Source organism: Bos indicus, chromosome 14 (genome assembly GCF_029378745.1).
Source record: "Bos indicus isolate NIAB-ARS_2022 breed Sahiwal x Tharparkar chromosome 14, NIAB-ARS_B.indTharparkar_mat_pri_1.0, whole genome shotgun sequence".
NCBI classification, from domain to species: Eukaryota; Metazoa; Chordata; class Mammalia; order Artiodactyla; family Bovidae; genus Bos; species Bos indicus.
In genome coordinates this window covers 16,645,640-16,717,728 of record NC_091773.1, presented here as the reverse complement: position 1 = coordinate 16,717,728, position 72,089 = coordinate 16,645,640, and the positions used below count along the sequence as shown (strand labels likewise).

Genomic DNA, 72,089 nt, shown 5'->3' with positions numbered 1-72,089 from the left:
ATATCATTGGTTTTCACAAGCACTGAGTTATAAATACTTGGCTAATGAATCTATTTTTTTTAACTTTTAAAAAATGTCAACTAATTTTAGACTTAAAGAAAAGTTAACAAAAATAGTACAGAGAATTCATATATGTGCTTCACTGCTGCTGCTGCTGCTGCTGCTAAGTCGCTTCAGTCGTGTCCGACTCTGTGCAACCCCAGAGACGGCAGCCCACCAGGCTCCCCCGTCCCTCGGATTCTCCAGGCAAGAACACTGGAGTGGGTTGCCATTTCCTTCTCCAATGCATGGAAAGTGAAAAGTGAAAGCGAAGTCGCTCAGTCGTGTCCGACTCTTCACGACCCCATGTACTGCAGCCCACCAGGCTCCTTCGCCCATGGGATTGTCCAGGCAAGAGTACTGGAGTGGGGTGCCATTGCCTTCTCCACGTGCTTCACTAGCTTTTCCTAATTTTAACTTCTTTTAAAATTGTTTCCTTTATTTTTGGCTGTACTGGGTCTTCATTGCGGTGCGAGCTTTTCTCTAGTTGTGGTGAGCGGGGGCTACTCTTTGTTGTGGGGTGCAGGCTTCTCATTGTTGTGGCTTCTCTTTGTTGCGGAGCACGGACTCTAGGACGTTCGGGCTTCCTAGCTGCGGCACGTGGGCTCTCAGTAGTTATGGCTCCCAGGTTCTAGGGCATAGGCTCAATAGTGGTGGTGCAAGGGCTTAGCTGCTCTGTGACATGTGGGATCTTTGGGTCAGGGATATCAAACCTGTGTGTCCCGCATTGGCAGGTGGGTTCTTTACCACTCAGCCACCAGAGAAGCCCCTAATGTTAACATATTAATTAACCACAGTCAGATGATGAAAACCAAGAAATTAAGATCGATTCAATACTATTAAGTAAACTATATATCTTACTTGAAATTGCTTGTTTTCCTGTTTAAGTTTCCACTTTCCTATTGCAATGCAGGGACTTTATGGGAAGATTAGCTTAGTCTTCTCTAACTTAGATTTTTTAAAAATTGTGTTTCATGATCTCAACACTTTTGAAGAGAATTCATCAGTTACATTGTGGAATGTCCTTTAGTTTGGGGTTGTCCGTGTTTTCTTTGATTAAATTTAGGTAATGCATTTTAGCAAGGATACCTCAGAAGTAAAGCCATGTCTTTCTCCATGTACCATTTCAGGAGGTACACAATGCCAATGTATTGTTAACCTTGACCTCTTGGTTAAGTTTCTTGAATTTAAGTTACTGTTTTTCCTCTTGCAGCTAACAAGTATCTTGGGGAGATACTTTGAGACCATGAATATATCCTATTTGTCATACTTTTGCACACTAGTTTTAGCATCTATGCAGGATTTTTGCCAGAAATAATTATTAATGTGGTGTTTGCTTACGGGAGATTTCCTATTTCCTCCATGCCTGTATTTGTTAATTGGAATTCCTCTGTAAGGAAAAGTTGTTCCTTTTCTTCCACTTATTTATATTAGAATGAGCTAATACATATTTATTTTATTCTGGGGGTTATAATCTAATACTATCATTATTATGCTCACATAGTTCCAGCTTTCCCATGAAGAGCTTAATTAGGTTGGCTTCTGTATTCTTGCAACATGCTCCATCCTTCGTTATTATTGGCACTGCCTTCTTTTTCTAGGCTCATCCCACATTTCCTTGCCCCAACCCCTCTTTTATCTCCCCCAAAGAACTAGTTCCTTTTATTAGAGAATGGATTTAGAAACTATGATCTTGGTGGTGGGTGTGCTCATTGCTGCTGGGGTATCATTGCTTCTAGGTCCTCTCAGTGAATAGAGCTAGGAAATATGTTCATGTTTACTAACACACACACATCAATTTTTATTTCAATGAATCTGTATAGATTTCTTTTTGGGTTGAGCTGCTTGGCTTGTGGTGTTTTAGTTCCCTGCATAGATGGAACCCATGCCCCCAGAAGTACGGAATTCTAAGCACTGGACATAAGAGAATTCCCTATATACATATTAAAAGCCATAATGAATACATTCACTCTAAAGAAACTGCAGGAGTATCTACAAGGCCGGCTTCTATTTGTCTGCCCCAAATAAGGAGAATATTACAATATTGCAGAGTCAGTGGTACTGTTTACTTTCAATTTTATGTTATGATTCACATAGCTGAGGTTATTAGAAAAGGGACCTAACCTCATATAATTCTGAGAACAGAAAAAAAAAAATCATAGAGGCATCCAATTCATGTTTCCTAAACTGGTATTCCATGGAATACTGTTTTGGGAAGTGTTAATAGGCTTATCATGATGAAAGGGCTCTGTGGTCCAATAAATTTGGGAAGCGTGTCATGGTAGATCTCCCACACTTATGTAACACTGCCCAGGGATTATTAAAGGAGCTTAAAAAAATATGTTTTCCAGAAAAATTATATGATATAAACAAAATATTTGTCAGACCACTTTATGGAAGCAGAAGATATAAAAGAAGAAGAAAACATGTCAAATTTAATGTGATTTTTGTTGTATAAATTTATTTGGGACTAAATGTTGGTCTGCACAATAACATGAAATATTTAAAGTTGTGTGACCACATTCCTTGTTAAGAAAAGCTGCTATAAGGTATGTCTTCAAATAGCTTTTAAAATCTATGGGGAAAATTGCATTTGCTTTTCAATGGGGAAAAATATTTTTTAGAAAAAATATATTCTCTATTTCTGCCATTGAAATACAGCTCAGCAGAACTTATGGAAAAACTAACAGCAAAGATGAAACATCCCGTTTCAAAGTAGTCATTTTGTGGATGAAGGTAGAAACCTACAATCTTTCCCCCACCACAGCATTTCATATTTAAACCTTCTATTTTTAACCTGATGGTGGGATTCATGGCTAATGCTTATGAGATCTGTGTCTAGACAGTTGAGAAAAACAGGAAATGAGTTACATTGTTGTAGCTTAAGAGAATTTAACCTTTTGTCTTCTAGCTCCAAGCTCTGCCTGCTTTAGAAAAACATTCCTTCTCTCTTGAGGATTTCAGGGCATTTAAGGAACTATAATAATCCAAGACCTCTTCAGGGAGCAGAGATAGCTATTTTGGTGGAAAAGGAAATGAGAACATGGGTTTACTGGGCTTGGCCCATAAAATGAACACAGCCATTTGGAGGAACGTGTTTGCTCTCTGCTTCTGAATTCTGTGTGTTCACAGCTGTCTCGGATGGTGTGCTTCTGAAGGGTAGGAGCTCAGCCTGGCTAACTCCCTCTGTGATGGGTGCATCCTGTGATGCTATAGGACATACACTGCCCCCCAGAAGGACAAGTTAAGAAGCAGCAGCAGATGGTATCTATGCAATGCTTTCTATGTGCCATGCACATCACATACATGATCTCACTTAATCCTCTCAATGACCCTAATAAAATATGGTTACTACTATTACCCCCACTTTACCCATGAAAAAATGGAAGCACAGAGAAGTTAAGGAACTTTGTAAGAGTAGCAGAAGGCTTTCCTGGTGGCTCAGGGGTAAAGAGTCTGCCTGCAGATGCAGGAGACGCAGGTTTGATCCCTGGGTTGGGAAGATTCCCTGGAGTAGGAAACAGCAACCCACTCCAGTATTCTTGCCTGAGAAATCCCATAGACAGAGGAGCCTGGCAGGCTACAGTCCATGGGATCACAAAGAGTCAGACACGACTTGGCGACTAACCAACAAGAGAAGCAGGACTGGCATTTGAACCCAAATAAATATGACTCCAGAACCTATGTTCTTGGTATTCTATACTGTTTAGGGCTGTTTTGACAATTAAATGAGATGATGTACATAAATTTGTCATGGTTTCTGGCCTCTCAGTTTAGTTCAGTTCAGTCTCTCATTCGTGTCCGACTCTTTGCGACCCCATGAATCGCAGCACGCCAGGCCTCCCTGTCCATCACTAACTCCCTGAGTCTACCCAAACTCACGTCCATTGAGTCGGTGATGCCATTCAGCCATCTCATCCTCTGTTGTCGCCTTCTCCTCCTGCCCCCAATCCTTCCCAGCATCAGGGTCTTTTCCAATGAGTCAATTCTTTGCATCAGGTGGCCAAAGTATTGGAGTTTGAGTTTCAGTTTCAGCATCAGTCCTTCCAGTGAACACCCAGGACTGATCTCCTTTAGAATGGACTGGTTGGATCTCTCAAGAGTCTTCTCCAACACCACAGTTCAAAAGCATCAATTCTTCGGCACTCGGCTTTCTTCACAGTCCAACTCATGACCACTGGAAAAACCATGGCCTTGACTAGACAGACCTTTGTTGGCAAAGTAATGTTTCTGCTTTTCAATATGCTATCTAGGTTGGTCATAACTTTCCTTCTAAGGAGTAAGCGTCTTTTAATTTCATGGCTGCAATCACCATCTGCAGTGATTTTGGAGTCCCCCAAAATAAAGTCTGACACTGTTTCCATTGTTTCCCTATCTATTTCCCATGAAGTGATGGGACCATATACCATGATCTTAGTTTTCTGAATGTTGAGTTTTAAGCCAACTTTTTCACTCTGCTCTTTCACTTTCATCAAGAGGCTTTTTAGTTCCTCTTCACTTTCTGTGATAAGGGTGGTGTCATCTGCATATCTGAGGTTATTGATATTTCTCCCGGCAATCTTGATTCCAGCTTGTGCTTCTTCCAGCCCATCATTTCTCATGATGTATTCTGCATATAAGTTAAATAAGCAGGGTGACAATATACAGCCTTGACGTACTCCTTTTCTTATTTGGAACCAGTCTGTTGTTCCATGTCCAGTTCTAACTGTTGCTTCCTGACCTGCATATAGGTTTCTCAAGAGGCAGGTCAGGTGGTCTGGTATTGCCATCTCTTTCAGAATTTTCCACAGTTTATTGTGATCCACACAGTCAAAGGCTTTGGCATCGTCAATAAAGCAGAAATAGATATTTTTCTGGAACTCTCTTGCTTTTTCAATGATCCAGCGGATGTTGGCAATTTGATCTCTGGTTCCTCTGCCTTTTCTAAAACCAGCTTGAACATCTGGAAGTTCACGGTTCACATATTGCTCAAGCCTGACTTGGAGAATTTTGAGCATTACTTTACTAGCGTGTGAGATGAATGCAATTGTGTGGTAGTTTGAGCATTCTTTGACATTGCCTTTCTTTGGGATTGGAATGAAAACTGACCTTTTCCAGTCCTGTGGCCACTGCTGAGTTTTCCAAATTTGCTGGCATATTGAGTGCAGCACTTTAACAGCATCATCTTTCAGGATTTGAAATAGCTCAACTGGAATTCCATCACCTCCACTAGCTTTGTTCATAGTGTTGCTTTCTAAGTCCCCCTTGACTTCACATTCCAGGATGTCTGGCTCTAGGTCAGTGATCACACCATCATGATTATCTGGGTCGTGAAGATCTTTTTTGTACAGTTCTTCTGTGTATTCTTGCCACCTCATCTTAATATCTTCTGCTTCTGTTAGGTCCATACCATTTCTGTCCTTTAATATGCATCAAAACTAATTCCTGCTATTATTTATTTGTGTAAGTAAAATAACGCTACTTTTCGTTACAAGTGGATGATGACACCTCTGCTCCTTGTAAGATACACAGTGTGTAGTGCTTGTAAGTAGCTGTTGAACTGAGTGTATTGAATAGTAATGGTAAGGATTTGTATTTACTGTATTACCTGCAACATTATCGTAGGGCTGGAGATACAATGATGCCAACAGCTGGTCAGGTTTGAGCCTTTGAAAACAAGTAAAGGAAACTGGTTCACACAGCAATAAAATCTACAATTTTGACTTTATTAGCCATTGTTTATAAGAGTCTAACAAATGGCTGCATACCACATACAACAAATACGACATAGACTGAACAACTATCACTTTCACTTTGTCACACTCAAAAGTGGCAGGGATACACTATTAGGTAAGACAGAATCCTTGTGCTCATGGATTTACAATCTAGCAGAGAATACATTAAAAAACAAGCAAGTGGAATCATTACAAATTGTAATAGGCACCACCAAGGAAATAGTGGAAGGGTTGCAATATAGAATAATGGGTTGGGATGGGGAAGGAAGCTCAGCTCTTACTTTGCATGGGAAGGAAAGGAAGACTTCTTTGACCAGGTGACATTTAAGCCCTGATGATAGGAAAGAGCCTGGAAAGAAGAAATAATACAAAGGTTTTGGTGAGTGGGTGGGGAAAGAACTTGACAAGTTCAAGGGTTTGAAAGAGAGTGTGTGTGGCTAAGATGAGGCCGGAAAGATGGTCAGGACAGGTTATGGAGGGCCTTACCAGCCCTTGGTAAGAAATTCAGTTTTATTCTAAGTGTAATAGGAACCCACCAAAGGGTCCTAAATAGACAAGTGACATTATCCGATTTGCTGCTGTGTGGAGAATGAAGTAGACAGAATGGGAATGCTGTTGAGGGGCCTTCCCTGGTAGTCTAGTGGCTAAGATTCAGCACCCCCAATACAGAGGGCCCAGGTTCGAACCCTGGTTAGGAAACTGAGAGGGTAACAGGTAGGAAGGCCAGGAGTCTCCAAACAGAGGAAATAGGCTGCAAGTGTCAGACATTTTTTCTCTCTCTCTTAAGTGGCAGGAGGAAACAAACCAGTGATATTTTTTTTCCCCCTGCTCTATACAAATTTAAAAGGAGCCATTAGGCGGAACCAACTTGACAAACCATTATGTTATACTCAGACATTGTTCCCCTAATCTATGTAAATGAAACTATTTGTATGGTTATCTGCCCTTCTACAAGATTCAAGTCAATCATTTTTTGGCCCAGGATGACTCATCTGGTGCCAAGATTATCCCAAAATACATCTTATGGATGAGGGGCCTGGTGCCATTCTGAGTTTTAAGACATTCCTTTCTTTCATTAACGGACTGCTAATGACTATATAACATCCAGCTAAAAAACCAGCAGGGGGGTACTCTTTCTGCCCCCTTCTGACGCCTATGTCAGAAGCTTTCTCTATCTCCTTTATACTTTAATAAAACTTTATTACACAAAAGCTCTGAGCGATCAAGCCTTGTCTCTGGCCCTGGCTTGAATTCTTCTCCTCTGGAGGCCAAGAATCCCCATGTCTTTTCATGGCTCAGCAACAACCTTTCGAATCTAGATCTCACAGACCATAACTAGAAGATTCCATGTGCCACAACAAGACCCAGCACAGCCAAACAAATAAATAAATAAAAATAAATATGAAGGAAAGAATGTTGTTGGGATTGTCTGTACAAAAGATAGTGGTGACTGGGACCAAGCATTCCCTAGGAGGGAGGGTGGATAGTCAGAGACAGAAAAAGAGATGTGATGGTGGAAGCAGCGGTCAGAGTGATGTGGGGCCAACAGCCTAGGAAAGCAAGCAGCCTCTAGAAACTGGAAAAGGCAAAGACATGGATTCTCCCCGAGAACCTTCAGAAGGAACCAGTGCTGGCAACCCATTCTAGACTTCTGACCTACAGAACTGCAAAATGAGAAATTTGTGTTGCTTTTCACCTTTAGGATTGTGGTCCCTAATTACAGCAGGGAGGTGCTGGCAGGAATAAGTAATCTGCCTTCCACCCTGCCTCACCCTCCAGAGCTCTTTGTCTTCCTTCCGTTGGCTGGATCTAACCAGAAGCCACAGGTGAGAAACCCACAGATGCAGTTCACACAGGCCAGCCTTTTAGGTGACAAAGAGGATGGAGGGGAGAGGAGAGTGAAACTGGAGCAGCAGAGAGAAAATGTCCAGCGCAGCACAGGCTGCCAAGCTGAGCGGTTTGCTCTTCATCTGGAACCTATAATAAAGCAGGACGTTTGGCGTGCTGCCTTGGCTTATCTCGGCCCTTTCTTTAGTGAGTTCTCTCTAGCACAGCCTTCGAAAACATCTTTGGTTTTGCCTCACACCTTTATAGTACAGATAAAGGATGTCAATGCACCTGTTTCTAATATCTAATTCACCCGTGAGAGGGATGCAGCAAGTTTCCAAAGCAATTGAGATGAATTAAAGTTAATCCACCGTTTACTGTAAATATAAGAAGAAACAGCTGCTTGACATCGCAGTGTTGTGAGTGAATTTACCCCAGTCTTCTTCCTGTTTTCCCCTAAAATGGAAGTCTCAAAGCACCTATCCTCGGACCAACTTCATCAGCATTTCCAGGGTGTTTTAAGCTTTTACAGACTTGGGGATTCTCATTTAGTTGGTCAGAGTGAGGACTGAAAATCCGTCTTCTTTTAAAAATAAGCTCCCAGAAGGAGAAGGGATGCATGTATATGTATGGCTGAGTCCCTTTGCTATCCACCTGAAACTATCACAACATTGTTAATTGGCTACGCTTCAGTAGAAAATAAAACGTTACAAAAATAAAAATATGTCCCAAGAGATTATAAGGAACAACAAGTGCCTTAGAGATTTTTTTCTTTTTTGGACAAACTGACTATAGATTCACTAGCTCCATATGATGTGAAAGCAGACTTTTTGTTAGTCTTAAAACTGCCTCCTCCAGAAGCTTACCCACTTCCACTTCAGGTCAGCTGGATTGTGCTCGGAATTAAATTTACCAAACACAGTTGGGTATGAACAGAAAAATCTATTTCGTTAGTTAATTATACTGCATACATGTAATAAACTACTATGATTTGGCAGCCACTGAACTATGCATGGTGGATACAGAAATGAATGAATAATAATACAGATTTTCAAAGATTTAGCTTATTGGGAGGGACAGCTCTGCCAACAAATAATTACAATACAGTGAGATCGGGGCGGTGATGGGACCATGGACATAGTGCCTTAGGAATTGGGAGGAGATGCTCAAAGAAGTCTTTATAGAAGAGGTCATATTGGCGCTGGGTCTTGTAGGGAGAGTTGGAGTTTACGGAACAGGGAAGGGCATTCCAGACAGTGGGAAGAATTCACAACAGAGGCATGAAAGAGATGGCTAGTTTAGGGAGCTGCCTGTAATTTTGAGGACCTGGGGCAACCAGTCCATTCTGAAGGAGATCAGCCCTGGGATTTCTTTGGAAGGAATGATGCTGAAGCTGAAACTCCAGTACTTTGACCACCTGACGTGAAGAGTTGACTCATTGGAAAAGACTCTGATGCTGGGAGGGATTGGGAGCAGGAGGAGAAGGGGACAACAGAGGATGAGATGGCTGGATGGCATCACTGACTCGATGGACGTGAGTCTGAGTGAACTCCGGGAGTTGGTGATGGACAGGGAGGCCTGGCGTGCTGTGATTCATGGGGTCGCAAAGAGTCAGACACGACTGAGCGACTGAACTGAACTGAACTGGGGCAGAAGGTATGTATGTCTCTGAATGTGGCTTTTGGGGATGCATGGATTACACCATCACCAGCCCTGCTGCCATGACACTGAGCTTGAGTGTTAGATTAGTGTTAATGGGAAGCTTCAGAATAATTTGAAAAATTATTATAAAAATGACAAAAGTAACTCTTGCCATACTTTGGAACAAGCAAGAATAATTTTACAGTTAAAGAGTGAAAGTTCTCTTTCACTACTCTCTTCTGGGTCCATCCGATTCAGTCCCCACTGCCCCCCGCCCACCCTGAGGTAGCCATTGTAATAGCTTGGGGCATCCTCATTGATGTATTATACATTTTATTATGTATGCTTTCAAATATACTCCTATGGACTGAATTGTGTTCCCTCCTAAAATTCACATGTTGAAGCTGTAATTCCCAACGTGACTGTATTTGGAGATAGGGTCTTTAGAAGGAAATTAAGATTAAAAGAGGTCAGCTGTCCATCATGTGAGGCAACAGCAAGAAAATGGATGTCTGCAGGTCTAAGAGAGTTCTTATCAGAAACTGGACCCTGCTCGCCCTTGATCTGGGACCCTCCAGCCTCTGGAACTGTGAAAAAATAAATTTTTGTTGTTAAAGGCCCCAGTCTATTTTATTTTTTTGTGGCAGCCTGAGACTAAGACACCTTCCCAAAATTAGAAAAAATAGCAAAAAGAATCTTCATTGACATATTATCCAGATTCAACGATTATCTATTGAATGATCATAAACAGGGAAGTGGTGGGAGTAAATAATGTGTTCTAGAAAGACTTCTCAGGCAGCAAAGTGGGTATGTTGGAGGGGTTCAGGCTAGAGATGGGGAGACAGGTTAAGCATCTCTTGTAAACTTCCAGGCAAGCGATGCTGAGGGCTCTAGTTGGGGGAAGGCACTAGAAGAGGAGAGGAGGGGCTGACCAGGGAGGAATTTAACAGTGGAATTGATGGGCTACATGTGTTTCAATCATGTCTGTGTTTCATTATATCTAAGATGCCATGGATTGTTAAGATGCAGCCTGAATTCAAAGACATAAAAAATGGAAAGAATGTTAATTTTAGGATTGATGAAAGGCCCTAGAATTGATAGCTGGGACCACCAAACCCCCCCATGGGAACAGCAGACATGAGCCCATAATTTAGAGTGTAAAAGAGAAGCAAGGTTTTGATATCTGGAATCCTGATGCATAGCATGGGTTAATGAACTTCTTTTAAAAAATTACTTCTTAAGTTGAACTCTTCTTTTTTACTGTTCTTGATTAAAGAACATGTTGGAGGGGTGGGTTTTGTGGCTGGGAACTTTATAGGAGCCTCTCCATTTTAATAAAATGCTATCCAGATGAGATGATGTCATTTACAACTTCACAATCATGCTCAGTTTGGGGGAGGCCAAATTCTGTCTATTTAATAAAAAAGGGATGTTTTGAATGGGGGTGCTAGGGGATTTGGCCTGTTGATTCCTTTTCATGGTGCTTTCTTGGGCTTTCAGACAAGTTTGGACTCCACAGGCAGATGGAGCTCTTATCCATGTTTTCTCTCCCCAGTGACAGGCCTACAAGCCTGTCATTACCCAGTACTGGCATCTCTTGTCTTGGAGCTGGGATGGTTACATAAACACTGGGAGCAACATAGCTCGTCCAGGCTACACTTCAAGGACCTGAATTCCCCTTTGGATGGAACGGCACTCAAGTCGAAGCAGGCCGAGGGGCAGGACGCCGCTTCGCCAAGCAGAGCCAGAGGTGGGATTGATGGCAGGGGCACCAGGAGGGACCCCGGCCACACCACCCAGTGAATTCATGTCTGCACATCCAGGACTCCACCATGATGTCTGCCTTTTCACATTTAAAATTGGATCGAAAAATGTGTGCGAGTGTTTTCAAAGAGTCCAGAGCCAGACTTCTTTTTTTGTTGCAAGTTATTTTAGGACTTATATTTTATCGGTTTCTGTTTTGGAAAAAAAGAGCTTTCGCCTCTGCGTTCCCGGAAGTGCCCAGCGAAGTGAGTGTGCACTCTGGATTTAGACAGCCCAGGTTTGAATGCCAGTTCCACTGTGTGTCCCTGGCCAAGCTGCTCATCCTCCTGTACTTCAGTTCTGTCTATAAAGGGGGGCTAATAAGTAGTGCCTATTCCATAGAATTGTTGAGATAATCAACCATTTCACATGCTTAGAACAGTGCCTTGCTAATTCAATATACAAGTAGCAAAAATAACCACGGCTAGAAATATTGAATACTAGCAAAAGTGTTCAGCTTACTCTGTGCCAGGTACTTTTCTACATAAAACAGCTCTCTTTATCCAACCAGCAATCCTATAAGTAGATGCTGTTATTATTCCTGTTTTATAGATGAGGAAACTGAAACATAGAAAAGTCTATTGGGTATAAATATTCTTGTGTCTCTGCTGAACCTCATATAAACCTGGTTGTAGAGTATTAAAATTATCGGTTTATATACCTGGCTCTCTTCCATAAATATGTGAGCTCCTCAAATATGATAACTCTAGCTGTCTTTATTTTCCCCCCTGGGCGAGGGTCTCATTAGTTATCCACTTTATACATAGTAAGTGTGTATATGTCAATCCCAATCTCCCAATTTATCATAGATCTAGTACCAGACGCACAGTAATAATGTTAAATAAATTGGAAGGAGCTTAGTGGGAAGTGTCAGTTTGGGGCATCAAAATGAAAATACATATTGTTTCAGTATTGGCTCCCCACCGTTGTTATATGGGTCTTTCCGAAGCTCCGTGGGAACAGCTTCCTTGATGACCTTCGGGCCAAATTATGCAGTTTTTCATTTCCCGCTGGTTATTGGCAGTTTCACTCCAGAACTGGGCTTCAGCCTGGTTTATTTTATAACGTCTCTCTCCGATTCCGGCTGTAGCTCTCCTCCCCTCCTGGCCAGTGCAGTGGTGACTGCAGTCCCTGCTGGTTTCCCTGTGGCTGTCTCTCCTCCTGGAGCTTAGGTGTGGGTGGGCTGTAGGAGGGTGGCATCAGGGTGACATTTGCCTTACTTGGCAGTCCAGCGTGAGGTTTCCGTCCTCTCTGCACAGGCTTTTGCTGTCTCTCCAGCTGCTTGGTAGTCGGTTCTCTCTCGGGGCGGGGGGCGGGGGCCGGTGCTCAAGGCTGGGTCTTCCATGGTGTGTGAGGGCCGGTCCTTTGCAGGCCCTTTGGGAATCTCTCCCTCCCCAACACACTCCCCAGCTCGGAGACCTGCCTCCAGTTGCAACCTCTTCCCCTGACCCTACTTTAGTTCCTGCCTCTTCCATGGCTGCTGGGGTCACTGACCTGGGGGACACCCCTTTTAAAATGTGTTTTTTTTTTTATTGTGGTAGAAGTCGCATAATATAAAACATACTATTTTGACCATGTTTAACTGTACAGTTCAGTGGCACTCAGGACATTCACATTGTGCGACTCTCACCATTATACATCTCTGGAGTTTTTCACCTTCCTAAACTGAAACTCTGTCCCCATTCAACTCTAAGTCCCCATTCCTCTTTCCCACCCTCCACCCCTCAGCCCCTGGCATCTACCAATGTGTTTTCTGACTGTGAATTTTTTTTTGGCAAAGAGGATGGGATCTGACTCTATGAATTTGACTATTCTTTGTCATTGTTGTTCCATCGCTAAGATGTGTCTGACTCTTTGGGACCCCATGGACTGCAGAATGCCAGGCCTCCCTGTCCCTCATTATTCTAGGTCCCTCATATAAATGGAATCAAACACTGTGTGTTTGTACCTACTATATACTGGAATGCTTTTTTAAGGTTAACTTAAAACCTAGACAGCATATTAAAAAGCAGAGACATTACTTTGCCAACAAAGGTCCGTCTAGTCAAGGCTATGGTTTTTCCAGTGGTCGTGTATGGATGTGAGAGTTGGACTGTGAAGAAAGCTGAGCGCCATAGAATTGATGCTTTTGAACTGTGGTATTGGAGAAGACTCCTAAGAGCCCCTTGGACTGCAAGGAGATCCAACCAGTCCATTCTAAAGAAGATCAGTCCTGGGTGTTCTTTGGAAGGAATGATGCTAAAGCTGAAACTCCAGTAATTTGGCCTCATGCGAAGAGTTGACTCTTTGGAAAAGACTCTGATGCTGGGAGGCATTGGGGGCAGGAGGAGAAGGGGAAGACAGAGGATGAGATGGCTGGATGGCATCTTTGACTCGATGGATATGAGTTTGAGTGAACTCCGGGAGTTGTGATGGACAGGGAGGCCTGGCGTGCTGCGATTCTTGGGGTTGCAAAGAGTTGGACACGACTGAGTGACTGAACTGAACTGAACTGAATATATAGGGGAATCCTCTTTTAATGAGGTGCAGAGAAGATGGCTCAAGCCCAGTCACCTTCTTAGTGTCCACTCCACCCTGGGGAAATGTGCACGCCCGTGTGTGCCTCTAGGGGCGTAGCCAGATGCCTTGCTACCCCTCTCTCTCCCAAGCCAGTGTCCTCTCCAAGTCTCTCCTCCCCTACCCCAGTTAACAGTTACAAGTAGGGAATGAAATGCTGGTCTTCTAGATCATTGGAACTCCTGGACTTTATGAATGAATTCTCCTGGAGTCCCGGTGGGGGAGTCGGGGAGGATATAGGCTCTTCCTGTGAACACTGTTCTCCAAGTCTCTTCACTCTTCCTGTTACACTGACTCAGAGGGTGGAGGGAATTCAGTTGATTCTGACCTCTCCATAAGCCCTTCGGGGTGGTGGCTGGCTCCAGCTGTTGAATTTACAAGGTCAGAATACTCAGTGCCATTTGTCCTTTGCACTGAGTTTTATCTCAAGTCCTGGGACGTCATTGCAGCTTTGTTGTTCACAATAGGCAAGACAGGGAAGCAAACTAAGTGTCCATTGGCAGACGAATGGATAAAGAATATGTGATATATAAATATTTGCATATATATGTTATATTATATATAATATATAAGCTGAAGCTCCAATACTTTGGCCACCTGATGCAAAGAGCTGACTCATGGGAAAATACCCTGATGGCGGGAAAGACTGAAGGCAGGAGGAGAAGGGGATGACAGAGGATGAGATGGTTGGATGGCATCACCAATTCAATGGACACAAGTTTGAGCAAGCTCTGGGAGATGGTGAAGGACAGGGAAGCCTGGCGTGCTGCAGTCCATGGGGTCACAAAGTTGGATACAACACAGAGACTCAAAAACAAAATAATATAGATAAATATATACATTATATAAAAATACATTTTAATATCCCATATTAAAAATATGTAATGGAATATTATTCAGCCATGAAAGCAAAAATAAAATCTTGCCATCGGTGACAACATGCATGGACCATGAGCACATTAACATTATGCTAAGTAAAATAAGTAGACAGAGAAAGACAAATGCTACATAATCTCACTGATATTGGAATCTAAAACAGCCAAACTCACAGAAATAGACAGGAGCTGGGAGCTGGAAGAAATGGAGAACTCTTGGGTAAATGATATAGACCTTCAGTTGTAAGATGAATAAATTCTGGGGTATAGCCTGAGTTAACAATGTATTAGATACTTGAAAGTTGCTCAGAGAGTAAATCTTAAATGTTTTTACCACAGACATCTAAAATGGTAATCACATCAGGTGATGAAGGTGTTCAGTTCAGTTCACTCAGTTGTGTCCGACTCTTTGCGACCCCGTGGACCACAGCATGCCATGCTTCCCTGTCCATCACCAGCTCCCAGAACTTACTCAAACTCATGCCCATTGAGTGACTGATGCCATCCAACCATCTCATCCTCTGTCATCCCCTTCTCCTCCTGCCTTCAATCTTTCCCAGCTCCAGGGTCTTTTCTAATGAGTCAGTTCTTCGCATCAGGTGGCCAAAGTATTGGAGCTTCAGTTTCAGCATCAGTCCTTTCAATGAATATTCAGGACTGATTTCCTTTAGGACTGACTGGTTGGATCTCCTTGCAGTCTAAGGGACTCTCAAAAGTTTTCTCCAGTACCACAGTTCAAAAGCATCAATTCTTCAGCACTCGGCTTTATTTATAGTCCAACTCTCACATCCATATGTGACTACTGGAAAAACCATAGCTTTGACTAGACAGAACTTTGTTGATGGAATAATGTTTCTGCTTTTTAATATGCTGTCTAGGTCATAGCTTTTCTTCCAAAGAGCAAGCATCTTTTAATTTCATGGCTGCAGTCACCATCTGCAGTAATTTTGGAGCCCCAAAAATAAAGTCTGTCACTGTTTCCACTGTTTCCCCATCTATTTGCCATGAAATGATGGGACCGGATGCCATGATCTTAGTTTTCTGAATGTTGAGATTTAACTTTTTCATGAGGATGTTTAAGCCAACTTTTTTTGATGAGGGTATTAACTAACCTAATTGTGGTATCATGTAACAATATATTGGGTTGGCCAAAAAATTTGTTAATATTTTTCCATAAGGTGTTACAAAAAATCATAACATCCCATGTACCAAATCATTATGTTGTATACTTTAACCTTATGTGACACTGTTTTGCTGTTTAGTCACTAAGTTGTGTCTGACTCTTTGTGACCTGTCAGCATAGATTGTAGCCTGTCAGCCTCCTTGGTCCATGGGATTTCCCAGGCAAGAATACTGGAGTTGGACACGACTAAACAACAACAAAAACCACACAAAGGAATGAAATATTGCCATTTGCAACAACATGAGTGGGCCTAGAGATGATCACGCTAAGTGATGTATGTCAGACAGAGAATGACAAATATCATATGATATCACTTACTAACAATACAACTGAATTTACTTGTAAAACAGAAACACAGACATAGAAAATAAGCTTATGGTTATCAAAGGGGAAGCAAGGGGGAAGGATAAATTAGGAGCATGTGATTAACAGATACACATCCCTATATATAAAATAGATAACAATAAAGATTTACTGTATAGCACAGGGAACTATATATTCAATATGTTTTAATTATCTATAATGGAAAAGAATCTGAAAAATAACACATAAATATTTATATATAACTGAATCCCTTTGCTGTACACCAGAAACTAGCGTAATATCGTAATCAGTTATAGTTTGAAAATCACTTTCATGTCAAAGCACTTCAGAGCTGTGAAATGCCTGACTAGAAAGAGGGGCAGATGCTGACCGGGAGAGGGGCGGAGGGAGCTGTGTTCACACATAGGAGGGGGACGGACACAGGGCTGTACTCTCTGTATAATCTTTTCTCGTCTACTGGGGCAAGGCTGTGAGCACAAGCCAAGAAGTTTTTCAGTTACTTGTTGGCAAGTCTCCCTCTGAAAGACCATTTGGATGTCAAAGCTAATGAAAGTTTAGCCGAGGGACCCTGGGCACCTGGTGCAGGAAATATTTCACAAAGACTCTTCACATGGTATAGTACTAGGCACTATGTGGCAAAAGGAGCTGCAGAGTCATAAAAGGACAGCAGGTTTAGGGTCAGATTTGAGCTTAGAACCTATCTCTGTGGTTTAGGAACTGTGTGACCAAAGTGTGTGATAGTAAATGTTTAAAAGAATCAGCTCTCCAAATAAGAAAAAAAAGTTCTGATTTGTAGTTCTTGCTGATTTCTGAGATGGAAATATTCCCACTATGGTTGATGGTAAGTTACTAACATGTACTGAATGTGGAGTTGAAAAAAGGTGAATGCATTCAGCTCAGCTCTCATGAGCCGTTTCCAGCCTATGTGATTTTGGACACATCATCTAGTTTCTATGAGCCTCCCCGGTTTCCACACTTGTGAAGTGAGGATAATATTCAATACTAGTATCTCCCTAACAGGGCTGCTATGACAGTTCAAAAGAATAATACATTTGAAAGCATTTGGCCAAGAGTAGGATTCAGTTTATTACTGATGCTGCATCTTGGCTTTCTCATTTCTTATTACCTAGGAGTTTATAAAATTTGAAAGGATTTTCATCCAATAAAAATTCTAACTGGTGGAGGGTGTGTAAATGTCTGTTGTGGAAGCTGGAGAGGGGATGGAGAGACCATTGAAGAAGCAAGAAATAAAAAGACAAAATAAACTAGTTTCATCTGAACTAATAAATGATTTCCTAAAATCACAAAAGGTTATATGAAATAGAAGGGACCTAGAAACAGCTAAACCAACCCACCTTCCTTCCTATTACAGATGAGGAAACTGAGTCAGAGAGAGAAAGCCACTTCTCTGGTTTAGCTTTCTAGGTTTAGCCCAGCTGTGATGGAGCCCCGAATAGAAGCCGGCTCTGCTGACTGGCTATTCGGGACTCATTTGTGAGTCCACCTCTTCTCAGCTTGTGCTTGTTGGCATGAGCAAAGAGTGATGGAAATCTCAGGCTTCCTTTCATACTATTCAGGAAAAGTGATTTGACTCAATTATCAGAACAGTTCTTTAAACCAGTAGTCTCCAAAGTGAGATGCTGGAAGAAAAAAAGCCAACAACTACTATTGATTTTTCTATTAAAGAGACGTCAAGCAATTATCTTCTGCCAGGGAATAATCTTGTGTTGTTTCATCAAAGGAATTACTCAGACAGGTGTGGGCAGGATTAAGGGAACACAGAAGATGCTGAGGCCCCCAGAGATGAGCAACAATGACAATTACTTCTCCCAGGTTTGGAGAGAAGCCTAGGGATGGCTGGAACTGTGAGGAGGAGGGATACAGTTTCCGCCAGGGACCAGCCAGGAGAGAGCAGGCAGGAAGGACACTGAACTCTTTCTCTGCTCTGGTCTCTGCCAGCACCTCCTATTGGGCAAACCCAACCAGATGCCAACTGGCAAGAGAGTCTGGGGGATGTAGGGCCCTTTGTGGTCAGTCTCCTAGGGCACTGAGCTGGGCAGAGAAGCAGAGAATGTATCTTCAGGGTCAAGCAGAGAACAACTAGCACAGAAGCCTTAAAGATGTTTAATGCCTGGGTTGACAGTGGTCTTTCCATCCGTATCAGACATCATTCAGTACCCAAGGCACTTTGGTCCCAATGAGGAGTGGAGGGCACTGGAACCCAAAGTTGATCAGTGTACTGACCGACTAAATGGATTTGTGGATTACAGTATCTAGTTTGAAATAAGAAAAATCTCACAAAATGGACAAATGCTTTAAGAAGTTTCCTAGTTTCTTGCAAAGAAACATCAGAGTGAAGATACTGTTGCAGATGCCAAGGAACAAGAGACTGTGAGCACTGACATTGCTCTTCACTGGCTACATTAGCTCAATGATAAGCTAATGAAATTGAATTGAATATTGGCCCAAAAGTTCATAATGGTCACAGCTATTTGAAATATGGATTTATGTCCATTATTACTAATAATGAATCTCCTTCTGTGTGTGCACTATGCTTTGAAATATTAATTAAAGATAATAGTGCCTGCCAATACTTCATAAATATATAAATACACGTATTTTGGTTTATGCTTAAAAAATATTTACTGATGGGATGGTTGGAGACCACTGGTTTTAAATAATAAACAAAGGCTAGAATTGCGGGGGTCATTGATTTAGTCATTGTGCTTCTCTTTAGAGACAGTGAAGGTGACGTGGTTTTCCTGCCTAGAAGACATAATGCAAAAAAACAAAATAAAAGGGAGAGTGGGCTTGTGAATAATAATAACAAATGTTTATAAGTAAGCTTCTGTGTTAAGCTCTGCTCTAACCACACAAAATCCATGTAAAATGCATCAACTCAATTACTCCTTACAGCAACTCCATGATGTGGGTACTGTCATCATTCCCATTTTACAGATAAGGGGACTAGGCAGGTCAAGGTTTTAGTACAGTGTTCGGTACAGCCAGGAAGAGGTAGCGTGGGGTTCGAACCCAGGAAGTTGACTTCACATTCTTTGCTCTTGATCTCTAGGCCTTGCTGCCTCTTTGAAGGAAGTAGGGGCTCCATGGAGTAATTTTGAAATTAAGGAAAAAAATTGCAAAGTAAAATCAAAACAGTTGAATACAAGTTTTAAAAGTACAGACAGGAGAGTCACTCAAATGCTCTTTTGTGGGTTAAGAGTGACTATTTCCTTGTGCTCTTTGGCATCTGCCAAATATGATTTTCAGGATGTGGTAGCTGGCTAACTGCCTCTGGTACCCACTAGATTCCACTCTCCTCTGGATTTTCCCTCTTGCCCTCTGAAGTCTTCCTCTAGACTTGCCTTGCCCTTGTTCTCTTTCTAGGAGCTTGTATTTTTTAGGGTTCTTGAGAGGAATAGAACCAATAGGAGGTATTGGTCTCTCTCTCTCCATCTCTCTCTATAGATAGTAGCCCCTCTCCCAGATATATTAATAGATACGTAAAATATTTTGTTCTTTAAAATCTATCTATACAGATTTACTTATTCATTTAAAACTTATGTGACCATTGTTTTTCGGTTTTCTTCAAACCAGTCAATCCTAAAGGAAATCAGTCCTGAATAATCATTCAGTTCAGTTCAGTTCAGTCACTCAGTCATATCTGACTCTTTGCAACCCCATGGACTGCAGCACGCCAGGCCTCCCTGTCCATTGCCAACTTCCAGAGTTTACTCAAACTCATGTCCATTGAGTCAGTGATGCCATCCAACCATCTCATCCCCTGTCATCCCCTTCTCCTCCTGCCTTCAATCTTTCCCAGCATTAGGGTCTTTTCAAATAAGTCAGTTCTTCACATCAGGTGGCCAAAGTATTGGAGTTTCAGCTTCAGCATCAGACCTTACAATGAATATTCAGGACTGGTTTGCTTTAGGATGGACTGGTTGGATCTCCTTGTAGTCCAAGGGACTCTCAAGAGTCTTCTCCAACACCACAGTTCAAAAGCATCAATTCTTTGGTGCTCAGCTTTCTTTACAGTCCAATTCTCACATCCATACATGACTACTGGAAAAACCGTAGCTTTGACTAGATGGACCTTTGTTGACAAAGTAATGTCTCTGCTTTTTAATATGCTGTCTAGGTTGGTCATAGCTTTTCTTCTAAGGAGCAAGTGTCTTTTTAATTTCATGGCTGCAGTCACCATCTGCAGTGATTTTGGAGCCCAAAAAATAAAGTCTGTCACTGTTTCCACTGTTTCCCCATCTATTTGCCATGAAGTGATGGAACCAGATACCATGATCTTAGTTTTCTGAATGTTGAGTTTTAAGCTAACTTTTTCACTCATTGGAAGGACTGATGCTGAAACTGAAGCTCATTGGAAAAGACCCTGATGCTGGGAAAGACTGAAGGCAGGAGGAGAAGGGAATGACAGAGGATGAGATGGTCAGATGGCATCTCTGACTCGATGGACATGAGGAGCAAGCTCTGGCAGTGGGTGATGGACAGGGAAACCTGGTGTGCTGCAGTCCATGGGTCACCAAGAGTCAGACACGACTGAATGACTGAACTGAATATTTATTTAAAATTTTATTTATTTATTTGGCTGCACCAGGCCTCAGTTGTGGTACATGGGCTCTTCAGTTGTGGTGTACAGACTCTTAGTTGTAGCATCTAGTTCCCTGACCACGGATGGAACCTGGGCCCCTGCATTGGGAACTCAGAGTCTCAGCCATTGGACCACCAGGGAAGTCCCTGAGCTCACAGTTCTGATGGGCTGCTCCAGTGCCCAGGACGCTGTTGCTTCATAAACATGGCTTATTGGAGAGAAGTTGAAATGCTGGGTCTCTGTGATGCTTCTTGGGCAGAAGCATGATTGGCATCAGCCTCAATGAAGCCCATGTAGAGCGGGAAGGAGGCAGCTTCACACCTGCACCCAACAGGTGGAGCCATCCGGTCCAGCTTTGCAGGTTCATGTATCAGGGTGGCCAGAGTGACTGGGTGCTGACTTAGGCTGTGCCTTTAATGGCAGACAGCTTCCCCACTCAGCGGGGGACGGGGGACATGGAGCAGAAGGATGAGTGGGAATTTATCTGAAGGGGCAGAGCTAGAGTGTCTGCTAGGTTCTCTGTCTTAGCTTCCTGTGTGGCTGTAACAAGTTACCACAAACTCAGTGGCTTAAGACAACACAAATTCATTAGAAGGCCAGAAGGCTGACACAGGTCTCTCTGGGCCAAGGTCAAGGTGTCAGCAGGGCGAGGTTCCCTTCTATAGGTTCCAGGAAGTGAAGTCGCTCAGTTGTGTCCAACTCTTTGCGAGTCCATGGACTGTAGCCCAGCAGGCTTCTCTGTCCATGGGATTTTCCAGGCAAGAGTACTGGACTGGGTTGCCATTTCCTTCTCCAGGAGATCTTCCCGACCCAAGGATTGGACTCAGGTCTCCCATATTGTAGGCAGACGCTTTACCAACTGAGCCACTAGGGAGGTCTGTAGGCTCCAGGGGTGGATGTTTAATCCTTGCCTTTTCCAGTAGACTTTGATCTCGTTCCTTGGCTCTGGGGGACCATTATTCCGCCCACCATAGTAGCCTTATGCTTTCCATTTTAAAATAAGCTATTAGTGTAAGATATGATTTTTAATGGAAAGGTATGATAATTTCACTAATTTTAAGAATGCTGAAGTTTTTCTTTGAGAGAATTCGAGATATATTTATGTTTAACTTACTAAATTTATAAGTTATTAATTAACTTGGGAATGTTTTGCTTATTAGGATTGAACCTTCTGTGAGCAGGTATTTGAAGTGCTTACTTTTAAAAAAAAAGCAAATGCATTAGAGTTGTAATTGCAGTTTTAAAACATTTAAAAGAATTTTTATCGTCAAAGGGACTTGTTTAGTCTGTTCAATGTTTGAGTTTCTCAAAGAATAATAAAAGGCCCTCTTATTTCATATGAAAATTTACTGGACTTATATTTACTTGAATTTAAACTTTAATGAACACTAGGTCTCCACATTTGTTACTTTTTCAACTACCATTAATTTGTAACCAAGATGCTATAAATAGGTCTATGCAAATAAACTCAGGCTGATACTTATTCTAGTCCAGGGTAAGTCTGCGGTCCTAAGTGAGACTTTCAGAAACATTTTGTGAATGTATGTGTGGATTTATTCATTCATTTGGCCCAGGCAGTATCCTAGGTACAAGTAAGATTACAGTATAACAGAAAATATAGTATTAGTCACTGAGTCCTGTCAGACTCTTTGTGACCCCATGGACTGTGGCCCTCCAGGCTCCTCTGTCCATGGACTTCTCCAGGCAAGAATACTGGAGTGGATTGCCATTCCCTTCTCCAGGGGATCTTTCTGACCCAGAGGTCAAACCCGTGTCTCCTGCACTTCAGGAAGATTCTTTACCATCTGAACCACCAGGAAAGCCAAAAAAGTGATACCAGAAGATGAGATTTACTCAGTTGGAGAAAGCTGCAGCTAGGAAATGGCCCTAAGGAGCAATGGATAATTATCAGACAGAGGGGCTGGGAAGAGCACTGTAGGAAGGTAGAATGGCCTAAAAGAAGACTGCATAGCATGCGTAGGGAATGGTGAGATTTTGTGATCCTGTTGGGAGTTTTTAAAAAATTCTAATTATTCTCAGGTGCCTTTTATGTCAATTTCTGATGGAGAGTCAGTGTCAAGATCAGGGCATGCTCTAGAGTAAATGTGTCGAGTAAATCAGTCACCCCCGAGTTAGTCACCAGAGCAATCACACATAAGTAACGGGGAACACAGTGCAATTCCTAACCTGATTCTCTCGTTGCTCAGGAAATCATAACTGCTAACATTTATTGAGCTCATATTATGTGCCCAGCTCCAGGCACTTTATAAGTATTAGCTCACTTAACCCTCATAGCCATAAGAAATAGGTTTATTATCAACACAGTTGAGGAAATTGACACAGAGAAGGGTTACGTGACAAAAGCCACACTGCATGTGAGTGCCAGGTCCATGATATAAACCTTGCAGAGGCTGTTTCCCCTTTCTGGGATGCTCGTGCCACCATCTTCTGAAGCCAGCTCTCCTCATCTTTCAACATCACTTCCTCAGATGGCCCATTTCCGCCCCACACCTTGTTATTCTGCACCTTAGTCCCTTCCTTTTTTCCCTTCATAGCACTTATTACAAATTAAATTTGTCCCCTACTTATTTTTTTGTCCCCTACTTGGACAGCAAGGAGATCAAACCAGTCAATCCTAAAGGAAATCAACCCTGAATATTCATTGGAAGGACTGATGCTGAAGCTGAAGCGCCAATACTTTGGCCACCTGATGTGAAGAACTGACTCACTAGAAAAGACCCTGACACTGGGAAAGATTGAGGGCAGGAGGAGAAGGGGATGACAGAAGATGAGATGGTTGGATGGCATCACCAACTCAATGGACATGAGTTTGAGCAAACTCAAGGAGATGGTGAGGGACAGGGTAGCCTGGTGCACTATGGTCCATGGGGTTACATGGAGTTGGATGTGACTGAGTGACTGAACAACAACTTGTTTTTTTCTTTCCCACTAGAATCTAAATTCCATTAAGATATAGACTCCATCTGTCTTGTTCACCATCTTATGCCCAGTACCTTGCACAGAGTCTATCATGCTCAATAGATGTCTGTTGATGAGTAAATTAATACTGACTTTAAAGTTCATTATTCCCTAAGCATTCTATTTTATGAATAGTAAGTAGGAATATCCCATTTAAGCATAATACTGTATTTATGATTCAGGTTGGTACTCAGCAGCAAGCTTAGCTTTCTGTGTATTCCTAGAAAATTTTACAACAATGTTAAGTTTCTGAGAGAAGGAATATAAGCCTCACTTAGCAAAAGGTAAACATACTCAGTTTGATAAAAAACCAACTTGAATTGACATGCACCAAAAATGCACCAGTGTGTGTTGTTGGAAAAACATTTATTGCAATTCAGTGTCAAAAAATTTTACAAAAATATGCCACCGTCTGGTACAAACAACTATAAAAAAATCAGTTCGTCATGCAAGAAGAGAGTGCAAATAATTTATACAGAAGGACTCAGTTCACACAATATTAAATAAACATCTCTGCATGTAATTGGTCTAACCTTATACTTTTAGTTAAAATGTTCAATCCCCTATAGCATTTTTCATTAAAAAAGTACTTGAAAGCTTCTAAGCTTAGGATATGGACTTTCACATACACCTCCTCTAGCCAGGATGATTGGCAGTATCGGCAGAATAAAGATGGTGCCAAGTGTTCTCAAGTGCAGAGCACAGCTTGGCGCCTTCTGTTTAACAGCCTTGTATATCGTTAATTAAATAAACATTTCTATACTCAAAGACAGAAAAAGTCATGTTCAAACTCCGGAAGTAATGTTGCAGCAGATGGAGTTTCAAGCCGTTCAGAGTTTTGAAGCAGCCATCCATTTTTGGCCAAATGGAGCAGGGCCTGAATTTTGAGAGATCTCTCAGAAAACTTTGTTTGCTGAGTTCAAGGATACTTTGAAAAACGTCTAGCAACAAAGTCATGAATATCCTGGTCCCTTGCTCCTTGCCGCCTCATGGACTAATCCCCCTTTGCTTGTGAGGTTTAGCAGAAAGTGACCTTCCATTGGTAGAAACTCATTGGGTCTCACAGCAGGTACCAGAGGACCAGGAGATGGAAGGGATGGGGCAAATGTACCTCTTAGTCTAAGGAGAGAGGAAACACCTGCTTGGTTACCATCAGAATCTCAGTTTCTAGAAAGCAATCCAAGTGCTCAGTGGTCATCTGTCTCAGGGGCCACCTTTACAATTAAAACCTGAGTACCTAGAGAAAAATGAATTTGTCAACATAGGCTGCTAACTTTATGGCAAGCAGGTTGTACTCACTAGTATGCCGTACCCACAGCAGAGTCAGAGTTCTATAAAAACGTGAAGAGGTTCCTTAACTTCTCCAGGAAGAATCAGGGGCTTCAAATGTTTTTTTAAAAGTTAGCAGCCAGACGCCTAGCCCTGGACCACCAATGTGAAAGTCTTGAGCGGAATCAGCTCTGGTGTCACGTGTGTCCAGCCACAACAAAAGGTGCTGGGGTAGGGGGCACAAAGTCAAGGCTCACAAAGTCCCAAGTTTACACTCAGGACCACTGCTGAGTACCAGCGGGGTTGAGGCATGCCTCCCAAATATTCTGGACCCACTACCTCATCTGGAAAGGCAGAAGGAATGCCAGACTCCATCATCACTAACCTTCCTCCCAGCACTCAAGTCTAGGAGAGGAGTTTCCTTCCTCTGGAAAACCACGAGACGACTCCTTAACAAAACAGAGAAGAAAGCGTCTACAGAAAACGTGGAGTTGAAAGGAATTACGATCTTGTTTGTTGAAGACATCAAGGGCCCAAGCTATATCAAAGAGCCCCATCTCTGCATTTGCCTAGAGGTTCGGGTGTTTCTGAGGTCTGTTTAAACACTAATAGGATTTTAGGCCAGCATCCAGTCAGAGGGATGGTTCACAGACTCTGAGAGTTGGAAACAGATTAAAACAAAAAAACACAAAAAACAACAGATGTCAACATGGAAAATGATGATAGAGTTTAGTTTAAAAAATTCACACATAAAATTACAGTTAAAAAAATTCACACATAAAATAGTGTTTGCATAGCAGGATGTAATTGCCCTACAGCCTGGCAGAAATATATAAACTCAGGTGCATATTTTATGATAAACATTGTATTGAACACTAAGCATGATATACTGTTGAAATGACTGAACTTCTTGCAAATCACACACTTGTTTAGACAAATCAGATTCCAAGCCCTTTCTCTTCTCCCACATAAAAACAATGGAAACAAGGAGCCTCTGTTAATTGCAAGCCCCCAAACAGTTTTTGAAGAGAGAACTGCAATAAGGTAATCACACTTGTCACCTTCTTTCATCATTGCCAAGTAAAGCCCGTTTTTGCATTGACAGTTTTGCAGTGTAAATCCAGCCCATCTAAAATATCTCCTCTGATCTACTTCAACATAAAATGGATCATGGCTAAACAGAGCTCATCTCACAACTGACCCTTTTCATCTCAAAACTGGAGATGTTTTCACAGTAGTTTCTGCCGCCATCCTCCCACGTGACTGGTCCATCTGCTCAAAGTAACAGTGTTGAGTCATAATGTGATCTACTTTAAAATGTCTGGATCTTGCTATAAATTGAGTCCTACGTAAGCATCACATATTCTCCTTTCCTCAAACGCTGTGCCTTCTTCTCAAGAAACTCTAGGATTGTTGATCAGAAATGTTTGCATTGAAACAAATCATTACACTCGCATGCATCAACTTCTACTGTCCTGGACAAAAACTCTTTCCTTCTCTGGAGGTCCAGATTACTCTCATATGTGACATCAGTTTTGAATCCTCTTTTCCAGAGTTGCGGTGGGATAGGTAGGTACAGCAAAGACAGTAGAGCATTCTATCTTTTCTAGCACTTTCCACTGTCATGTCCCTTCTGGCTTTTTAGGCCAGCAGTTCTGAGACAGAGATTCTTTGTTTTTTGTTTTTTAGGTCAGGTTGTCCTGGGAGGGTTTGCCAAAAGAAATTCTATAGACAATCAGTGCCCAGGGAACAAGCATTTTCTTTTAAATGTTTTGGTTTTACTTATATGAGCAGCTCTGGCCACACTTCAGAGGTACTCTATGTCACCAGCAGAGATGCTCATACTGCTGTGCTCTTTGTCCACCCACCGCCCCCACCCTTGCACAAACCACAGCATCAAAGACACCCCACTTCTGTTCCTTCCCCTCTCCCTCGCCACCTGCCATTTCCTTCCTTATAATCCTCTTCCAAAGAAAGGGAATCACAAGTATTGGTTTCTTTTTTCTTTTTCCTTAAAAATTTTCCTTGACTCTGTCCACACCACCTCCAGTGATGTCAAAGGAGATGGGGAGAGTTGGGAGTCATGATCTGGGTAAACATTTCAGAAAACTGTAAGCCTGTCCCTTGTGGTAGGGTCGTTTTGCGTAGGTGTTCTTGCTGCCTGGGGCCTGTGGTGTGGTCTTGAGCACCTCGGACAGTCCAAGCGACACTGGTTCCCCAGTTTTGTGCTGACAGTCAAAGCAGGCGACATTTCTGGAACTGTCAACCTGAAGGTGCTGAGGAGTCTCGGTTTACACAGCACGAAGGCGCTGAGAACAAGTTGGGGGGAAGATGTGAAAGGCCATGAACGCCCCAAATTGCCAGAGTCAAAGGTTCCAGAGCCCTCACCGCAACAACAATCTCAGCTCCACTCACATCTTTAAGGAGGCTGAGACCTTGGAGAGAACCTGCCTGAATTAGGGCAGAATGAGCCTTTGATTCCATAGTCTGGACCTGCATTCTCCATGTGATCTTGACTGGGGTGGGTGGGATCCTGTGAGGTGTCACAATGGTTTGTGACCCTCCAAAGCTCAACCTTAACTAACATGATCTTATTCTTTAATATTTACTTTCCCTCAAAATTAAAATACAATTTACCTTTTTCCTCTTAGGGGGGGATGATGATGGAAAAAAGATATTGAGAAACCCATAGGCACAGACCTTGTACAGTGAGAAACATCAACTAGTGGTCAAGCTCTTCTCCAGATACTGGTACTTGGGTTGTGCTTTGAGAGAAGGGCACGAAGGGGCCCCTCATCAGTAGCTGGTCCCTTGGCTTGTTTCTGTACGTTCTTAACCATCTATCCCCATTTCAGGTCACCCCCAATTCAATCCCTAAAAATACACTGTTGCTCAACATACATGTGGACCAAGTTCCTATTTCTGCTTCACTCATTGGCCAAGATCATGGAGGGTGCCCACTTTACGTACAAAAAAAAAGGAAAGTAAATACAATTGCAAAAATATATACACTGTTGTAGAAAAGCAAAGTTCTATAAAAGGTAAAAAACAAAAACATTCCCCACTACCCCCCAGGAATATTGACTCCTTAAGTCCTGAGATTTCCTTCTTCCACATATAACTACCTGTTGGTATTTGTCTAGCAGGTTCCCCTGGGGTTGAACTCAAAGTACCTCCATCCACTCCCTGTCTGGCTAGAACACCAGGCTTTATCAACCTCGTAAGAAGCCCTAGCTCAGGTTGACTAAATTTCGGTGCTGGATGTAAAGAAAACTCATCACCCATCAAGAAGAACAGCAGCTGATATGTAAAACCTGTTCTACAAGTCTTTATCAGGCCTCTGGCTCCAAACAGTCCCCAGAGACAGGCTTATCCATCAAGATACCCTAGGAAGCCCAGACAAGCCAAGAGGTTAAACAGGAATAAGAAAATCTTCATGGCTATTGGGTGACTCGTTCCATTTTTCCTGCAGCAGGATTTCCTCTGGGACTGCTTTTAATTGGCCTTATGTTGCACGAAATAAGCTACAACGTGAAAGGGAAAAAGGCATACGTGCTTTGGGGTTTCTTCTCAAAGAGAAGAAACCCCAAAGAGTGCCCCATTCGTCTAAAAGGGAAGCCTGAAGCATGAGGAAGGATGCCTCCAATCTCTCTTCCTGTTTCACTTTTGATGAAGACACAAAACAGACAGAGGCCGTCTACTGGACCATGCGGTTTGTCAGAGCGAGCGTTGCAGCTTTCCGAGGTAGACTATTGTGCGGTGTCTTCGGAAGATAAGGCCCTATCTACACCCATGTGGGTTTAAGATGAGTGGTGCTTCCATTGCCTTTGCCAAACAAACCCCAAATCAAAACCCAAAGCCCAGGGGTTTCTCACATGTAGTTTTTCTTCTTATTTTTTTTTTTCTCCCCAACAAATTTTCACATTGTAAACAAAGAGCATTCTATTTTGTATTCGAGTTTTGCCCTCTCTTCCACAACTCTAGGGAACTATCAAGGAGTTGCAGTGAACTTCAAGAGAATTCCATTTTCACCGATGAAATAGAATTCCTGCCTTATAGTCTTGCTGGCAAATTGTTAGGAAAAAAAGTTTATTTACAGGATTTCTGTTTTCCATACCAATTCTAATGAGAAGTCCATATGCTTAAACTTCCAGCCAGCAGCTGTATGTCTCCCCTCCAGTGTCCCTTATCTCAGAAGTTTTGAGCCAATGTTTAACATGTACACTATTTACAAATGAAGTGTCCAAACTCTGGATTCCCAACCATCCAACCATCAGGGGAACCCTTCTGAAGTGCTGTCATGTGCTGGGATTCAGAACTTGAACAAGTTGATAAAGTCCTGGGGTGAAAGTGAAATGGAACAGCTCTCTGGGTTATTGGCTGTGCACGGGTGATCGGTGCCCTGGAAAGGAACATCATGGTTAGGTGGGCATTCTCCCCAGCATCCCATTGGCTTGTGGTACCCTGAGGAATTGCTGCTGCTGCTGTTCAGTCACTCAGTCGTGTCTGACTCTTTCGAGACCCCATGGACTATAGCCCATCAGGCTTCTTTGTCCATGGGATCCTCCAGGCAAGAATACAGGAGTGGGTTGCCATTTCCTTCTCCAGGGGATCTTTCTGACCCAGGGATCGAACTCATGTCTCCTGCATTGGCAGGTGGGTTCTCTACCACTGAGCCCCCAGGGAAGTCCTATCCTAAGGCATTGCCCAACCTCAAAACAACATTCCTCTCTCAAGAACACCCTGTGTTACGCAAAACTAAAGAGTGCTGTATGTGTGTGTGTGTATGTGTGTGTGTGTGTGTACCTGTGCACAGAGAGATGGGGGAGTTTGGGGGTACTGCAGAGAAAGTTGACACAATGGGGTAAAGGAAATGAAAGTCTTTGAAAGTTTCTCTCCCCAGGGCCTGCATCAGTCTTACCTTCACCTTCACCTGGGGGCTACAATAGTGGAAGAGCAGGAAAGCATTTGGCAACATGGTGCGGGTGTCATTGGCTCTTAGGGGCTGGGCTTGGGGGGGGCGTGGCCACCACCTCTGAGACACATACCTTCCAGGAAAGAATGTGGCAGTGTCTGCAGAGCTGAAGGGTGTCTCCATACTGCTCTTTCCGTGGGTAGCATCGTGCAAGTTTAAAATACATCTTCTTCCAATCCAGCTGTCCTTTGTCGGACAAGATTAATCGCTTGCGGATCTAAGTATCAAACACATAAAAGTTGTTCTGAAAAGTTCTGCTCCTGCCCCCTTTCCCCACCTTTTTCATCTATACCCTGATGATAGCCAGGGAAAGAGTAGCAGAGAGATAAAAATGTCGCTTCTGATCGCTACCCAGTGAAAGAAACAATAGCTTTTAACTAGTCTTTAAAAGAAACAGGTGGCTGGTGACATCTTCTGGTGTTGAAAGTTTAGGTGATCTCCATAAACAACTTCAATCTTTTCTCTGCTACAGACTTGAGTGATTATTTCCAGGGAGATGTGGTGACTGTTTGGCACAGTGGCTCTATTTTATATCTAAATATTAGTGGCTTCGTGAACAGACCCTGTTGAACTCACACTTCTATATAAAGAAGTTGGGGGAAAAAAAAAATCTGAGGCAGTGTATGGAGGGGAAAAAGGCCTAGAACTGGTGTCCGAAGACCCAAATTCAAATCCAAGGCCATTTTCCTCACCTGGAGAGCACGCCACTAATTTGGATATGTCATTTAGCCACTTGTGGCTTCAGTCCCTCCGTCTGTTTAAAGTGGGCATAATATGCTCAGTCACTTAGTCGTATCCGACTCGCTGCAACCCCATGGACTTGCAGCCCGCCAGGCTCCTGTCTGTGGGATTTCCCAGAGAATACTGGAGTGGGGTTGCCATTTCCAACTCCAGGGCTGCCTTTCCCTGGCTTATCAGCATAACATGAAATAACATCAGGAAAATCCTTTAGCTGTAAAATGTCATAAAAATGTAAGTTATTTTGTTATAGAAAAGAAGGGCTATTGCCAATTTATGAATTGTTTTCAGAGCAAGCTATAAAATGGGAACGGGCTAAAAATATAAGTTTTTTTTTTTCCTTTTTGAATTACATAAAAGAAATCTCACAAGTATTATTTAGAAACTCCTCGGACTGCTTTCTAGTCAAACTAGGGAGCACCCCAGGGTGGGTTTGAGAAAGATGCCAAGGAAGCTTGGCAGGGTGGCAGGCAGAGTGGGAGAGAAGGAAGGAACGACCGCTGGGCCATACCAACCTGCCGCTCGGAGAAGTGGTACTGGCAGAGCTTCTTCCATAAGAGCCGGTCCTCGCTGAGCACGTGCAGGTCGGGGGCCACCTGGCCCAGGCTGACCAGGTCTCGCCCGTCGCTCAGCCTTTGCATGATATTCAGTTGTAAGCACAAAGGCAGGTCTGTGAAGGTGAGGCCCTTGAAGGCAGGCTGCAAGGAGAAGGACGGTGTTAAGTTACAGGGCGGAGAGCAGCCAGGCACCAGGCGACACCCTCCAAGGATGCAGCTGTCCCCTTGCCCTCCAGCCTCAAGCTGGTTTATTGATCAGAGCAGCCATTCTCCCTGCCCTGAGTACAAGACAGGACCCATGACCGAGATGCACAAAGAACAGCCTGGAGCAGCTCCGGCCAATGGTGCCAGAGAAATTTTCCTAAGTTGCACAAAACTTTATGCTTAAAAAAAAGTAGTTGACATACACTATCCTGTTAGTTTCAGGTGAACTACAGAGTGATTTGATATTTACATATGTTATGAAATGACCATCTAGTAAGTCTAGTAACTGTGTGTCCCCATATAAAGCTATTACAACATGATTGACCATATTCCTTATACTACAGCCCCAGTGGCTCATTTGTTTTATAACTGGAGGCTTGTACCTCTTAATTTCCTTCACTGATTTACACTTTTACTGTGAAGTGCTAAGTTGCTTCAGTTGCTTTGCAACTCTAAGGACTATAGCTCACCAGGCTCTTCTGTCCATGAGATTCTCAAGGCAAGAATACTGGAGTGGGTTGCCATACCCTTCTCCAGGGATGCAATCTGAATCTCTAATATCTCCTGCATTGGCAGCTGGGTTCATTACCACTAGCACTGCCTGGAAAGATTCTCCTAATAGCAAGAGTTGGATTGCTGTGCTTTTCTCAATTACAATAGTCCTGAAGGACTCACTACCCTGGCAGGGCACCCCCAGCCTCAGATCTCATGGCCTGCCTCCTTGTGACCACCGATCCTCCAAAACAGGCTTTCTCACTGGCCCCCAAACACTGCACACAAGGCTGTCGCTCTGTCCAGGCCTCTGCTCGTCTATAAGTGACTCTTCTCAGATCAAGTTCAAATTTGTGCATGCCAAGTCCCTTCAGTCGTGTCCAATTCTTTGCGACCCTATAGACTGTAGCCCACTAGGCTCCTCTGTCCATGGGGATTCTCTGGGCAAGAATACTGAAGTAGGTTGCCATGCTCTCCTCCTCCAGGGGACCTTCCCAACCCAGGGATCAAACCTGTGTCTCTTAAGTCTACCTGCATTGGCAGTTTTTTTTTTTTTTTAACCAGTAGCCCACCTGGGAAGCCCCTGTTCAAACTCACCTCCTCTGAAAACTGCTTTTGTGTCTCCCTCAAGTCTTAGGCACTGCATCTTCCTAGAATTCCTATGATCTCTTTCAGACACCACCGTCTTTTTTGGCTGCACCAAGGGGCATGCATGATCTTAGTTTCCTGACCAGGGATGGAACCCAAGCCCCCTACACTGGGAATGTGGAGTCTTAACCACTGGAACACCAAGGAAATCCCATCTTTCAGACCCCGTCTCCAAAAAAAAGCTTAATGGAAAATTCCTGCTAGGATATAAGCTCCACAGAGGCAGAAATTTTTGTGTTCTTTCATTGCTATGTCTAGAAGAGTCTAGAAGTGTGTTAGCATATAGTAGGCACTCAATAAATATTTGTGGAATGATGAAAATAAAATAATTAAACAGGTAAAAACAACCACAAGAGAAAGACTCTGTACTTGTGTGTGTGTGTGTGTGTGTGTGTGTGTGTGTGTGTGTGTGTGTGTATACATGTATGCACACTTTCGGAAGGGCTGGTCAAGAATCTTTCAGCCTAAAGATCCATCTGTTCAGGCATCTCTATTGAACCTTAGGCTCCATGGAACATTTTGAAAACTACTTATCTGTGGAGAACACACTGGCAATTAATTGTGAGCTTCTCCAGAAGCTTCTTCTATTATATCCTTGCATTTATATTTAAGTCCTTTATTGTTTAAATTTGGATGAGCTTATGTTAGCCTATCCAGACCTAGATCCTTGAAGCCAAGGTCTAAGCTTGTAACGCCTGCAGACTAGTCTAGCATAAAAACCCTCTTCTGGCGCTAGAGTTGCTGCAGGGTGAGAGACCCAGAAACATAAGCAAATCATTGGAGAACAAAGGTTAAATGCCACCAAGGAGACAAGCACCAAGTGCTATGGGAACTATCTGTACAGAAGATGCTCAGTAGTACTTGTTGCTATTTCTTGAACAGCAACTAGCTTCTGCCATCTGGATAAGAAGTCAGCACAAATCGCTCGAGACCAAGACTGTGGTTCTGTGTCCTTCCCATGCTAGTCCTGGGTGAGCTCTTGAACTTGAAATAGTGACATTTTTAGCTCAGTGTTCTATCACCTCTGGAGGTCACAAGAGGGGAAAAACACACACACACTCACAAACAGGATGAAGAAACCTTTCCTTAGCTCAGGGGAAAATATCCTGGGAATGGGTATTGAGTTCTCTCCTTGAAATTTTAGCTAACTAAACTCTGTACGAGGCATGTCAAGGCTGGAACACATAGGATTCCAAGGGGACACACAGTGTCAGCGATCCCCGCCTCTTCACCCTGCCGTGTCTTTGCAAAGCAGGACAGGCATGTAGAGGGAAGGTGGGCAGTCACAGGGTGCCTTGGGATGCTGGATGATGGAGAAGAACAGGAGGTGGCGTGGGAGGACCATGGGATGGAGCAGCAGCAGATCGAGATCCCGTGGGAAATCTGGGTCTCAATTTCTGTACGTCTGGTAAAGAAACTGCCTGCAATGCAGGAGACACAGGTTCAATCCCTGGGTGGGGAAGATCCCCTGGAGAAGGGAATAGCAACCCACTCCATGGCCTGGAGAATTCCATGGACGGAGGAGCCTGGCAGGCTATATAGTCCACGGGGTTGCAAAGGGTTGGACACGACTGAGCGACTAACACTTCCTTTCATACTTCCTTCGTGTCCAAAATGAGCAGGCTTAGAAGTCTCTGAGGATCCCCTCCAGCTCCAACCATCTCAGACTTGGAGTAGCATCAGCCTCCTAACCCATCAGAAGTGTCTCTGACTTGACAATTTATACTGTTCAGGCTGCTGGGCTGAACTTTCAACTGTTTGCAGAATTCAGGACTTTGCTGGACTGCAGAAGGTCCTAGACCCATTTGTCATTTATCATCTGTGGCTGATCATATGAGCCAATAAAACTGCCATGAGATGTTCTTTTTGTTTCCAGCACTTCAAAGCATCTACTTTTTTGGTTAAAACTCCCAGGCCAATTATTACATGAACTCCTATTAAAGTCCACTTGGCAAATTCACTCTCAAATTTTCAAACCTGAACTTTTCCAAAATCCTTGCCCAGACCCCATGCTGAGCCTTTACTCCTGATAAATGATTAACTGCTTGTGTACCTTCTTCTATTTGAATATAAACATATTAAAGAAAAAGAAGTCACTCTTGCTCCCCCTATCAAGTATTTGGCTAAAAATCCTTTTATATTCACCCTGCCTTCCCTGCCCCACTACGCTTCCAAACTCTGTCTTGCTCACAGCGCACTGTGATTCTGTGATTCCCCCCTGCGCCCCCCGGCCCCAAGCCAGTTCTCTTCGTTTTTCTCCCTTTTATTATTTATTATATTAATTATTTTGCCAATAAAAATTGGCTCCATAGAATGAGATAGGAAATTCTGAAAGAAAACAAGATTATGTGCTGGGGAGATACTGATAGAACTTTGGCAAACAGAAAACAATGACTGTAAATGTCACCTTAACATTTTCATGTAATAACATACTTCTCTTTGGTCCAAACTGTTAAAAAGTTTTAAAATACAGTCCACACTGAAGTAATTAAGTCCCTTGGGCTTCCCTGGTGGCTCAGATGGTAAAGATTCTGCCTGCAACACAGGAGACCTGGGTTTGATCCCTGAGTCAGGAAAAGCCTCTGGAGAAGGGAATGGCAACCCACTCCAATATTCTTGCCTGGGAACTACATGAACAGAGGAGCCTGGTGGGTTACAGTCCTTGGGGCCACAGAGTCGGACACAACTGAGCAACTAAATTTTTTTCTGCCCACCCTCACTTTCTCTCTCTCTCTCTCTGTCCATTTTTCTTTCCTCTGAAGACGTGGGCATTTCTGTGAAAAGCACTTCAGAGCTCCGTGGGTTCCCAGCACTGCTATCAAAATAATGTAGCTCAGAGCCATGGAGGGTTAGGAAGGAGGGCCTGAGGGAGCAGAGACTGATGGGTATCTTAAGCTTCTGCAGACAGGCCTGGGTTCAGCCCACATCTTATTGGTGGGGAGGCCCCGGCCAGATTATTCTTAACCGCTCAGTCTGATTTTTCTCATGAGACCATGTCTGGAAGTACTGAGCACAGCGGCCAGTTAATATTAATTTTATAATCACCCCTCCTTACAATTAGGCTTCCCTGGTGGCTCAGACGGTAAAGCGTCTGCCTGCGATGCAGGAGACCCGGGTTCGATTCCTGGGTTGGGAAGATCCCCTGGAGAAGGAAATGGCAATCTACTCCAGCACTCTTGCCTGGAAAATCCCATGGATGGAGGAGCCTGATAGGCTACAGTCCATGGGGTTGCAAAGAGTTGGACACGACTGAGCGACTTCACTTTCACTTTGCTTACAATTAGTCACTAGATGAGTTAATTAATACATTAGAGGACTTTGAAGAGTGCCACAGAGTGAGCCCCTCATAACAATAATAATAGCTGACGCATTTACAATACTACATGTCAGGCTCTGCTCTAAGTGCTTTCTATGTATTAACTTATTAAATCTCATACCAGGACTATGAGATAGGCATGATTGCTCCTATTTCCCAAATGAGAAAAGTGAGGCACAGAGATGTTGAATATCTTTCCTCAGATCTTGCAGTTGGTAAATTTTCATCCTCATCTGTATACAGGGCAGTATTTCGTGACTGTATTCCTCTGAACACTGAGCAAGTTCTTTAGGTAGGTGTAGGGAGGACAGTTGCCTTCAGTCACTCATTCATTCAACTAATGTCTACTGACTGCCATCTGCTTTGGTCCAGGGACAGGAAACAGAGCAGGGAACTAGAGGTACTGTCCTTTCTTTGTGGAGTTTATAAGCCAGTGGATGAATATATGTATCAGATAATTTCAGTTCATCATAGCGGCTCTGAGGACAGTAAGATGACAGAGGCTTCAAAAGACTGGATGGTCAGAAGAAGCAGCTATCTTCAAAGCCCCAAGGTAGGACCAAGCTGAGAATAGCTTGGCCTGGCTGGGGTGCCATGAGCAGAGGGGAGACTGAGATGAATTTCAGGGTCTGATCCATCCTGTGTGAGATTTCATCGGATTTAAAAGGTTTGCAAAAAGCTGAATCACTGAATACATAGTTGGAAGAAAGCTGGATTGAAAAAATTTTGGAAACCACTGATGCTAAAAAGCTTTGCCATTTTAGGAATAAGAAGCTCAGGGTTCTGACCTCAGCTCTGGCCTGACTGCTGTGTTACTTGGGAAAATCACTGGGCTTCTCTGATCCCTCCTCGCCCCTCACTCCATGAAGGGTGAAGCAACTACAATGGGTACCTCCCATGAGAGTCTGTAGATAAACTAAGGAGGGCTTTAGGGAGAGCAGACACATGAAAGTGGGCAGATGTGGCCAAAGGAGGGGGCAGCTCCTGTGAGGGAAAGAGAGAACAGAGGCAAGTTCTGGGCAAGCGGGACCGTCTAAACGGGTGTTCCAAGTTATTGGAGGGAAGATGCCCTTGAGATTAATGGGATTTGCTCATTTATATAATTGACTAGGTATCACTGGTATCTATGTAGTGTGTGTGTGTACGTGTGTAGTGTAGCCTATGTAATTCTAAGGAAGTCATAGAACTCTGAGGTTTCTAATTATTCCCTCTGTTTCTGAGTTAAAAAAAAAACCCAAGACACAGAGAGGTTATTAACTATAAAGTCAAGGACACTGAATTTTGCAAGCTTCATACAGTGAAACACTTAAAAGAGGTCAAAGAAGTTTTTTTTTTTTTTATGTTTCATTCTCAAGAGACGAGGCAGAACCTAACTTATCAGGCTGGATCCCAGAACCACTTAAAACAGCCGTGGTGAGTGATTAGATAAGTCAGCCAAGTGCTACGTGAGCGGCCTAAGTGTGTCTGTCCATTAGGGAGCCTTGAGAGATTACACCAACATCTTTCTCACATTTTTCGTGTGTCTTGGTCCTTCTGCTCACTCTCAAGAGGACAAGAGTAAGGGGGCCAGCTTATGTTTTACAAGACAGAAGAAACTACTGGTAGTAATTTAGCTGGAAATGTGGGGGGTTTGGTTGATTTGTGTGCCTTGAGTGAGACTTGCCCATCTCTTTCCCCACCTGTATGTTTACAGTCTTTACTCAAAGGCTTCCTTTCCTTCCAGTTAATAACTGGAACTAGAGTTTTAAAAGGCTGGTACCATCAGTTCTCCAAGCCACCGCCGTCATAGCTTCTTTGTATTCCAGGCAGCATCTTAAAGCTATAAACGAACTTGTACTTTAAGAGGAAACGGGCAGAAATCTCCAGATCCCACTGAAGATTTCAGTGGTATAGCCAACATCTGATCCAAAGGTCAAGTTTCCAGTTTTTCCCACCTTTCCATTGGTTGTCATCCTCCATGGGCTTTGATCCTGCTCTGCCAAGTTCTTCCCACCCTCCCTTTATCAGAAAGTCCCCAGCCCACCCTCAGCACCCAAGATACAGTACCTGAGCAGAGCCATCTAGGCTCTTCCATCACCAGAGCGGGTTTAAAGTCCTGGTGAGGCTGCCCAGCATCTCGACAGAGGAACTGACTGCAGAGGGGCCTTTCCTGCTGGGAGGAAGCTGGGGGGTCCCTGCTTACCCTGGTGATTTGGATGTTATTCAGCTGCTGCTGCCAGTGCAGGATCGTCTCCATCCGATACACCCACATGTTGATGTTCCCCACCAGCACAGACTTGCCGACTCTTTGGACCAGGGTACATAAGGATGTGTAGAGGGTCTGCAGGAGCTCCCTTATTAGTCTAATGTTTTGCTGGTCTTCAAGGACTTGAGTGTGGGGAGAAAAACAGTAGGAAGAGTTTATAAGACTAGAACACGCCATAATTTTACAAGTGGTCCTTTCTTCTGCTCTATTGTGCTCGTGTTACCGGGTACACCCCCAGGGGATATGGTCTTCTTTCTCACTGGTGTTTATTCTACACTTGCCTAAGCTTCTGCACTCGAGGGTATGGGGTAGAGTTTCCATTATCTAGGTCCCTCTTTGTTCTCTTCTCTCCATTTTCCACAAAGACTGTTTCTCTTTTCACTGGTCCCGCCAGCACCATGGGCTCACCTGATCTGAAAGCAGTGTCTCTTGCCCAGCAGTGATGTGTCTTTCAGATGATCAGTGGTAGAAGCATGGGTCTAGGGGTCAGGAACTTGGATTCCCATCCAGTCTGGCTGCCTCTTTGTGTGATTGTGGATAAACCACTCTTTCTCTCATGTATACAATGAGTCAGTTGAGCCAGAGACGTCCAGTTTTTTCTAGCTCAGAGAGTCTGTGAATCTATCCTGCCTTGCACCCTGCTCACTTTTCTAGGAATGTGGAATCTAGAGGTTTGGTAGCCAAGGTTGGGATGTGTGCCTCCACTGAGAAGCCTGAGAGGCAGAGAGCAGGACAAATGGATGATTCCAATACGACAGGATGGTCATCGTCCCATCCTTTGTCATGCGCACGAATGGCCCTCCTTTCTCAACTGGAATCTGGCACCCATGAAATGCATCTGGAGTCATTCATTTCCATCCACTCACATTCCCTTAAATCCAGTGACATGTCCACTGCATTGGAAAATCCATCTGCCCAGCCCCAGACCTATAAAAGGGGGTGAGAGAGTGGGAAAGAGCTCACCTTTCAGTACCACTTTTTCCAAAATGTTCATGAAGTTCTTCTGGGCAATGCCACTCAGGGATGTGAGCTGTGACTTTGCTATCAGTTCCAACAGCTGTGGATAAAAATAGAAGTTGCCAGGCTTAGACTACAGAGATATTTTTCTCCTCTAATCTTCACTTTTGAGTCACGTGACACATAGATATGGATTGACGGGGAGAGATAAATGGCAGACAGGGCCACAATGCAATAAAAAGCAGATGCTCTGAGTGAAAGACAAATGGGGGTAATCTAAAACCTCGGCATCAGGTTGAATATTTAATTGCTTTTTTTCTTTTAAATATAAAGAGCTTGGCATCAGTCAGAGCTAATTCATTCTACTTGTCCTACTTCAACAAGTGAAGCTGAGGTTTTCCAAGGGGAACAAAACCTCCCATGACCCGTGATGTTGGAGTTCTATATAATCACTCCCAGAGGGAGTTCTACCTGGACTTGAACTTCTCCCCACGGGCTGGGACTGCTCTCAAGGCACCAAAAAGCTCAAGTTCAGCAGTGATGTGCACTTTTCAAGGAAGTGGCAATTCTTATCCAGATATCTCCTGCTTATGCAGTGCTCAATAAACATGTCCATTAATTAGAATCTTTCATCACGCTTAACTCTCTGTAGAAAGATGCCAATGCATGACTGAATCCCTTTGCTGTCCCCCTGAAACTATCACAATATTGTTAACTGGCTATGTGTGTGCATGTGTGCTAAGTTGCTTCAGTCGTGTCTGACTCTTTGGTGACTCTATGGACTGTAGCCCACCAGGCTCCTCTGTTGACGGGATGCTCCAGGCAGGAATACTGGAGTGGGTTGTCATGCCCTTTTCCAGGGGATCTTCCTGACCTAGGGATTAAACACACATCTCCTGTGGCTCTTGCATTGCAAGCAGATTCTTTACCACTGAGCTACTGGAGAAGCCCCCTAATTGGCTATACTCCAATATAAAATGAAAAAAACAATATATGATATAGTAAAATTCTAATAAAAACTTGTAGAGTGAAAAAAAGAAAGAAGCTAATAACAGGAAAAGAGACCTTCAGGAATATATAGTGTATACATATCTTTCTACCTAGAGGTTAGGATCCTTGTAGTTCTTAAAATTATGTGCAAGTCTTGTTTTGACTACTTATTAGCTCTGTGACTCTGGGAAACTTCCTGAATTTCTTAGTGCCCCAAGTTTCTTCATCTGTACTTGTAATACTAGAGTCTTCAAGATTGTTGAGTGTTAAATGAGGAAACACACATAAAGCCATTAGCAGAGCACTTGGCATAAATTAGGTAGAAAATAGAGGTTGGTTGGTTTATTGTGGGAGTATGGTCCATTCCCCCCACCCATGTTATCACTAAACAAAAAGAAATAAAGATAATAATTTAAGTTGGTGCACCCTTAGCATAATCATTCTTTTTCCCTCAAAAGTAAAATTCTTACAGATATGGCAAGATTTTTCTTTTTTAATCAAAAATGTTGTCATTGAAAAAAATGAAAATTTAGACTGAAATGGGGTCTTAGTGATCATACAGTTCAACCCAGTTAACAAATGAGCAAAATGAGGCCCAAGAGACTAAACTTCACCAACTACACCACAAAGAGTGAAAGGGATCAGCAGGATCTTCTTAACACACTTCATGCTTTCACAGTTATTGAACAAAAGAGGTTGATATAAACGGAAAGTAATTAACTGCACCCAGAACCCCACCAGGCAAAGGAAAACTGACTAGTCTCATAGCCAGTCAATTAGATGTAGAGAACCAAGATTCCCCTTTATGTTAAAGCTTGAGTCTCTGCTCCTAGGAAACTTTCCAAAGAAGCTTCATCTCCTGGGCCAGGCCCCAGCCCAACTTCACTTCAGGTCAGTAATCACCAAATATGACACTGTACTGGGTACTGGAATCCAGGCTGAGGGAACTAGCAAAGTGACATTTAAAAACCTGGGCTGTAGAGAAGAATTGAAACTTTTGGATCAAAGCCCCAGGCAATTCAAAGAACCTCTGTTTCCAAGGCATTTGTTTAAAAAGTTTTGTCCCCATGAAGCTCCTTAGGAGCCTGTTGAACCACGCACAGACTTTTAATTTCCTGAAAATAATTTTGCTCGAAGTTAAAAATATGCTCGGGCCACCTGATGCTAAGAGCCAACTCATTGGAAAAGACCCTGATCATGGGAAAGACTGAAGGCAAAAGGAGAGGAGGGCGGCAGAGGATGAGATGGTTGGATGGCATCACTGACTCAACAGACATGAACTTGGGTGAACTCCAGGAGGTGGTGAGGGAGGCCTGGTGTGCTGTAGTCCACGGGGTCATAAAGAGTCAGACACGACTTGGTGACTGAACAACAACAACCACAAGACCCCCAATCCTTCCCTGCCTGGCTTAGGTATATCTCACACATGCTGGGAGAGATGCCGTCTTTGGGCTGGGGAGGATGGTGAAGAAAGGATGGTTTGCTAAGATCAGTACTGGGGATTCAAGGTTGGATGTCAGGAACTGACCAAATGCCCATGAGGAGAGGAAAGAAGTCAACACATCAGCAGAGGCCATGTCCCCAGGGGGGTGACCAGACTGGATGTCCTCTGCATGTCCAGCTCAGCTCTGTCACCAGCCAACACGTGACAGTCGAGAGAGGGGTGAAAAATGGCACAAAGGACTGGCCAAACTTTTCGTTTATCTCCCTGACCAACAACAAGATCCAGAAGGCCAAGACCACAGCCTATTAATACCCTGAGCCTCACATGACCAGCACAAAGCAAGATGAAAGAAAACAACAGTCTTGAGGTGGCTCTGGGAAGGGCAGTCGGCTGTGAGCCATGACTCATCACGGGGTAGGAGGTGGGGTAGGCAGAACTCTGCCTGAAATCCTTCCAAAAGCCCCATTCCATGTGACTGCCATCTCACGAGGGCGTCAGCTTCAATCTTGTCTAAAATTGCACCAATCCCAAGAACACAAAAATTCTCAAGGCTATGACTGTGCATTTGAGGGGAAACAAGAAAAACCCTTTAGCCTGACTGAGATGATCTTTGACTAAGGAAGAGCAGCAAGATAGAGTAGCAAAAACCAGTCAATTGGCAGAAGAATAACATGTCAACCACCCTCTGTTTATTCCTGTGTCAAAAGAAAGTCCTTCCTTTCACCGCCAGGCAGCCTCGGGGTCACGAGAGAACCCTGGAACAGGAGGAGACCGGACGCTCTAGCTGGGTGACCTTTGCAGCTGTCAATCACTTAGCAAGTGTTTTCTGCGTGTCAATTCTGTTCTAATGTTGTGGTAGGTGACATGGATTAAGACACACGATCCCTAGACTCAGGGGGGTTACCGTCTAGTCTGTGATGTAAGTCATTTTACTTTCCAGAACCTCAGTTTCTTCATTTCTGAAGTGGACATTAAAAAAAAAAGACTACCTGGGACTTCCCTGGTGGCCCAGCGGTTAAGAATCTGCCTGCCAATGCAGGGGACACGGGTTCGATCCCTGGTTCAGGAAGATCCCACATGCCTCAGAGCAACTAAACCCATGTGCCACAACTACTGAAGCCCGGGAGCCTAGAGCCTGTGCTCTGCAACAAGGGAAGCTACTGCAGTGAGAAGCCTGCAGACTGCAACTAGAGAGCAGCCCCACTTTCCGCAACTAGAGAAAGCGTGTATGCAGCAACAAAGACCCAGTGCAACCAAAAGTAAATAAACAACTTAAAAAAAAAGACTACCTACTTCACGGGCTGTAATGAGAATTACGTGAGATCAGTATATAGAAACCAAATACAGGGCATCATTACAATAAGGTATTATTTCTTTCCCTTCCAAATCCCAATCTTTTAGTGAAGTTTTAAGTTGATATCAAGGGTTATCATTTCCATAAAGCTTTTTCTATAAAGGGCTAGATAGTAAATATTTTTGCCTTTGAGAGCCATAAAGTCTCTATTGCAACTACTTAACTCAGCAATGGTAGTACAAAAGCAGCCCAGGACAGTATGTATATGAACAGGTGTGTCTGTGTTCCAATAAAACTTTATTTATAAAAACAGACATGGGGGGCAGATTCAGCTCTTGGGCTACAGTCTATCAATTTCTGATAGAGTATAGAATTTGATATATATATTTATCACAGAGTTCAAGAGTGAGGGCTCTAGAGCCAAACTGCCGGCCTCCATTTCCCTAGCTTTAAAATGTACACGGTAACAGTACCTGCTTTAGAATTGTTGTGAAGATTAAATGCATCCATAAAGCACTTAGAACAGTGCCTGATACCAAAAATATACTCAATAAATTACTATCATTTGTTTCTTATCATAGCACAGAGAATATTACTAGGTAAAATTATTGCCAGGGAAGGCGTAGTGAATTAGTAGGGTAAAGTACAGCTGGTTTAAAGACCTTTAGAATTGTTGTATTTCAACTTTATATATTGTCAACCAAATGCTTAAATTCTTTCAAATTCTCATATTCCTTTCTGTCACTTTTATTATAGTTCTGATACATTTAATAGCTTCTTGTCTGATGATAAAAGTTAACGTTGATACATTCTATGACTCACCTAGGTGCATCTACCATGAAGTCTCATTTTGTAAACACTAACAGGTGGTTGCCAAATGCCAGTGACTGTGCTCACTACTTTACATGTGTGATCTTATTTCACCTTCAACGGCAACCCAATGAAGTGGGTTCTCCACTAGTCAAAAGAGGACTGTGGCCCGGAGAAACTATGCAACTCATCTAAAGACATACAGCTGTAGCAAGTGGAGGAGCCAGGACTTGGGCCCAGATATGTCTAACAGAGAACATATTTATTTATTTATTTAACTTTTTGGCTATGCCAGGTGGCATGTGGGAATCTTAGTTCCCCAACCAGGGACTGAACCTGTGCCTCTTGCAGTGGAAGCGCTGAGTCTTAATCACTGGACTGCCAGGGAAGTCCTGAGAACCGGTTTTTCTGATAGTTTAAGGACTTCAGTTTCTCAAGGCTAATCAAATTTGCATCTAGGGCCAAACTTTAAAAACAGTAGTAATATCATGTATTGCTATGTTCTAGGAAACAGAGTCTGAAAACCTTATATCAATATTACCCTGTGATAGGTAATCAGCTTGTAACATTAAGGAAGAAATAATATCCAGAAAGGGTTAATAAAATGTTTGTGTGTGTGTGTGTGTGTGAGTTGCTCTGTCATGTCCGACTCTTTATGACCCCATGGACAGTAGCCCGCCAGGCTTCTCCATCCATGTGATTCTCCAGGCAAGAATACTGGAGTGGGTTGCCACGTCCTTCTTGAAACAACCTATTTGTGTGTGTGTTAGTTGCTCAGTGATGAGGCAATGTGTGTGTGTGAGAAAGTTGCTCAGTTGTGTCTGACTCTTTGTGACCCCATGGACTATACAGTCCATGGAATTCTCCAGGCAAGAATACTGGAGTGGGTAGCCTTTCCCTTCTCCAGGGGATCTTCCCAACCCAGGAATCAAACCGGAGTCTCCTGCATTGCAGGTGGATTCTTTACCAACTGAGCTATCAGGGAAGCCAATAGCTTTAGGTAAATCACGTAGGTCTTTCCACATCAGTATAATTCTACAGATCCAGAACCAGTACTGTATGAAACTGGTAGCAAGGAGGACAGAATTTATTAATTTTACTTGTGTCAAGGGAGCTGTGTGCCTAGGGGTGTAGAGCTGTATCTAGCAATTTATTTACCAAGATGACTTAGCCAGTTGGATTCTTTGCCTCTGGCCACAAGAGAAAAAGAAGAGGAAAACGGACTATTTGCAAATGGCTGTTTGTTTTCTGCTGGGCAAATTTTAGTCCAGGTGCCAGTAATTTGTGGCTGTGTTTAAAGAGAGGCGGGGGTGTGGTGGGGGTGAGAAGAGGGTTCTAATTCCAGGCTATCATTACTGTGGGACTGCCTGGGGATCCAGTAGGATCCTCAGTGACTAGCTGTGCAGTAACAGGACCGGTTCTGGGCTCCCGGAGGAAGGGCTGGTGGTCACCGCGTGCCGAAACCACATCCTGCCCTTCGGCTTTGACTCATGCTACTCTTAGACACACTGAGAAGAAAAATCTAGTTGCAAGCAACATCCTACAGCCAATCTCGGAACGGATGCCAACCACAGCTTGAAGGGGTGTGTGGAAGATGAATGGGCAGAAAAGAGACTGCCCTCATATCTCACTTTGCCCGCAGAAAAAGTAGGTTTCTATCGTCTCTTCCGTTTGGTTCATCACAGCATTCAGACTTTTTTTTTTAGCATTCAGACTTTTAAAAATAAATTTGCTTGAGTCACTTCTCTGCTCGAAACCCTCAAATGCCTTCCCTTGGCCCTTAGAAAAAAAATTAGCCTCCTGACCATGACTAGCTAGGTCCTCCCTGACCTGGTCTTCACTCCCTGTCCAGCCTCATTGCACCCAGTCCTTCCCCAGCTGACTCCGCTCTGGCTCCACAGCCCGCCTCTGGTTCCCCGAACCACCTTCTAGCTCATTCCCACCTCTCAGGCTTTGTCCCGGGCACATCTTCATGGGAAGCTCCATTCAGGTTTCGGTTTCAATGTTGCCTGCTGAGAGCTCAGAGAGCCCTTTCTGGACTCTCCTAGATCTTACTATGGTTTCATTGTTCTTCATCATTTCATTTGTACATGTCTGAAATGATCTTGTTTACTTGCTTGCTGACTGTCTAATTGGAATAGAAACCTCAAGACAGAAAGGGTTGTTTTGTTTACCACTCTACCCCACCCCAACCTGCTGGAGAAGACTCCTGAGCATCCCTTGGATGGCAAGGAGATCAAACCAGTCAATCCTAAAGAAAATCAACCCTGAATATTCATTGGAAGGACTGATACTGAAGTTCCAAAACTTTGCCACCTGATATGAAGAGTTGACTCATTGGAAAAGACCTTAATGCTAGGAAGGATTGAGGGCAAAAGGAGAAGAGGGCAACAGAGGATGAGACGGTTGGATGGCATCACTGACTCAATGGACATGAGTTTGAGCAAATACACGGAGATAGTGAAGGACAGGGAAGCCTGGGGTGCTATAGTTCATCGGGTCACAGGAAGTTGGACACGACTTAGTGACTGAACAACAACAACTAACCCCACCTGGCACATGGCAGGCACTCAACTGTATATATATTTAACACATCTGTCTTTAGACTCAAGGAGTACTATAGCTAGAGGGGCCCTGGATAACAGTTTATGCATATTCCCTCCTGCTTTAGAAAAGGGGGCTCAAGGGGGGTCAAATGACACGATCAACAGTAGATGGTATGGACTGTCAGGCTGGCATTCATATGGGGTCTTTTCCCAGACTGATACATCACTTTTAATGCAAACACATCATTAACACTTACCAGGAAGGCAAGCGGCTGAGATTTAAAGGAATACCAGGCAACTGGGGCTTTAGAAGCACAAACAGAAAGAGCAGCTACTTGCCTTGTTGGTTCGAGGTTAGCTATGCAGCATGCATACCCAAACATACTCTGTCTTCCATAGAATATTGTTAAAAATGTAATTCATCCCTAAATTTCTCTTTTCCCTATGACAGTAGGCTCTGAGGTTTAAAGGACATTCATGTCCGGTCAGAAAATATGCCAAAGGATTCTCAAAGGTAGGAAAAAACTTTAAGAAGCTTGGAGAAGCCCCTGCCCTTTCTCCCATGCTCAGTACCCAAGCTGGGTGCCCATAGGAAAATTATGTCTTCTGCAATAAACCTTTGGTTATATCAGGCAATACCTCTGTGTACTTGCAAGACCCTTATTTATTCAATGGACAACCTAGATTAGAACCTGGAAAGTTTTGTCCTGACTTTGAGCCTGAACACTGACAGGTTGGAAGAGGGAGCATTTTGGCTACATTAATAATCTCCAGGCATGTCAAGATTGGGTAAATATTATTTGCAAGTGAAACATCTCTCTAACTGAGGGCCAAGTTTATACAAATCAATTGTATTCTCAGCCGAGAGCAACTTGCCTCTCTGTCTTCTATCCATCCCAGAAAATTCTGAACTTAAGAGTGATGCCCTGTTCCCTGTATTGACCTGAGCACCTCTGTTTGCCACAATGAGTCTGCTGAAATCAGGCTCCCTGTCTACGCAGCCTCTTTACCCCCACCCTAGCATTGAACCAGGCTCATTGTCACACTGCCCTTGACTCTCCTTTTCTCTTTTTCCCATCTCCAGTTTGGGGCTCATGCCATTTGTCTCTGCAAAGCCTTCTACTGTCTCTCCACCTGGCCAAATCCTGGCCTTCCTTCAAGGAAGGAGACTCTCAGGTTCAACCTCTTTCAAGAATCCACCTCCAGTGTTTCTCCATCTCCAAAGTGGGATGCAAAAGAAAATCAGGTAGGAAAATCATAAAAAAGTCAATCTCTATATTTTATTTCATCTTGAATTTCTATTTTCATATATTTTCTAATGCCTAATTACCACCCTAAAGATGACAATAGTTATAGCAGCAATGGATGTACTGGGCACTGTTCATAGGCATTTCAAGGGATTAAATTCAGTTTAATTTTGTAGCAATAGGATAGTAGGTACCATTATTAGCACCTTTTAGAGGTATATGGGGCTTCCCATGTGGCTCAGCGGATAAAGAATCCACCTGCAATGCAGGAGATGCAGGAGACGTGGGTTCACTCCCTGGGTTGGGAAAATCCCCAGGAGGAAGGCATGGCAATCCACTCCAGTATTCTTGCCAGGAGAATCCCATGAACAGAGGAGCTTGGTGGGCTATAGTCCACAGGGGAGCAAAGAATTGGACATGACTGAAGCAACTAAGCACGCATGCATGCATCTGTGTATGATTTACAAGTGAATTTATGAATATATATAAATTGAGAATACGTGCACTGTCAGTTGTCCGTGGTCAAAAACACCACTATTCTGGTCTTCCAGCCTTCCTCCATTTTTGGGGGCACCCCCACTTCGGTGGGTACCCCCTACTTCTGCAAGTATTCTGTTACTTTTGTCATTGTGTGGGTACCCCCACTTCTTCAGGTAGCCCCCTACTTCTGCATGTACTCATCCAATTCTGTGGTCATACCCTCAAGGCCTGTGAGTGTCCCCCACTTCTTAGGGCACCTAGAAATTGCACGATCTCCTTGCCTAAATGCTTAGGATGACTGAGAAAGCTAGGAATCCTGAGATGCAGCACTGCTTGGTAAAATCGCCAGCACCCTCATCAGCAGTCACCTTAAGCTTAGCTCGGGACCCTCAGTGCTAATACCCTACGGGTGGATTCTCCCAGTTCCTAACCACTTCTGCCCTCATTTTCAAATGGGCTTAGGGCTCTGCTCCTTTGATTTTATTGCCATTGGGAGGGCTGGCCTCCTTCCCTCCATCTCGGTTTCTCAGTCTCGAAGGAAGAAGACACCACCAGTTTTAAGACCCAGGGGGCAAGACTCGAACTTTAAGCAAAGGAAGGCTGTGCACCACCAGATTAATCCAAGGTCACTTGGGCAGAGGGACCCGGTGCAGGGCCCAGCTGCCCGCACACATCATGACCCATCAGGGGCTTGGCAACAGCACGCCCTTTAATTGAAGGCATTGGGTTTAAATTTGAGTCATTATCGTGCCATATTTCAGCCTTTCGTTTGCCAAACCGCCGGTCAACTTAAACTAAAACATGTTTTTGGAAAAAGATTTTTAAGGGGTGGTAAGAAGTCAGTAACTTGCTGGAAACATTCAAATGGACTTAGGGCTGTAATGCAGAAAAAAATAAAAATGTGCATCGGTTTAGGTTGTGGATGTTCTCTATGGCAGAGGAGCGGAGAGAGTGCGGTTGCAAACTTTTTGTTTGTCCTTCCCCAACCGTTGCACACAAGGGGCAATTCATTAAGGTCATGTGTGCGTGCATGCTAAGTTGCTTCAGTTGTGTCCGACTCTGTGCGTCTCTATGGACTGTAGCCCGCCAGGCTCCTCTGTCCATGGGATCCTCCAGGCAAGAATACTGGAGTGGGTTGCCATGCCCTCCTCCAGGGGATCTTTCCGAGCCAGGGACTGAACCTGCATTTCTTATGTCTCCTGCATTGTCAGCTGGGTTCTTACCACTAGCACCACTGCCACCTGGGAATCCCCTTTATTAAGGTCAGGAAATTGCTATTCAAGGGTCTTCCTGGTCTAAAGGCAGCATCTCGAGTTACCAAGTACTTGGCCACATTCTCATGCCATAGAGAGAGCTGGGAGGACCAAAGATCATTCTGGCATTAAAGTGTTAAAGCCCTCTCTTGCACTCATGCCTCAGTGTGTCTTGTTTAAAAACTTATTATGCAAAATATAAGTTGGGTTCCCAAGCGGTTTCTGGGCTGGTTGGCAAACTTGAAAACACGCTAGCATCAACTGGTGGATAAACTTAAGTAGCAATGCCAAGGTACCAGCTTCAGCTGATGAACTCGAATGCACTAGAGGTGGGCTTCCTAGGGAAAAATGTTTCACAGGTGCTTCTAATGTGCAACTGTGTGTCTTCTGGAGACCTACTTTGCTGGCCTCTCTGTGCCCTGGATGGGTTAGTCAGCACTTGTGTTTTCCTGGTTACAGTTCTAACCCCACCACTGGCCCATCTCCTGGAATCTTCATCAGCTCCCTAGGGGAATTTCCAAAATGTGTTGGTCTTGAGGCATGGTGTAAACCCATTTTTGAAAAAGTGACCTTTCATAAGTGGGTAAGTTTCTGCTTTTAGAGATTTTAAACCATCTTTAAAAACCACAGTTAAAACTGTGTTTAAGCCATTGGTGGTATGGAGAGAAGTGGGTAGAGGCAATGAGTGTAGCCTAAAGCCAATTAAGCAAAGGTACAAACGTTATATAAAAACCTCTCCAATTTATCATCAAATTTCTGATTCTAAAAGTTCCACAAAATTTTCATGCTATCTGATAAAAATCATAACACTGAGATAGGATTGTTGGCCATCTTTTTCATTCCCTCTGCCTGTCTCTTTTATGGAGATTGATAGCCAGTATGAATACGATTCATTTTTAAAAATGTACTTTGTCTTTAAAGAGGTTAAACAAATTTGAAGGCGTCAAAGTTGATTCTTCTGGTACTGAGGAATCATTGTAGTATTAAGAAACCATTAGGCCAAAGCAGTAGGATGAGGATAAAACACTGGCAAGCTACTTTGCAAAGTTGCTTTAAGGATAAGAAGACTATTTGAGAACAACTTAAGTGTCTTAAGTTCCTTAGAAGAAAACCCTCAAAATGTGGTGCCTATCATTAAAATGTTTAAACTCTTTATAAAAATAACATTTCTCAAATTACAGAGGACTCTAACAGTGAAGAGGAAAAAAAGATTATTCTTTCCAAAATAGATATTTTCCCCCTCTTTCTGAACCTAATAACAGAAAGCATTCAACAGTTTCTTTAACTTCAAGATTAGGAGATTGTGCTCATACTGTTCACAAGTTCTTCATGCTGAGTTTTAATCGAGAGCAAAGGGCATGATTCTCCAGGTATTTTTTTTTTAAGTAGAAAATCATTTTTTTTTATCAACCAAATTGAAAAGGTCTTTCAGGGAGAATAAACAATAATGTTTTAAACACACAAGAAGATTTAATAGTCAACTAGTCTAAAAATTAAGTCTGGAAAAGCTTACCAATTATAAAATCTTGTCATAAAAGTCAAAAATATTAATTGAATTCCCAGAAATAAAATTGCCTTGTGTGATCAATTAGAGTTGACTCTTATAAACAGTAATTTTGACAGGTAGGTAATAACAAATATTAGTAGCTGACTTTGACTAACATATTCCGGTCTGCAGAAAATTTCCATGTATGTTACTGAGTTTCACAGCTACTCTGTGAAGTTAGGTTATTCTAAGTCCTTCTGACACTTGGGAGCGTGAGGGTGAAACAACGGAAAGACGTGGAGCTGAGATCTGACCGCAGGCCACTTTACTTTCAGTCCTTTGCTTGTGTGGAGCTCCTCCTTGTCGCAGCTAAAGAGTGTGGACTTTAACTGCCGGTTTCAGATTTGGGTATCTTCGCTTATGTAGCTTTGTCACCTTGGACAGGTCATTTTACTTCTCTGTACCTCTCTCTTTATGTAAACAGAGAATAAAAGTACCTACACTTTACATGGTTAATGGAAGGCTAAGAGGTATCAGTGCACACAATTGTTTGAACTAGATCTCCACAATTCAACTCCTTTGTTCCTTTGCTTTATCTTATTTCTTGGGGAAAGGAGAACAGGTAGAAAGGAGAACCATCTAAAAATTAACCATATGCTGATCAGTTTGGGATCAAGACATCAGATCTGGGAGATTGGAAACTATTCACTTTGTTAGTGACAAGTTCCAGGTCTTCCTGGGCCTGACTCCAACCAGCCTGCACTGAGTTGTGGGCCAAAATGACCTCCCAGAGTCAGCAGAGTCACACTGAGTGACATGAACATTTCATCAGAAAGGTCTCTGATTGTTATCCCTTTTGGTCTGGAATAAGGGTTCATCTGAAGAGCAGACAGATCTGATCATGGGCCCAGCTCAGAGCTTCTAACCTACAAGAGGCCTGGGTTTGTGTGTGTGTGTGTGTTTTAAAATCAGGTCAGTTGGGACAGCCAGGCCTATATCTGCCCAGATGACAGGTGAACGATCCAGGCCTCAAGGGGGCTTGAATGTCATCGCTCTGGCTGAGCCTTTGCAATCATCTGACTCACCGACACGGCACCGAGAAGCACAACAACCCAGGAAAAAGAAAATAAAAACCCGACCGACCAACACCCATAGGGGTAAACTGCCTCCTAATTCTGATCCTAAAACCCAAACAGCTGCTACCTCCCGGATGGAACCGCTGACAACACCACACAAGGGAGCTTAGGGGGAAAAACAGCCACCAAGCAATTAAAAAGAATCAGTAACTTGAAGGTCATGGTTAGGCTTAGCTTGTTTTACTACCTTCATCATCACTATTTTGCTAAAGCTCATTAATTTTTTTTTTCACCCCAACGCAGGGTTTAAAATAGGAAGCAACTGACCCAAGTGGGTAGTTTCAGGCTTGCAGTGAACCTGGGACTGAATATTGTCATCACGTGGCGGTGGAGGGGTGGTGGAAGGGAGTCAGGGAAACAAGGTTCCAACGTGCCTGAACACCCAGCTTTGAGGCTTACACCAGAAATGTCTTAAAAGTTCACACAGAGTCAGCTACAATTGGGCAAGGAGGAAGGCCAGTGAGAATGACCAGAGGGGCATAAAATTTTTAAAACAAGCCAAGGTGCTTTACAACTTGTTTTCTGCTAAATTCTCTCTGGCTAATGTTGCTGCCAGAGCCCATGCTGCCCGCCCTGTGGCTCACATGAGGGATTATGGCGGTCCCTGTCTGGGGCTGCCAATCACAGGCACGTCTTAACAGGATCCATATGGAACGGAAGTCCATCCGGGGAAGGGGAAGTTGAGGAGTCCATTTTCTGCTTTCCTCAAGATGCCCAGGGTCCTAAAAAGTTACTTTTATTCTTATCATGCAGGGGGGGGGGGTGGGGGCTACTTCAAGACAAGCTAAAGAGACACTTCAACTTGAGAGTCTGGGTAATCTACAGAGACTTACCCGTACAACATAGTTAAATCTTCTGGAATCCAGAATGGCAGTTGAAAAGTCCAGCCTGTTGAAAGCTTCCCCCAGAGTGCAGTATCCATGGCGCTGAATATGAAAACAGGGGGTGCAGAGGTCAAGTTCTAGAATGATCTGCCGGGACTCTGCCGACCAGCTGGGTGGCTGTCTCAGGTAACCTGCTCCTTTCCTGCACCATGATCAGCTCTTGCTGGGAACCTCCACCCCCCTACCCCTCACCCCCGTGAGCCACAAAGATGGGTGGTTCAGCAGACAGTTGCTTTAGTCAGTGACTGAAGTCATGATGTGTACCTCGTGGGCCCTTGTCCTCCGCATGCACTTGCTTGTTGAGGAATGGTTGGGAGATGGATATGTGATATATGTTGATCACGGGAACATACTTCTGGGGGGAGAATTAACCCTGCCTGTGTTAGCTCTGTCTGCCACCCTGCCTCACGTCTCTAGGGCTTTTCTCACTGTGATCATCAGAAGTGTTTTTAAGGCTTCACGAAGGAGCCAGGAAGTTTTGGTCTTTCCCCTGTGAATGCGCAAGGCACTGAGGGTGGAAAACCCTGACTCACAGCCCCAGCTCTACTCCTAGTACCTGGGTGGTCTCGGGTATATCACTGTCTCCCTCTCAGGGCCTCAAATCACAGAGGGAACTAGTTCTCCAAGGGCCCTGACAGTGACAGAAATTCTATCAATCTACCATGCAAATTTAGATCTTACCACATCGTGTTCTCTTCTGCATCTTGTTTGCGCAGTGTCGCACCAGGCAGGCACAAACACTTCTGCTGTGTTTAGTAAGTAAACCTCCAGGGCTAAAATGAACTGAGTTGAAGTCTAAAACTGATGTTAGAACAAAAAGGAGGCACTGTCCTGAGGGAAAGGCTGGAACTTTATAACAGTACATTTGAGATGGGAATATTCATCTCCATAAAGCACTTTTACAGTCATCATCTCACTGAACAACTGGGGAGTCCACCTAGTGACTTTTGCCTCTATCTCTGTAGCCCCAAACTCTGATGGTTGGCTAGGCAGTGGGCTGCAAGCTACCACCACCCACACCCAAGGAGACAGTCCTATATTCTCCCAGGGCAGGTATAAAACTAAGCATTCTCCTTAACAGATGAGTGCTCACCTCTTTAGTACTTCCTTTGTGAACATAGATCCATTTTTCTTGGTGGAAATCTAAAAAGACAAACAAAAAAACCCAATAGCTTTAAAATTTACAACATGCCCAAGATTTTGCATTTATTTTTCATTTATTCCAAAGTGTTAACAAGTTTTGACAGAAAATACAAAGACTCTACTGACAGTCTAAGGGGATGCAAATGCCTAATTTCTGCAGTGTATAAATACCAGAGTTATAATTTACTTTGTTGAAGGCATTTCAAGTCTTTGATACTCAGATTGAGTATACCAAAGCTCCAAATTAAAGAAAAAAAATCTAATACCCAAGTACAAGTTGGTGTTAAATGCCAAGCCTACAAGTTAAACAACGCCTTCAAGAGTAGAAATAAAACAGATAACATGAGAAAGCCATGCAGTACAGATGGAATCAACTAAAGATCTGTAATTCCTGCTTATTAACAGAAATTTAGACTCTCTGTTCATACATCCAGCATCTAGAACTGTTACTAGTATTTATACAAGTAAAGAGGGGGGGGGGGGAAATGTACATTCAAAGCCTCAAAACCCAGTTCCAAATGAAAGCACACACTGCTGGGCTGACCATATTACTGAATAATAACTAAACTGTCAATATAAGTGACAAGCTGGGAAAAAACACCCCAACTAGCAACTGACTTATAAACACAACTATAAAGAATACATTAATCTCACTCCTAAAACGCACAACCACGTTTTTGAGTGCAGAGATCCCTGTAACCTCTGTCAATGACACAGTCAATGTGAAAGCCAATGCCAAACACGTGAGGTGTGATTCCCGTCCCCGACCGCCCCCGCTCCCGCCCCAAGAACCAATCAAAACGATCTACAGACAGCTTTCTTTCTTAAGTTCAAAACAAACAGCTTACACTGAGTTTTGGTTTTGCTATTCAGCATGTCCTTCTTTCTCTTCTTGGCTGCAACGTCATAGTTCAGGCTGTTGAAAAGATTCTCCTTATTGTATACTTCCTTGCTGCAGTAACTAGGAATAACAAGACCAGAGGGGATGAGCTGTAACAGTTATACTTTAACATGAGCTGTTTCTATAAATAACTCACTGCAGTTATAAAACTCAATCATATGTGCTCCTCAAACAAAGCAATAAAATAATCACTCAAAAGAAGTCTGCACAGGCCCAAACTTGCCTCTTTTAGGAAGAAAATAGTGTCACATCTCTATGGAAGACAGGGATGGGGACTTCTACTCATTTTGAATGCCCAACGGTGTTTGCCATTGTATTAGATACATAGTTCTGCACTCTTTAAGAGCCACCCAGGGTACAGCAACATTATTTTAAGCAAAAATTATGAATGGGTGGGGAGGGAGGAAGAGGAAGGGCTACTGCTATCACTATAATATACAATATTTTCATTTTGCAAAAATCATCCACCTCAAGCTGCTTTAAAAAAAAATAGCTTTATGGAGATATGATTCACATACCATATCTTTGACCTATTTATTTATTTTTAATTAACTTATTTTTTAATTGAAGGATAATTGCTTTACAGAATTTTGTTGTTTTCTGTCAAAAATCAACATGAATCAGCCATAGGTATACATGTGTCCCCTCCCTCTTGAACCTTCCTCCCATCTCCCTCCCCATCCCAAGCTGCTTTTAACTAGCATGCTCCCCTCCTGTCTTTAAAACATTTACAGAAGTCTGACTTATAGACTGTATTTCTAGGAGGTGTTCAGCGTATAGGATTAGTTGTTTAGGTTTCATATCATTCCTTGACTAACACTAGACATCATGTTGTGAGGTGAAGACCTTGAGTCCTAAATGAAACAAGCTGAATTTACAATTCACACATCTGTTAGGGCTGAAAAGACAACTGGTCAATTCACAGGTCACTAAACAATGTACAGTTTCACCTTGGGTTGGGGCATATTTCCTTCAGTAAGCTTAGCTGTCTCTGGGGGGCTGATGGAGTTCTATTATGTAATGGGACTTGAGAGGTAAATCTCCAAAAAGTTTCCGCAGAAGAAATGCAGGAGAAATATTGAGAAGATACAATGAAAAGATCCCCTTACCCCTACTTCCCAATTCCCATGGGGTATGCGTATGCCAGGCAGGATTTTTATTTTTTTCAGGCAAGATTTATAATGTCAACCAGTAAAACATCAACTGGTTTTTTTTTTTTTTTTTACTTACATCAACCATATATTAGAGCCCTTTAACTTTCTGAATTAAATTGTGATTTGATTTATATCGTTTGGACCAATATCTGTTGGATAAGATGAGGCACACCTGCACTTCTACATGTTATGAGTATTATGTAAAAGAGAAAAGAGGGGTTGAAAAACAATCTCCGGTATCCTATTACTATCAATACAATGATCTCTCCAGTACTTCAATAAGTACAATAAGTATCTTGCTAACATGCTTACACGTGACAGCACCAACAATATACTCAGTGTTTCTGGACCCAGAGGGATAGGCTAGATGGATAATCAGTCATTTGTTAATCTTCCCTCAGAAGGCCAAGCTTAATACCATTTATTGAACTTCCTAATATCATTAGCCCTCTCCTTCTCATCCTGGGATACAGGATACTTTGAGGTTTCAGCGGGTTTACTGTAGAAATGCCCTGTCTTAGGGAACACTAAGTCTTACTGAGCCCAGGGTGAATGTTTTGGGCCTGGCTTTGTGTCACACGTGAGTGTGTATTTGCTTGCACAGCTCTAGGGGCACAAAACCACTGAGCAGCCAGCTGCCCTGCGCCAAGTTCAGCAGGGTAAGAGGGGCAGAAGAAACAGAGAGCGGAATTCGGAGTCCTTAGAGCTAATTTAAGAAATTTCTGTCAACGCTGAGGAGAAGGGAGGAAAATGGAAAGTCACTTGACTGGTCCATGATGTACCAAAGCTGAGAACAGCTTTAGAAAACAAAGTGGAGGCCATTTTGTGTAAAAATATCACACGAAGACTTATTTTTAAAGGAAACACACACTGGCACCATGAGCAGACACCTACAGCCTGGATTCCACACAGAGAGCACCACAAAATGAAGCTGTCTTATTCTCAATCACACATTTAAGGGTTAGTGGAGCATTTTTGGAGCCTGGGCCATAGATGGTGACCATTCCTTAGCAATGTTAAATATTTATCTTTCATCTTATTCTTTTCTAATTGAAAACATTCCTCAAAGGAATTTGAGCACTTGCTTTCCTCAGAAATAACAATAACCTGCTTTAAGCCCGAGTGACTCATTTCCAAAGCTAGTTTAAGAAGAATTGGACATAATTGATGGCGCTCTCCCATTGGAGAATGTAGAAAAGATTTAACCAAAGAGAAACCCTGCACTTTTTCACTTAGGTTTTGGACCTCAGAGGTAGGGCCTTGAAGGAAGAACTACGGGGTTTATTTGTGTTGCCTGCTTATATGTTTTCTTTTAAGCAATAATATATTCAGTTAGAGGCTATTTTGAGAGTTCAATTATGTCCATTTCAAGAAAATGCAAAGCCAATGGAAAATTACAACTGAAATTTTGAACAAGAAAAGCCATCATCATTTAGGAACCATGACTTTTTTTTTTTTTTAATAAGCAAAACCATTTAAAGAGGCTGTCTTCTTCATTAAATGCAATAGTAACCAGTAACTTGCTATTTTATAGTCAGTTCTAACTAATCTTGATTTTTATAGGCACAGGCCTAGAATAAGAAAAAAAAGACCTCTTCCAGCCCTGTACTGTCATCACACACATACCAAGATACTTAAAGACAACTTTAGAAAAAATGAAAGATTTCAAAATAAGTGCATTTGGCAGCAGAGACAAAGGGAGGGAAGAAGAAGAAAAAAAAGAAGTCCTATTTCTCATTTGTAATTGACCATTTGGAGAAAGCTGTGGCCTACTCCTAAGGCTTAGTTGTAGATGAAGGCCAATGAGAGTTCTAGGCTAATTTGCTCCAATACATACCCAAACTGTCAGACTCACAGGGCGAGAACCCCATTGTTGAGGCAAAACAAACAGCCTAGTGTATGAAGCCCTGAGAACACTGCCTTGTACACGGTAAACGCTCGTAAAAATCTTAACTATTATTTTATTTGTTTATTCACTATTTTATTTGCTTGTTTTTATTTGTGCACCCAGGGCACCAGGGTAAACTTCCTGCTTCCTGGTTCAGCCTTAGCTGTACTTTTGGAGTTTTCAGAGGCACCACTGCAGGCTTGCAGAAGAGTGGCCCAGGCTCAGGGAGCTGAGATTACTCATCTGGGGGGTGGGGCGGGGCAGGGCTGGGGGTTATTGGTGAGCAGGATTGCTTCCGAGGTGGCTCAATCACCAGTTCCTTGAAGCCTTGGATCGCCCTAATTCCTGCTGAACTCTTTCCTTGAATTTTCTTCATCTGCCCAAATGTAACACTTGCCATTCCTCTTAGGTAGTTTCAACTTTTTCACAAGGCGCCCTCCTTGAAGTTTATCTGAAATCCTCCCTTGATCTCAGTTCAGGGCACTTAGCTGTGATGGGGTTTTGGAACATTCTGCTGCTGGAAGAAGACAGGGCCGGGGACACAGACAGAATGGCCAGCAGGGTCCAGAGAAGGTGCTCTGGGCAGAGAAGCTGTGGTCCACAAGCAAAAATCCCATGGTCCCCAGGTTGCAACACACCAAAGGCACCCTCACCCCAGCTGCCTCCCCGCGCCCCCCCCCCCCCACTACTCTTGTCCAGGCAGCTCACAGAATGGGAGGTGGAATCAGACTAAGTGCCTGAGGCCTCTTTTGCAGGCCTCCGTTGCACATCCACCCCCCTCCCTCTTTTTCAAAAGGGCCTGCCTTTTGTTTTCTCCTAACAGGAGAGGCATTCAGCTTCACCTGAGTAGGTAGGCTGGCAGCCCAAACCTGACATCACAGGGCAACATCACCAGGACTGAAAACAGGAGGGATATTTGAGCCTGCAAACCCGGGTCTCAGAAGGCCAACAGCTTTGAAGAAATTGGCAGACTTCTCATGTGAAGTAGGGAAGGGATTGTTTACAATTGCTGGGAGAAAAAAAATACTCTGCAAACAAATAGGCAGCTGCTTTGCTAGGAGCTACCAAATGAGTCCTCAAATCTGACTCATCCAAAAGCCCCAAGTGGTCACTAAATGGATCACCATTTGTCATGATGGTGGTAAGGTGGCAGTTCTAGCTCAGATGGCCTGAAAAGCGAGGAAAGAAAGGAGTTTCAAGAAGGGGAGAGAGGGGTGGGAAGCTAAGGGCAAACTTTCGTGGTAAGGTAAACCTGTCTCCAGGTCTCCCCTACTATGGAGAGAGAGGCACCACTATTCTAAATAGGAGTGACACCAGCTTATCTCCCAGAGCAGATTCAGTGTGAATGTTTATGCCAAGCAGAGCCTCTGATTTGGAAACTCTCCTGCTGAACCCACTGGTCTGTCTCCCACTGAGGAACAGCCTACGCTTGTATCTGGGTGAGCCGCTGGGACACAGCTAAGCAGACCATGGCTGCAGCTCCCTAGAAGAATCCAAACTATCACCTCAAAATAAAGTCCAAAATATTAGATCCTCACTTCTTAGGAATGAGGAGGAAGGGAGGAAGGAAGGAAGGAAAGAAGCTTCCATTCCTACTATACTAAAAAAGAAGCTTTTAGTCCAGGGAGAAAAATTTAGGCCAAATAGGCAACTAGAGTCCCTAAAAGAGTCTAGAGACAGCAGTTGGTCTTTTTATTTTTCCGTAAATTTTCTGAGTTTCTATAAGTAAGATTTCTTTAGAGTGCTCCCCAAACTCCCCAGGGACGACCTCAAAGTGTCTTTAAAGTAAAGGTCAATGTGCTCTCGTCTTCCCTGGCAGACCCCCAAGACTAATTACTTTTATTTTTTTCCACTGGAAAACAAAAAGTGATGCTTCACAAATCACAAACAGGTGCGGGGCCCTGGAGGTCAGGACGCTGAAATAACCGTATTTCCTTGATAGTTTTTGTAAAATTGAGTGCCAGGGGCTCAGCCAAACAACCACGGGTAAACCTGAGTGGAAGCTGGCCCTCCTACAGGATTCTCCACCGAGGTCAGTGTAAGGGCTGGGGGTGGGGAGCAGTGGTTTTCACCAAAGGCCACTGGTTAAGTCACCCAAGGGTGAGCAGGTTGCACTGATCCCCTCTGGGCCAAATGGCAGCGATGTGGATGCCAACTGTGGTGATGAGGGCTGACAGACTCCAGGCCGTCTAACTCCTGAGTCGCTGCTTCTGTGTTATTAAACGGGGTGGAGGTGGGGCATCAGGCTCCTCGGAAACTCAGATTTTCCACCACACTGACAGTTCAGGTGGAACTTGACTCCAGAGGCTCACCCAAGCCAGGTGGACTTTCTGCAGGGGATGGGCATCACTTGAAATGGGGGCGCACGCACTACTCAAAGAAAACGACGGAAAGGGCCCCTGAGGAAACAGGTGCAAAGACGCGGTCCTCCCACAGGCCGAGGGCTTGTGGGGTTCTCAGCCCGCCTCCCTCCCCTCCTCCGCAGCTCTGCCTCCTCGGGTCTTTACCGTCGCTCTGCCAGCACGGATGCCCCAGGGACCATCTGGTCGCCCCTTCCTGGTTACTCATCCTCCCTGCCCACTCTGTGGTCGTCTGTGCGTGGGAAGAGCCTGGAGGCGCGGCGGGCAGGACCCGTGTCCAATCCTGTCTCAGACTTGTGCTCAGAGCCCCGCCACCCCAGGGTCCACCCCAGGGTGAAGGTCATGCGACCCACTCGCCGGCGTTCACCCCCCACCCCCACCCCCCACGCAAATCGCACGACGCTGGTGTCCTTTAAGGCAGTGGACCCTTGAAGTTGGGTCTAAGTTTTAGCGTTTGGGGATAAGATCAGTTTCTCAGAGGGACCAGGATTCTGTAAGAAGTGCCCACTTGGAGACGCTGACCTTGAACAATAAGAGAAACCAAACACTGGTGCTCTGGCGACATCTCTGCAGAAACCCGGGATAAGTCACTTCCATCCTTCTGGTCCGGGGCTCCCTCCTCACCCTGTTCCGGCCTGCCTGCGTCCCATTCACCCGCCCCCGACTCCGAGAGGCCAGCCCGAGTCTGTCCACCGCAGCTGAAGTTGGTGGCGACCCCCTCACCTGCCGAGGTCGCTCACGAAGCTGCCGCTCTTCTCGTCCAGGAAGCGTTTCCAGCCATCCGCCGTCTTCACCCAGCTCTGCCCCGGCGACCGCCAGTCCTGCCCGAGGAATGGCATGGCACTGCCGAGGGATGCGACGGATGGGCGCGACGGACTGATGGACGGGGACCTGCCTGGCGGCCTCGGGGGCGCGCCTGCCCTGGGCGGCTGCTCGGGGGTACTTGGGGGCCGGTGAGGGAGCGGCTGCGGGATCCGGGGGTGCGGAGCGAGGTGCCGGCGCTCGCGGAACGCACGGTAGAGGGTCGCGGGGCGCGCGAAGCTCGCTGCAGTGCAGCGCTGCGGTCCGGGCCGCCGTATTTATCTTGGGCCGCCGGCCGCGGCTCTTTGTTGCCGGAAGAGCCGCCTGCTCTTAGCCCGGCCCCTCCAGCCCGGAGGCCACGTGGCTTTGTTTATAGGCTCGACTTGTTTTCCGCGGCGCCCGCGGCTCCAGCTCTTCTGGCTGTTGCACAACCGCTCGCCGATGGAAACTTGAAGCCGCGCTGCGGGGCCGAGGCTCCCACTGCCCCCTCCGCCCCGGGCCCCTCTGCGCCCCCTTCCCGCACGCAAAGAGCGCAGCTGCTGCGGCTCGAGCGCGAGGCAGGGCGCTCGGGGAAACTGCACCCAGTCCTCCTGCAGCTCCCGGCCTGGCGAGGTGCGGGGAGGACTAGGCCCGGGCGGCGTCTGGATCGCTGCGGATTCGGGGTGGGGGGAAAGGAGGCTCCCCGCCTCCCAGCCCCGAGCTGTGACAGTCGAGCCCCGCGGTTCCAAGCGGCCTTGCGGGAGCTGACCCGGCACTGCGCAGCCCGGAGCCGGGTAGCGGGGTGCAGCCTCTTGGCCTCTCTCACTGCCTAGACCTCGATCTCCTCGGTGGAGGAAGGGATCCGCCGTGAGGCGGGGATGGGGAGGAGGAACTCCTCCCTCTGCCTTCGAACTGTTGAAGTGTCTGCTGTCAGACCTGTCCCCCGGGTGGCAAAGGAAGGAGGAGGAGGCCGGGCGGCGGCTGGTCCCCGGGCGGTGGGAGTGGAGAGCAGGGACCGTCCCCTACCCACTCTGCGCGCCCTGGCTGCTGCGGCGCCCGGCCCCGCACAGCGCAGTCGGGGAGCAGGTTAGACAAGTCCTAGCTCCGCTCGCTGTTCGAGCCTCCCTCTAGGGCGTCGGGGCCTGGGCTTTTGTTCTGAAGAACCTCTAAGCCCCTTCCCCTTCCTTGCAGTTTGGTATCCTCTGGGCTATTAGGCCCTCCTCCGGGAAGAATCAGGCCAGGAGTTTTGTTTTAGTTTTGGTAAGAGTTTCCAGAAAGCCCCTCCGCCCGACTGAAGGGGACTGAAGGAAGTTCGGTCAAAGCCCACAGTGAGGAGGCAATGCCTCCAGAGTCCTAGACCCTCACAGACCTCAGTTTATTCACCTAATCCTCCTAACCGCGAGCAGGGGGTCCAGTCTGGCAGCGATCCAGCCCCTGAGAAAGGTTAAGCCTATGACTTAGCCAGGGTCACAAGGCTTGTTTCTTCACAACCCACTGTACAGTCTGAAATCACCCTGTTTGCTTTTTGGTAATAAGTTTTACCACTCTCTGCAGAATGTAAACCCCGGGGGAGCTCCAGCGTCTTGTTTGGGGAGCATCCCAGCTCCAGCACTTTGCCAGGCTTGGAGACGGCCTTCCGTAACTATTTGTCGTATGAGTAGGTGAATGCATATGGGAGGCTGCTGACCTCAGGCTATCATCTTGCTCTTCATGACTTCTAGTTATGGTGCTTTATGATCTGTTCCGTTTGGTGACTGGATTGCAAAGAGTGGTCACAGCAAAGTAAAATCTCCATGCTCAAGAGTTAGCTTCTGCTTGATTCCCTGATACCTCCACAATCCCTCCTTTGCAGCCACCAACTCTTGCTATCTTTAAGGCTCAGAGTAGACAAATTGCGTGTGTCTTGGGAGGGGTACATGTTGGAGGGGAAAGGAGATGTTTTTAATAAAGTCTGTTTTCAAGTAGCCAGAGTTTTCTGATTCAGGTTTTCCACCATAAATAATTTATTAGTGTAGTAATAGTAAAAATAGCTTGTAAAAACACTAAAGAAGGTCCCAGACAAATGATAGTCACTATGATCTGGCTCATAGATGAGATAGTGTTGGGTCTGGCCTTTGTTGGGGAGAGCTGATACCTGCAAGGGAGCATAATTAAGGGATGTGATTATTAAAAATGCGTGCCAGTTTCACATGAGCTATAGCTCTGTAGAAACTACAGAAGGCAGAAGATTTGAATTCTAATTCTGCTAGAGCAACGTATTGTCTGTCTGACCTGGATGAATGACAAATTCTGGAGGCTCAGTTTTCTCAGCTGTCAGGAAAGAATAGAGCCTATAAATGTCTACCTTTCAGGATTGTTTAGAAAGTATTTTAAATGGGATTACTGTTACCAGTTCTTTTCCCTTTGTGTAATGCCCTCACGTGGCACACGGCCTCTTAATAATATGTAATTCCCTGATTCTTTTTTAAAAGTTGAAATATAGTTGACTTACAATATTATATTAGTTTCAGGTGTAGAGCATAATGATTCAGTATTTTTATAGATTATACTCCATTTAAAGTTATTACAAAATAATGGCTATAGTTCCCTGTGCTGTACAATATATCCTTGTTGAATATCTATTTTGTACATAGTAGTTTCTATCTCTTAATCCTTGACTCCTATCTAGCCCCTCTCCCCACTATTATCCGTTACTTTGTTCCCTCTGTTTTGTCTCTTTCTGTTTTGCTATATTCATTTTTATTTTTTAGATTCCACATATAAATGATAAAATATTTGTGTTTCTCTGCCTGACTAATTTCACTAAGCATACTATCTTCTGGGTCCATCCGCATAGCTGCACATGGCAGATTTTTGTTCCTTTTTTATGACTGAGTAGTATTGCATTGTGTATATACACCACACCTTCTTTATCCACTTGTCTGCTGATGGATACTTCTGTTGCTTCCATATCTTGACTATTGTAAATAGGGCTGCTATGAACATTGGGGTGCATGTATGTTTTCAAATTAGTGTTTTCATTTATTTTGGATATATTGCCAGGAGTGGGATTGCTGGATCATAGGGTAACTCTTATTTTTAGTGTTTTGAGGAACTTCCGTATTGTTTTCTAGTACTAGTACTAGTACTAGTTTACATCCCCACTAACAGTGTACATCCATATCGTCATCAACATTTGTTATTTTAGACTTTTTGATAATAGCCATTCTGATAGGTGTGAGTGATATCTTATTTTTGTTTTTATTTGCATTTCTCTAATAATTAGTGATGTTGAGTATCTTTTCATGTGCCTGTTAACTATCTGTATGTCTTCTTTGGAAAAATGTCTACTCAGATCTTCTGCCTGTTTTGTTTTTTTTTTAATCACATTGTTTGTTTTTCTGATATTTGAGTTGTATAAACTGTTTACATAATTTGGGTATTAACTCCTTGTCAATAGTATCATTTGCAAATATTTTCCCTTGTTCAGTAGGTTGTCTTTTCATTTTGTTGATGATTTTCTTTGCTGGGAAAAAGTTTTTAAGTTTAATTAGGTCTCATTTGTTTATTTTTGCTTTTATTTCTTTTGCCTTAGGAGATAGATACAAACAATCTTGCTACCATTTATGTCAAAGAGTGTTCTGTCCATGCTCCCTTCTAGGAGTTTTATGGTTTCAGAGTTTACATTCATGTCTCTAATTTTGAACTCATTTTTGTGTATGGTATGAGAAAATGTTCTAATCTCTTCCTTTTACATGTGGCTATCCAGTTTTCCCAGCACCACCTATTATTGAAGCGACTCTTTTTTCCAGTGTATATTATTGCTCCCTTCGTTTGTAGATTAATTGACCGTAGATTTATTTCTGGGCTCTCTATACTGTTCCATTGATCTAGGTGTCTGTTACTGCGCTAGTATCATGCCGTTTTGATTATTGTAGCTTTGTAATATGAACTCAGTACTTCCCTTATTCTTAACACTGATTCTGGCCATGTAGCTTGCTTTGGCCAGTGGGATGCCAGTGGATGTGATGCGAGCAGAGGATATCATGTGTGTGTTTGTCTGATTGGGCTTGTCTTCTTGTACTTCTACCAAAACCATGACAAGAGAATACTCAGAGTAGCCACTGCTTCTCAAGCCTGGGTCCTAGAATGCAACACGTGGAACAGACAACCCCACTTGTCCCACAGATATGGTAGCAAGAAATAAATATTTATTTTTGAATGCCACTGTGATTATTGTGGTCTCTTATTACACAGAATTCTTGTGTCAGTTGCTGACTAGGGTTGAGTAGATAAAACTCTATGGAAGTTTTAACTTAAAAAATTTAAGCATAAGTAGGAAATCACAATTTTGGGGTCCTTGACTTTTTGGCTAAGAACTAATCTCAGGAAGCTTCAGTGTTTGTCTCTAGTCCTTTGGCTTTCTCCTTCTGTGACTATCATATCTTAGCTCTGCCATTACTAATGTCTGAGTGACTGCTTTAGATTTCCCACACCATTTAAAATCCAACTTGACACTTTTTCCAACACATGGTTTCCAACCAGGAAGCCTTGTAATGCTGTGAGCCCTTCAGGATAAAGAATGTACTCGGCCACGTCTAGACCAATTACCTTGACTCTGCAAAGGCTGTGGAGTTGGAATCCTTGTCATGACTGAGCAGTTGAGAACCACAAAGACAAAATGTCAGTGTGATGCCTGTGGACTCAAGATACAGAAGCAGAAGGATACTCTGAGAATTTCCCAAGGCCCAGTCTGGGCAGGAGCGTGGCCTAGGAGCATGGCCTAGGGGCTTGAGCAGTTCACACAATGCAGGTACCCTGGCTGAGTTCCACTGCACAGATACTGAGCCTCTGCCTCTGCTGAACAGCTTTGTGCAACAGACTGATCAGATCACACGCTGGGTATTCAGTTATTTATCTGTGTTTCTCCCCTATGAGGCTGAGAGCTCCTTGTTGGCAGGGCTGTGTCATCACAGTGCCTAGCATAGTGCTTGGTACATAACAGATAAACCATAAATAACACAGTGAATGTTGAGCTAACCCTGGGATGCTGGTAGTGCCACGTCTTTACCTGCTGACACCTTATTATTTCTAAGGACATGACAGAACAAGGAGGTGGGAGGGTAACATTCCCTAGTCCTGCCCTGCATATCTGAATTCTCCAACAGTGATGCCTTACCAGTTGGTGAGGCAAATAGAGAAGGTGGTGGCTTCCCTCAAAATGATGTTTTCATGCGCTTGTTACCTTGATGGCAGATACTAGCCATACTGAAGATAGTGTGCCAAGAACTTCGCAAATGTAATCCTGTTTAACAATCCTCACAAAAGTCTGTGAGCTAGGTACCATTATTCCCATTTTATAGATGAGGAAACTGAGGCTCAGAAGAGTTAAATAGCCTGCCTGGGATAACCCAGCTAGTATGTGGTGGAACCCAGGCTAGTACCCAGTTCAGTTCAGTGGCTCAGTTGTGTCCGACTCTTTGTGACCCCATGAATCGCAGCACGCCAGGCCTCCCTGTCCATCACCAACTCCTGGAGTTCACTCAGACTCACGTCCATCGAGTCAGTGATGCCATCCAGCCATCTCATCCTCTGTCGTCCCCTTCTCCTCCTGCCCACAATCCCTCCCAGCATCAGAGTCTTTTCCAATGAGTCAACTCTTTGCATGAGGTGGCCAAAGTACTGGAGTTTCAGCTTTAGCATCATTCCTTCCAAAGAAATCCCAGGGCTGATCTCCTTCAGAATGGACTGGTTGCATCTCCTTGCAGTCCAAGGGACTCTCAAGAGTCTTCTCCAACACCACAGTTCAAAAGCATCAATTCTTTGGCGCTCAGCCTTCTTCACAGTCCAACTCTCGCATCCATACATGACCACAGGAAAAACCATAGCCTTAACTAGAAGGACCTTTGTTGACAAAGTAATGTCTCTGCTTTTGAATCTAACTTCAATTCCAACTGGAGCCAGATTGACTGGATTCAAATCATAGTTCCCTCCTGAAATGGCTGTGTGACCTTGGGCAAGTTACTTAACCTCTTTGTGCTACTCTTTCCTCATTTGTGAAATGGGAATGATGACAGTACCTACCTCAGAGGGTATTGTGAGGATTTATTGAAATAATGTGTATAAAGTACATATAATAGTGCTACCATCAGTAGTAGTTATTATTATTTTCATGCAAAATTTGCTTAAGTGCATTTATGCCATTTCCCTACCAAATTTTAAGTGTTGAGGACACGGAGCACAGCTCACTTAGCTATTTTCCAGATATGAGACAATGTGTCTATTGGAGCAAACTGTACAATGAAATGATAGTTTACATATTGTTAGTAATTATTTATTGCACTTGAACTCTGGAAGTGGGCCTTATTCTTGTTCCAAAGACTGCGTTTTCAAAGTTAAACCTGGCACAGTTGTAGGCTGATTACTACCATGTAAGGCTGTTTAGAGAAACTGTTTGTAGAGAGAACTGTGAAAAACTTGGTAAGTATAATAAATATGATAAATATGTTTCTAATTCAAAATGACATCTTTTTATAGCTTTGACCGAGGGACTGACTTCTTCTCCCTGAAATGTAATGATATTTTGATTTTTCATAGTTTCTCTTTCTAAAAGGGTGTTTTTTGTGTGTGTGTGAAAAATACTTATCAGCAGTAATTGTGAGTTAAAAATAGCTTGTTGGGTTGGGCGGGGGCTGGAATCAACAAGTTTGTTGGCTCAGCCTGTTCAAGTTAGAGTAAATTTTATAAAGGAGGAGTTAGTGTATTTTCAACCTGCTAGTGTTGTCACGAGGATTGTATGTTTAATGCTACGGAAATTTGCATATGACCTTGTGCCTTGGCTGTCTAGGGTAGGGCATCCTTGAAACAGTGTGAAATATGTCTGCTAGGTGTGTTTGAGCAGGAACTGCCAGCTGTGTGTTATTTCTGGGTCCCTGGCTTCCAGGAGTCCTGCCAACAAAATTAAAGTTGGTCGGACACATGTCACTGCAAATATTCTCATTACTTTAATGAGAATCATTTGCTATTCTTCAAATAGGGGCTTGGTTCTGTTTCTGAGAGAGGGTCAAGGACATTTTGCTATAATCCTTCTTTTATAGGTCAACTTTAATGAAAATTCTTTTTTTTCTCTTGATAAGTAGCAGAAAGGATTTGGAGACAAAACTACTAACTTTTGTATAATATAGGGAAATAAATAAAACTGCAACATTTACACCAACAGCCCAGACTTCTAGTGTTTTTTTAAAAAATTCATAGATTTAAAATATGTGAATGTTCAATTTTGTTATATTAAAGTTTTATGTTACATTTGTAATGGATATAAAGCTTTAAATACAGTATGAGTGCTTGAAATTGGCTAAAACTGTCTATAATTCTTCAAATAGTATCTTGAATGGTTGAATAGCAAATCTGAGTTCTGAGATTTCTCCTATGCAAAAGTAGCTCAAACTAAAATTTGCCTAGGCTTTGTGTCTTGTGGTTTACTTACTTATCAGCACTCATGTTCACATAACTTTGTGAGGTATGTGATTTATTCCGTGAATCCAGATGAAGGTGAAGAAACTAATGACCCAGATGAAGAGACTAATGCTCGGGTATGTTAACCACTTACTTGAAAGTCTGCTGATAAAAATGAGAACCAACTTTTAGAGGTTACCGAGTCCACTTCCAAAGAAAAGAAAGTCACTCAGGAACACAGAACTAGTTAGTAGCGGTCCTGGGAACCGAGAAACATGATGCCAAGCCAATAGGGTCAGAATATTCCATTAACCTTTCGTACTGACCACTGTCCCCGAGAAAAGTAACATTTGAAGCAAAATTCAAACCTTTGCTTTGCACATTCCAATGATTGGATTTTATCAAGAGTTTCATCAGTGAGTTTGGTCCAAAGAATAGAAGGAAAACGGTCACAGGTATTTGAACCCTTAAAGAGACTCCTCTTCAAAGTTAGGCTTCTGGAGAAACAGCAGATTTGAAAAATCAAGTGCCTTGTAAGTCCTTACTTGACCATCAGACTGAATGCAAATGTACAGCTTGTTATATTTTGACAAATTGTAATCAATGCATGTTTGGATTTGTCAACCCTAGTGATTGGAGAAGGGGTTTATGAATTATGGTGAATGTGTTTCCTCATATGAGTCAGCTACTGATTTGTCAAGTCCTGGAGAAGTCACTTAACCTGTTTGGTGTTCAGTTTTTCACATTTGTGAACACATACGTGGAATAGACATGGTTATACAGTTCTATGACATCATTGGTTGAAGGGTGATCGATAACAATCATTACAAATTTTCACTGGGAAATAGGAAAACAATTCTCTGCTGTGCTTTTTCTTGAGTCAGTTGTCTATTTCTGCCTGTCTTAGCCATGGTTTTCCCCAGAGTCTGTAAGTGAATTTTCTTCTCTGATGTGTGCCCGATGCCTGGTGCATAGGAGGTCTCTGTGTATGTACAATTGAATTGCTAAGTCATAGCCTAGAACTGTGGTCTCTGAACTGAAAACTGTTTTACTGTTTGCCTCAGGTGATTCGATAAAAATAAAATGAACCCATGATTTCTTTTAAACAACAGTACATTCATTTCAGGAAGAAGAAGGTAATTTTAAAGGAAGTACAAAATGTTCATCTTTCCCATTTTGACTACTGCCTGAGAAATTCAGTCCCTTAAGAGACATACTATTTTCAACCAGGATTTACTGTTGATAGTAATTTAAGAAATAATTTAGTCTTTTAAACATCTGCTTTGCTAAAAATGGTATTCCATAAAAGCTTTTGCTAAATGTCTTCAAATGGTGTGTTTATTAAAGAGATGGTATGTAAATTAGATTGTTTCTTCTATCAACTAAGTAAAAGGAGTGGTTATCTTTATTCTGTTTTTTGATCATCTTACAGGCTGTAGAATTTATTATAGAATGTCATTAATTCATTGTCTCAGGAAGGACACATCATATCTTTTCTATCTAAAGCAGCTTAGAGAACACAGAGATGACCATTTACTCTCAGAGGGAGTATAGGCCATAGGGAAAGAGAGACACATAAAAATACACTCCTAAAACTGTGTGATATGTGCAGTGATTGAGGTTTGCATGGAAGTCATTGGGACATCCACAGGGAGGGATAAAGCACCAAAGCCAACCTGGGATGGTCAGGCGAGGCTTCCTGGAGTTGCTCCTGGGCTGAGTCTTAAAATGGGAATTCCCTAGTGGCTCAGTGGTAAAGAATCCACCTGCCAGTGCAGGAGATGCAAGTCTGATCCCTGGGTTGGGAAGATGCCCTGCAGAAGGGAATGGCAACCCACTCCAGTATTCTTGCCTGGGAAATCCCATGGACAGGAGCCTGCTGGGCTACAGTCCTTGGGGTCGCCAAAGAGTTGGACATGACTTAGCGACTAAACAACAACAAAGAGCTGATGAAGCAAAAGGAGATAAAGATGGGAGTGGGGTGGCTATGTAGGTGGGGGAGACAGGCCAATGACAAGAGGAGGGGAATGGCACTGGGTGCAGCAAAGTTCAGACCTTGAAGCAGGGAGTGAGGAGAGCTGGGGATGATGGAGGGCTTGGGGTTGGGGGACATGGCAGAGAGCTCAGTGAGGACTGTTGGAAAGCCTGGGCTTGCTCTAAGCGGTGGGAGCCAGGGAAGAGCTGTCAGCAGGGGAATCTCATGGTTGATGGTGCTGTAGGTACGTATCTCTTGGGTGTCAGAGGGATTAACGGAGAAGCACGTGGGACAGGCGACAGGGGACAAGGTAGGAGGATGTCTCCAGGCAGCAGCTGATGAGCGTCAGAGCCAGGAGAGAGGCAGCTGGGGCAATGAGGAGGGGATGGACTTGAGATGCGTGTAGGAGGTAGACACTGCAGGATTTGGCAATTGATTAGATGCAAAGGATGAAGATGGAAGTGCCAAGGAGGGCTTTCAAGATTCTAGCCTAGGTGAAAGGAAAAGTGAATGCTTGGATGGGAGGCTGAAGACTAGAGTCTCATTGTTTGAATGGGGCCTCACTTTCACTGGTTTAAAGTCGAGAACAGAACAAACTCTGTGTTTTCTCTGTCTGGAGGTGGGTAGGGGAGATTGCCTGTGTTGCTGAAAGGACCTTTTCCTACTTGCCCAGACCTGCCCAGAAGGAGGCGGGAACTCTCTTTGGAACAACATCCAGAGGGGCTCTTCTCTTTTGCCCTCCCCTATCTGGTCCATATGAGATGGCTCTTCTCTGCCAGTGGTTGCAGCACACAGCCTTGAACCATGAAGTGAAAAGCTCCCTCTTCACAGGCTGTGAAAAATGTTACAAATATATATAGAGCTATTTCTCACTATAAATAAGTTCTAACAAACTTTCTTTTAAACAAATAAGCCAAGAATTATAAAATGCCTAAAACCAAGTGAATGCATGTGTGTTGAAAACTTGTTGTGTGTATGTGTTTACCATCTGGTTAGTAGCACCCTCCTGCTAGCATCCTGATTTAGGGGGGGATACCCCATTGTGTCTTGGTGGGAGGTAGTGCTTATTTCCAAATATAGGACCTGAGGGGACCAGATTTTCTTGCTCCCTGCTGTGGTCGGGTCAGGGACAGACATGTGACTTAGACTTGACTGATTACAAACACTCCCAGGAGAACGATGGAAGGAAGTTGGTGGTTTCTTGTTGGAAGACATTCCTGGCTAGCATCACTGGAGGGGTGCTGCCATAGTCCTTGGGCTCCCTCGGTTTCCACCTATTTTCCACACCTGTTTTTTCAGTCTCTTGCTGATGCTATCGACTCTGATGGTCTTCCAATAAAATCTTGTGTTCAAGAGAAATCAACAGGGTTGATTTCTGTTGCTTGCAAACAACAATCTTCACAGTATGGAACTCCCATGTAGGAAAGGTATTCAAACACTGGGTCTCACACACGCACACACACACACACACACACACACACACACACACCCTCCCCTCCACCCTGCACTCCTTTAAGCCCTGTAGTCTCATGTGCTTACGTGTAAACTGGGGCCAAGGGTTGAGTTAGACCAGAGGATGATTTGTAAGTATTAGGGCTTACCAAAAGAAATCATCTGCTGAGAAAACTGGACTCAAGCCCAGACAGGGGATTTTGGTTTGCACAAAACTGGCAGATTTAGAAACATTGAGACAGAGAAGAATGCTGAGCTGGCCATGTGTGAAAGAAAAAGATGAAGAATTGAAAAGCCGAAAGCTGTAGGTTTTTCTTGTAAATCCATGCCATGTGCATCATCAGGGCAGCAAGACCGAGGCAGAGAAAATTCAGTGGGTGATATTTTATAAGTTTCCTTAAAGTATACATTTTGTTATAAACAACTTCTAAAATTGATGTTTCAGGTGTGGGATTTAGCTTGAAGACAGAAGAGGGGGAGGACC

General features: G+C 43.7%; 1 protein-coding gene and 1 non-coding gene across 2 annotated transcripts; one reads left to right on the top strand and one right to left on the bottom strand.

Moving 5' to 3' along the window:
* Positions 1-23,896: 23,896 nt before the first annotated feature.
* Positions 23,897-61,585, bottom strand: FBXO32 (F-box protein 32). The gene is made up of 9 exons (XM_019973534.2): positions 60,688-61,585; positions 54,510-54,622; positions 53,612-53,661; positions 52,468-52,560; positions 38,955-39,048; positions 37,929-38,113; positions 31,045-31,227; positions 29,865-30,008; positions 23,897-29,218 (listed from the first exon to the last, which is right to left on the bottom strand). The coding sequence occupies exons 1-9, from the start codon at positions 60,801-60,803 to the stop codon at positions 29,129-29,131; spliced, it is 1,068 nt and encodes a 355-aa protein (XP_019829093.1). The 5' UTR covers positions 60,804-61,585; the 3' UTR covers positions 23,897-29,128.
* Positions 35,495-35,566, top strand: TRNAR-GCG (transfer RNA arginine (anticodon GCG)). Its single transcript has one exon. It is a non-coding gene; the product is annotated as a tRNA-Arg (tRNA).
* Positions 61,586-72,089: the final 10,504 nt, after the last annotated feature.

Excerpts from the sequence above, each read along its gene's own strand:
- FBXO32 (XM_019973534.2), bottom strand. The coding sequence starts at position 60,803 with ATGCCATTCCTCGGGCAGGACTGGCGGTCGCCGGGGCAGAGCTGGGTG. Across the intron at positions 54,623-60,687 it reads TTCGTGAGCGACCTCGGCAG|TTACTGCAGCAAGGAAGTAT; the intron begins GTGAGGGGGTCG and ends TGTTATTCCTAG. Across the intron at positions 39,049-52,467 it reads GATTTAACTATGTTGTACGG|CTGTTGGAACTGATAGCAAA; the intron begins GTAAGTCTCTGT and ends TTTTATCCACAG.